The sequence below is a fragment of the Malania oleifera genome, chromosome 13, assembly GCF_029873635.1.
Source record: "Malania oleifera isolate guangnan ecotype guangnan chromosome 13, ASM2987363v1, whole genome shotgun sequence".
NCBI classification, from domain to species: Eukaryota; Viridiplantae; Streptophyta; class Magnoliopsida; order Santalales; family Ximeniaceae; genus Malania; species Malania oleifera.
In genome coordinates, this window is record NC_080429.1 from 3,388,873 (window position 1) to 3,460,961 (window position 72,089).

Here is a 72,089-nt window from a genome sequence, read left to right on the forward strand (position 1 = left end):
TACCTGGGTCCGTGTAAAGGGCTGGGTTGTTACATATCCCTTTATACCTTTCTTTCACATCCCATTTTAGCCTTACTGCCCAAGTTCTGTTCACATATATGCGCATATTTTTCCTTACTGAATATCATCTATTAGGCCCTTCAAATATGGTCATTTATAAATATATAAATATATGCATACTTCTTTCCTAAAACAACATTCAAGCTTACCACATAATCTGAACCACAGGTGTTGGTCTGTGGGGCCAGATATTAGTCCGATAAGGCCCGCCCCATGTTGTCTGGTCCAAGTGGAGGAGGAGAGATGTAGTACTCCCTGACAGACTCAGGTTGGGGCGTTACAAATGGTATCAGAGCCATTATCCAGCTGGAAGTGTGATGAGATTCACATCGTCTAGGTTTGGAAATGTGGGTTCGCAACGAGAACGTTGTCTTCTATAAGTGAGGAAGAATGTAATACCCCATGGAAGAAAGACTTTAAAGTATTATATGTTACCAATAAGGTGCATCTTTCTTTTCAGGAGCTTTTACATAAGAACTCCATTGTTAAATGTGCTTGACTTGGAGTAATCTTGGAATGAGTGACATTTTGGGAAGTTTTCTCAAGAAGTGTGTGAGTGATGACAAAACACACTGAAAATGACACATATTAATTTGTGGGGTTAGTCATTAGTCCGATAAGGCCTACCCCCTAGTGTCTGGTCCAGGTGGAGGAGGAGAGATGCAATGCTCCTTGGCAGACCCATGTTGGGGCGTTACAATCTTTGTTCAAAAATAGGTGAGTGTTCCATCTCTACTTAGGCCAAATCCACTATCTACTGTCAACACTTTCAGAACACTGTGGCTGCACTAATACTCATCAGTAGTTATGGTACCGAGCATCCATCACATCCGGCCCATAAGACTTTTTAAAACATATAATTGTAATTTATGCAATAAATCATTTAATCTCATCATTATTCCCAATATAAAATTTGTACAAAATAACATCTTTATTCCCAATCTCATCAATATTCACAATAAATTACACATTAGGCATAGCTCCGTAAAACTCCCAAATTTTCTCAATTATACAATAAAATGAAATAACTCATGGCACACAATTTATATAATAATTATAATTTCATAAATTACCTGAGAAATTTTCACGAATATATATTCGGTAAATTTAAATAAAACGCGAGTATGATCAATTTCACCTTTAATTCTAATATATTCCAAAAAAAATCGATATGATCAAATCCCCGCATTTTAATTTAATTCTAAAATTATTTCAAAAAACCCGCTGTAATCAAATCCCTACAGTTTAATTAAACTCATACATATGAATATAATTAAATTTACGTAATCAATTAAAATCAGGTATATTTTTTTAAAAATAAAATCTGAATATAGATATAATTAATTTCACATGCTCAACTTAAATTGGACATATTTTAAATAACATAAATCTAATTAAATTCACGTATTCAAATTTAATCGAAAATATTTTAAAATAAGCATAACATAATTTAGTCCACTTACCCTAACCAGAGTGGTGCCTACAGCATGTGGATGATGAAATATCTCCGATTAAATTATTGGAGAGCGGAATTGGGATCCGAAAATGATGTCCGTTCTTCAATTTGACCTAGAGAAGCAGAGAAAATTAAGAGAGAGAGAGAGAGAGAGAGAGAGAGAGAGAGAGAGAGAGAGAATTGGTGAGGGGGATCCGTTGAATCTTTCCAGAATCCTGATTCCTTATATATATATATATATGCATATATATATATATAATATTATAATATATTAATATTATATTATATTATTAATAATAATTAATTTAATTTAATTTAATTAATTAATTAATTTATTTTTATATTTTTATGCATATGATTTTAGGGATCACCACAAATGGTTTGTAAATGTTGGAGGTTTAAAGTGTAAATATTATTACGAGTGAAAAGGGAGTAATAAGAGAAAATATGGGAAGATCTATTTTTTTTAATTTGAATATTAAGAAAAGTGAGAAACAAAAAATATATATATATATATATATATATTAAATCAATAAACAAAAATTTAGTGTTAGACAAAACAAAGAAAATCAGAGAAAATCAATTTTTTATATGTGGTTATTAAGAAAAGGGAAAAAATTATATTAGAATAAATTTTTATTTTTAATGGTATTTAATATTTTAAATATATATATAAAAAATTATTTCTTTTTTTTTTATTTTTCTATTTTTAAATAAATTTTTAATGGCATTCTTTTTCCAAAAAAAAATCCTAAGACCAAATAGATGCCTATTAAATCTAACAATATGAAGAGAAACTTTTTTTCATTTTTTTTACTTCTATTTTTTGATACACATTTTTTCTCCTCTCCACTTTTCTCCAACCAAAGTTACCAAATTGACCCTGAACGAGCGCTCAAGAAAATTGAAAAAAATAGTAAAATATGAGAGCATAACAGGTGTCATGAACATGTGGAGGAAGTTAAAAGAAAAATGTTCTCCATAGCTATTATTATATAATATATTAACAAATTAAGTATTATATAAAGTTAATTAGCCTAAAATCAACTATATTAATATACATAATTGATAAAACTAAATGAATTTGTAAATAATTTCTATTTAGTTATGAATTGAATTTTAAGAATATATTTAATTTAATTTAATTATAACTATAGCATAAATATATTCCAATAATATATCTACCCTTGAAAAGTGTAAAATGGATGAAAATTTTTTAGGGTAATACTCGAAATTATTTTTAATTAAACTGGATCTAATTCTCTTCACTTAATTAATTGATTTGGGTATTGCAAATGAAAAATCTTTAATTTATAAATTATAATTTTTTAATAAAAATTTAGTGCGACAACAACATTTTATATCCAATTCTCATGAATTTATACTAAAATTTAATTATTTTTTATTAAATTTATAACTCGCATAATGTACTTTTTTTAAATCATGATTTTAATCTTATGAATTTCTCGACATTCTACATGGCATATTTAATTAAAAATGAGATTTGCAAATAATTTGTTTACAAATCTCCAATTCGAAGCAATGAATAAAAATGTGCTTAATGGACTTGTAAGAGAAGACATTATCATGTAATCACAGGCTAATGTAATCATGCAAAGCAAATGACCCCACGTGGCATTATCATGCCTTGGGTGTACGCTTTTTCCATGCACCCAAACACAGCCTACTGTACCATTATTGCATCCACTCTGGCGCCTCTCTCTTTCTCTCTAAAAATTTGGAATTCCATTGGCCGTTGGATTTCAATCAATCTTGTAACTTCGACGGTCGCCTTTCTCCCTCACCCTTCTTCCTCCGCGAGGGAGAGAGAGGGAGAGAGAGAGGAGGGGGGAGGAGAAAAAGAAGAACGCAAAGAAAAGAACCTCTTTTGAGAGAGAGAGGTTGTTTGGTATTTGGGAATCAACCGATCGATCTTTGCGCCTCTCTCATTCTCTCTCAGTTGTTTTTGTTGTCAAATTATTTCAGCTTCGTCTTCTGCAAGTCCACGAAATAAAAAGAAGAAGAAGACGAAGAAGAAGAAGAAAAAGAAAAAGAAGAAGGAGAAGAAAAAGAAGAGGACCCATTAGTTTTTCTGAGAAATTGGGTTGATTTTTGCGTTGTGTTTTTGTTGGGTGCGTGCGTGAATCAATGGAGTTGGAAAGCATTGAGTGTGTATCTTCATTGGAAGGAATGGATGAGCAAGAGATCCATCATCATCACCATCATGTTCATCATCTCCATCATCATCAGTTCGCGTCGAAGCCGCCGCACAACAATGGTGTGGTCCCCAACGCGATTACTCCGGCCACCAGCGTCCACGAGTTGCTTGAATGCCCTGTGTGCACCAATTCTATGTACCCCCCAATCCATCAGGTTTGTTTTCTGTTCTTTTTCCTTTAAAAAAATTATTACGAAATAAGTGTCTATTTTTTGAATTATTTTTGTTTGTTTATTATTTGGCTTGGGAATGTTCGTCGGATTTGGTGGGTTTTGGCGTTTGATTAGGCTTGATGTGCAATTGGGTTTCCCACCAGGTATTCTGGATTTGTTGATATAAGATTGTCTTCTTGGTGGGTTTTGATTTTGATTTGATTGGGTTTGTGTTTCTGGGTCAGTACTGCATTGTGAGTTGTAAGATCTTTTGGGGATGAATTTGATGGGTCAAGCAATGCTGATCTTAGAAGTTGAAGCGCGGTTTTAATATGCATAAAAGGGTGCTTGTTTTTGCTGATAATTTGGGTATAATCAGTTGGTGTCATGACTCATGAGGTTCAATGAAACCATGCTTAAATCCCAAATTAAGTTTTAACAACATACCACTGGTTTCTGAGAAACCAGTTGTTTAGAAACCTGGAGCTAAATCGCAGTTTTGCTGAATGGACAGTCTGGTATGGTCCTGGTTGCTGAGTTGAATTTATGGATCCTATGTGAATTTAGAAGCTGAAGGGATGTGATTCTAGGAAATTAACGCAGTCAAATTTAACCATAGGATGTAAAGTGGTTGAACAGTGTTTGGAGAAGTGAAGATGTGCAATTACAAGAACATGTTGTCTGAGTGTGACCATGTGAGTTATGATGCACTCATGTAGAATGTTAATTGTCACTGTTATGTTATTCAGGGAGTTGCAGTTGTCAGCCCATGATGGAGCCGCTAGTTGTGGAGTTTTATATTTGAATTTGTATATTCTTGTGTAAGATGAATATTAAAGCCCACTTTGATATTAGGTACTGGAAAGAGTACTGACACGAACGATTGAACAACTTGAACCTAATTGTAATTTGCTTGGTTACCATTTGATGGAAATGTGGTGCTTTTGTTGAATAGTTAAGCGGTCCAAGGGCGAGTTTCCCAAGTACAAAGAGAAAAAATTTTAAAACTAACAGCTTCCGAAAAACCTCTGCAGAATTGGCATAAGGAAGCAAAATTGCAGTAGCAAGAGCCTTCAACAGTACATGATAGTCAGCCACTTCTCTCTCTATCTGCCCAAGGGATTTTCTATGCCTTAAAAAGCCGTACCATTCCCCTCCTGTCAAGAAATCCAAAAAACTGCTCAAGGAACAGCATTCTGGATATTCTTATCTCTTTTGCTTCAAAAAGATTCTTTACAGTCTGTAGGTTTGTCCGCTGTATCTGTCGTAACCCATTTGTTGCCCAAGCAATCTTGTGTAGCAAAACAAAAGCTGAAAAGAAAAGGAGAGGAGCGCAACAGGTTTTACTTTTACCTTTTGCATGGTTCAGTAGTATGCTTATGTCTATGGAACCTGTTCAAAATCTCCACAATGAAAATGCCTTGTGGTTTCAACCATCTCCTACAATTTATATTAGTTCCATTTAGAAACCCCAACCCCCGTATAAACACTAATGCGCTGGTTCAAAATATATTACTGTATTACAGGGAATCACTCAATCATCTCCCAACCAACTGCTGGGGTTTTCATCATATGAGCCTTTTGAACACTTCACATGAACATCCCCTTCTTTTACAGATTTCAAGGAGAGCACATGAACCACAATTCAACACCATTTAATTCCAAGAGTAGAATAAACCAGGTTCAAAAGCACTATCATCCAGTTGCAATGATTTTCAGTTTCCTCATGTTCTTTTATATAGAAAAAATCTGCTGACACTAATAATTTCCCTCGCCAAATGATCCATAACGAGGATGCTTTCCTCAGTGGCCTCGCAAGTGGAGAAAAGACCATTTTGGGAGGAAGTGTAGAACCATATTTTTTCCACCTAGCATCTTGAGAGAAGTAGAAGGACTTTATGGGAGAACCTGCCACTCTTTGAATGAACCAAGATGACAGTGCCCTCTAATGAGACATAAGCAATCTTCTACCTCTACCTCTCTAAATTTCTCTTGAAATGCAAGTCTTTGTTCATTAAATCCTCCTTCCTCGCATAACAGTTACTCACCTTTGTCATAGGCCTATCTTTAAAGCTTTGAAACTTAACTTTTTATGGAGCACTACCAGACCTGATGTCATGCCAAAATACACTAGTAAATCATCTCTGACTGCAAAGGCTGCCCCAGAGTAAAATTCCTTCCATCCTCACCCAATATATACCCAGAGATCTACCAAATGTTACTCTACATGATTATGGAAATGATGTTAGTATTTGGTTGACAGTTTCAAAACTGCCTTGCAGCTAAATGCATTAGGAGCTGATTTTGATGCTGATGGGAAAGTTAATTAATTTTGTTGTTCCACATAATGTGCTAAGTGTCTAAACATGACTTGCAGTATTGACAGTTCTGAATTCTCATTCAACCCTTTCTAGATATGTTCTTTCCATTTACTGTCATTTCTGGTCAAATAAGATATGTCTGGGTCTGGTCAAATATGATATGTCTCCTCTTTTCTGATGTGGATGATTATGTTGCTCTAGGAAAATGCGCACTATAGTTCTAGTGGCTAATATCAGCCAGAAAGAGACAAAAATGGAGGTTTTTCTTCAATTTATATGCTTCTTAAATATTTCAATTTGAGTTTTTTTCTCACAAAGAACAAGGAGCTGTAAAATGTAAACTAATAAATTAGCTTCTTTGCAGTGCCACAACGGGCATACATTGTGCTCTACTTGTAAAACAAGGGTGCACAACCGGTGCCCCACTTGTAGACAGGAGCTTGGAGACATTAGGTGCTTAGCGCTAGAGAAAGTGGCCGAGTCACTCGAATTGCCGTGCAAGTATTACTCCTTGGGCTGTCCAGAGATATTTCCCTATTATAGCAAACTCAAACATGAGGCACAGTGCAACTTCAGGCCATACAATTGCCCATATGCTGGATCTGAGTGCTCTGTTGGTGGTGATATTCCCTTCCTGGTTTCCCATCTTAGGGATGATCACAAGGTGGACATGCACACTGGATGTACATTTAACCATCGTTATGTAAAATCCAATCCGCGAGAAGTTGAAAATGCAACCTGGATGCTAACGGTATGTGTAATATGGCTTTAGATTCTTAATTTTATGCTTTTTTTTTTTTTGGAAAAATTTTGTTTTAGAAATACTTGAGGGACTGTCAAAAATTATGAAAACGAAAACCGAAAACCTGAAAGCAAGCAACTTGTTTGGTTAATATTTCCAAAAGACAAACTAAAACAAATTAAAAACTTGATTGAACAAATGCTCATTTTTTTCTTTGAATCAAATGAAAATTTTAAAATATATTTAAAATAATAAAAATGCAAAAAATAGAAATTTTAAAATATATTATAATAAATTGAAAAATTATTATAATTATTTTAGTTAATTATTATATTTCAAAAATCATTATCTAGTGCTTCAATAGCTATTTTTTTGTTCATGATAATTGACATATAGTAAAAATATTTATAAAATGAATTTTATCATTTTTTCTCAAATTTTTTTTATAGAAATTTATGGATATTTTATTGTAATTATATTTTAAATTCATATGGTCATTTTATTTTAACTTTAAAAGAATTGTGTGTTAAAAAAATGAATGATTTAATTTACAAAAGTTAATTCTGCATATTAATATATTCTTGCAGGTTTCTATAAAAAAGATATTCTGGCAGGTTTGTATAAGAAAAGTATATTCTAGCAACAAGTTGTCAAAACAATTTAAAACTACAAATCTGGTTTTAATTTGTTTCAAAAACAGCTAAAAACTAACAAATAGCAATGTAAATGGATGTGTTGTCAGAAACAGTTTCTTCACTGTATATAACGAAAAGATAAAACAAAAATGATCAAAATCAATGTAATGTTCTTTGATTTAACTAATGTACTACATGTGTTACGAGCATGGAATATATTTTGCAGCTGTTTGAGATTTACAATGTACAATGAAAGAAGTATTGCTGCTGTGCCATTAGTCATTGGGAAAACCCATAGACAATTTATTTCAGCTTTTGGAAGTCATGTAGAAATGAAATCATTTTATTTTGTTTCTTAAAAAATGCAGCTGGAAATGAAGCTGCTTAGTTTTATTTGGATTGTTTAGTTTGTAGCATGGATGATATTCCCTTTTTTTTTTTTTATCTCTGAATTCTGATCACTGTTCTCATCATAGCTGGTTGGTGTGAGCTTTCATATTTTGTTGAAACCAAGAATCATTTCATACCTATGTGCTTTCTTTTAACTATCAGAAGATTGCCTTGGTTTAGTGCTGAGGATATATGGGTTTTGTGAAGCATCTTTTGCATTTGGTCACTCAATACATGTCCCAATCTATGTGGTGGCAAGTGCTGTGATGTAAGATGCAGTAGCTAGATCCATGTTTGGTGCAGGTAAGTTTTTGGTTTCTGGGACAGGGGACACCCATGGATAAATGATTTAATGACCTTGGCCTAAAGAACATGCTACCGAGGGTGATTTAATTTATTGATGATACCAACCCAAAAATGCTCTTCTATGCCTGAATATTGGTGCCTTTCCTGCTTATTTTGTAGGTCTTCCACTGTTTTGGTCAATATTTCTGCCTTCACTTCGAGGCATTCCAGCTTGGAATGGCCCCTGTGTACATGGCATTCCTTCGTTTCATGGGTGATGAGACGGAGGCCCGAAATTACAGCTACAGCCTGGAGGTTGGGGCTAATGGCCGAAAACTCGTATGGGAAGGTACTCCACGGAGCATTCGGGATAGTCACCGGAAGGTTAGGGACAGCCATGATGGTCTTATTATCCAACGAAACATGGCTCTTTTCTTTTCGGGTGGGGATAGGAAGGAATTGAAGTTGAGAGTTACCGGGAGAATATGGAAGGAACAACAAAACCCAGATGCTGGGGTGTGCATTCCGAACCTATGTAGCTGAGGCAGGTATTTTTGATACCCCTTTTCATGGTTTATGCGAGTTTAGGTCAACCACTGTTTTTTGTTAAATGTGTACCAACTTCTTGTGAAATGTTGTAATTGAATGGGCATTGGGAACAGTCAAAAGTGTATACACTGTAAAATAAGCAGCTTTTCGTCTGTGTTCTTCTGATTGGTAATAACATTTGCAAGTATAGGAATTTCTATTTGGTACACTCTAATTATGGGGGCTTTTTCTTTCACTTTTTTTTTTTTTTTTTGGGAAACTCATAACTAAAAAAAATTAGGGGTTCTGCAAAATAAAATTTAAGCAAAATATAAATCAGTGATAATTTGAAGAACAAGTAAACTATTACACAGCATAAATGGATAATAAAGTGAAGCACAAGTAAACTAGCCCAATCTCTTTGCTTGGCAGCTAAGGACCCTCTTTGTTGCTTAAGACTTTTGCAAGTTTGGCACTAATGGTGTTCCACTATTCCTTATACTTGAAGCAAATAGATTTTCAGTCGCCTCAGCATTTATACACCCGTTACTGTAATATTTTGAGGATTGTACTACAGGAAAAAAGGAGAAAAGCTTTTTTGTTATTCCTGTTTTTGCTTTTCTTTCAATTTAAGTGTTCTGTTTTGTTTATGTTAAGGCCTGCTTGGATTAAGGATTTTGGTGGGAGAAAGGAAAGGGAAAGAAAATATAAAGGAAACTCATTTTCCACCATACAAAAAACTACTAAAAAAATGAAAATTTATCTTAATATAATTAAAAAAAAATCAAATGTAAATAATGTGAAAAAAGCATGTTTTTGCTCGTTGATTTGGTAAATTTTTTGTTTTCTTTCTTACTTTCCTTGATAACTGGACATAAAAATATGGATTCCTTTATATTTTCTTTTTAATATTTTCTAAGCTCCAAATAAGGTCTTATTAGCACAAAAAAAAAAAACATTAAAAACTATTCATGTATCCTTTTTAATATATATATTTTTTGGTTGCCCGATTAAAGACCAGACTTGGGCTATTGGATATATTTCATCTCTTTTTTCCATACTCTTTTCCATCATTCCCAAGATTCAAACTTGAAATCTAGAACATCTCAAGATTTCACATTAGAGTCTCCCTAAGAAAATGTTTTTTTAAAAGTGAAGAGCCTTCAAAGTCTTTCATAATCTAATTCCATATAACATGATGCGAGTTTAAAATAGTGTTTTAAGAGTGATTGAACACAATCTAATTGTGCATTTGTCTATCCAAAGCAATGCCAAATGGGCGCTATGTGCTTATGGTCAATTTTTTGTTTGGGTTGTGAGAGCAAACATCAAAATATTCCACTCTGTAATTGTGGCTTCAAGTTATAAAATGTAATTGATTGTATAAGGAAACAAAGGTACAAAAAATGAACTTTTTGTCTTTGAACATGTATTAAACTACAAATGAAAATTATATTCATTGAAAAAATATCTTGATTCCTCTGCAAATAAAATCACTAAGAACAAGATGAGATGATTTACTTTATTTTTATACTCAACCACACATTTAAAAAAAAAAAAATCAAACATACCCTATCGGTTGACACCCGTAAACTAATCCTATGTTTGGCTCTCAGAATATCTATTTTTGAAAATAAATTAGTTGTGATACATTAATCACAATAAATTATACAATAAATTAGTATAATATAACAAGAAATAGATAAAAAATTATTACGATAAAATTTTATTACCAGAATGTCTATTTTTTATTACATATTAATTAAAATAATAAAAAAATATACAAAAAATAATTATAATATTATTAAGCGAGCCCGTAAATAGGTAGTGTTTCATTCATGGGCCCAGTGGGCTTCCTCTTATGCCTTCCTCCCAGCATGAAGAGCCCATGGGCCTGCTCCATCCTTCTAAACCCTCTCAAAAACCCTGCTAGAGCTTGACACTCTCTCCTTCTGTCTTAGGTCCGACTGTCTCAGTTTCTCCCTCTCTAACCCTACCAGAACCTTTACCTTCTTCTCTTCTCTTCGACCCTAAAGAAGCCGTCCGGGTATCTCTCTCTCTCTCTCGCGCACACACACACACACACACACACACACACACACACACACACACATTCATGGCGCTCTCCAAGCCAACCTTCTTTGCCCACCTCAGAACTCTCGCCAACCCTCACCGCCACTGCCCACCGCCCTCCTTCATTTCCCTCCGCCTCCTCTCCTTCGCCACACCAGAGGAAGCCGCCGCCGAGCGCCGCCGCCGCAAGCGCCGCCTCCGCATCGAGCCCCCTCTAAACTCCCTCCGCCACTCCTCACCGCAGCAGCAACGCCAACCTCCCTCCGCCCCAAACCCTAATGCCCCTAAGCTCCCTGAGCCCATCTCCGCTCTCTCTGGCAACCGTCTCAACCTCCACAATCGCATCCTCCGCCTCATCCGCGAAAACGACCTCGACGAGGCTGCCCTTCTCACCCGCCACTCTGTCTACTCCAACTGCCGCCCCACCATCTTCACCGTTAACGCCGTCCTCACCGCCCTCCTCCGCCAGTCCCGCTACTCCGATCTTCTCTCCCTCCACCGCTTCATCACCCAGGCCGGCATCGCCGCCAACGTCATCACCCACAACCTCCTCATTAACGCGTACTGCGATTGCCGCAAAACCGATACTGCTCTCGAACACTATAAGCAATTGATCAATGATGCTCCATTTAACCCTTCTCCTACTACTTATCGAATTTTGGTTAAAGGGCTTGTTGATAACAATAAGGTTGATCGAGCGATGGAGCTCAAAGAGGACATGTTATCTAAGGGTCTTTCGCCAGACCCCATTGTTTACAGCTTTTTGATGTTGGGTCACGCAAAAAATTCAAACCCTGATGGGGTTTTTGCAGTTTATGAAGAACTGAAGGAGAAATTGGGTGTTGTTTTAGATGGCATTGTGTACGGGAGCTTGATGAAAGGGTACTTCTTGAGGGGAATGGAGACGGAGGCTATGGAATGTTATGAGGAGGCAGTTGGGGAGAATTCAAAAGTTCGAATGAGTGCAATGGCATTCAATTCAGTGTTGGATGCATTGAGCAGGAATGGGAAATTTGATGAAGCTTTGAGGTTGTTCGAACGGATGATGGCAGAGCACGACCCTCCGAAGCAGCTTACTGTGAATTTGGGGAGCTTTAATGTAATGGCGGATGGATACTGTGCACAGGGGAGGTTTAGCGAGGCAATTGAGGTTTTTAGGAGGATGGGGGAGAAGAGGTGTAGTGCAGACACTTTGTCCTACAATAATTTAATCGACCAGTTGTGTAAGAATGGGTTGTTGGGTGAAGCAGAAGAGCTTTATGGAGAGATGGGTGGGAAAGGGGTTAACCCGGATGAGTTTACATATGTGTTGTTGATGGATGCTTGCTTCAAAGAGGACCGCTCCGATGATGCTTCTGGGTACTTTAGAAAGATGGTTGAAACAGGGTTGAGACCAAACTTGGCAGTGTATAATAAGCTGGTTGAAGGGCTGGTTAAAGTGGGTAAGATTGACGAGGCAAAATCTTTCTATGAATTGATGGTGAAAAAGCTCAAGATGGACACAGCAAGTTACCAGTTCATGATGAAGACATTGTTTGAGGCAGGGAGGTCTGATGAGGTGCTTCAAATGATTAGTGATATGTTGGATGCTGATGTGACTGATTTTACTTCGGAACTGCAAGAGTTTGTTAAAGGGGAATTGAGGAAGGAAGGTAGGGAGGAGGAGTTGCTAAAGCTTATCGAGGACAAGGAAAGGGAGAAGGCTGAAGCCCGGGCTAGGGAGATTGCAGCTGCAGAAGCAGCTAAGGCCAGTGCGAAAGCAGCTGTTGCATCTTTAATACCAAGTAAGTTATTTGGGAAGAAGGAAGCAGAGACAGAGTCAGCACTTGCCAGTGGAAATGTTATTGAAGCTAACTCAGCTGACGATGAAATTCAAGTTGAGAAAGAAGGAAATAATGGTGAAGCTTCTCAGGTGGAGTCTAGCCCTGCAGATGCAGGGTTGACAGAAGAAGCAACCCAAGTTTAGAATGTGGCTGAAGTAGAAGCTAAAAGTGATGGTGCAGCGGAGCAGGTAACGGCTTAAATATGTGATTCTTTGGGGATTATTGATCGGAAGGTGTAATTTTATGTTTCCTTTCTCCATTGAAATAATTTTGAAATGTAAACACAGTATCATCTGCTTCTGTGATGAGCTTGATGGCCTTATATGTAATTAGGAATATTGGGAATGATAATTTTTCACTCTCTGGTATTTGGGGTTTTGATTTAGGTGTACTCATCGAATGGAATGTATTGAACTTCACTGTAGAATCAAGATTTTCCAAGTATTCGTAGTTCCTTTTTTTTTTTTTTTTAAATTTTTAAATTTTAAATTTTATGTGTGGTACTTCAACCATCAATCAATGTAATGGTTAATTTTGTTGTCTTGATGTTTACAATCCTTCAATCTTTGATTCAAAGTTGCATGGCATGTTCTAAATATCTACCTGTGCAAATCATTTTTCGAAGGTGTGATCTGGACAGAAAAGTTGAGTATGAGAATTTCCCATAAAAGATTATGGCCTCTGTACCAATCTTATCTAATTAAAATGCAGTTGCCAAATTTAACAATGTGAGATTCATTGGAGATGAGGTTGTGATTGTTGTTGGAACTCCTGAGTCGTGACAATATGTTGTCTCCTGCACGTTATTTAGAACCATGTGTCACCATGGTCCTATGCTGAAATATACTCTAGCAACCTCTATTATTGATCCAAGATTAGATTCTGTAAGAAATTTCTGATTCAAGCAAATGGGGGAAAACAAGAAAATAATAGAAACTAGAAACGATAAATCATTATGAATTGAATGAACTGCTAATTTTTCAAATGTCTGGACTTGCAAACAAGATACAGAGGATCAGGTAGAGTTTTAAATTGAGTTAAAAGTATTGTGATTGCATGCGGTTGTAGATTTTTATTACCATCAGTGTAAGCATCTGATGTTCCCTGCTAGAGATGATCACCATGCCAACCAAACCAAATGACGCTGCCACTTGTGGTGGAGGTGAAAGGCATAGATGGTAAACTAGAAGCATTGTTTGTTGGAAACTCTCTGGTCTCGAAGCTGTGGCAATTTTAAAATTATTCACTGAAGTATTAGGCTTGTTCTTCCCCATTTTTTTTCCCTGGTTACCTTTAGCAGGAGAGCTGATTTCCTGATAAAATGACATTTAAGATCATTTGCTTTTGTTTTATTGCAGTAGATCAGCCTAAGATACTTTACATTGTCATGGTGGATAGGGAGCTGATGGTGATGGCACAAGTGCCACATCTACCATTCCAGGGGGAAAAAATATTTGGGAGTTCAAAATTTTTGCCACTTTCAAGGTCAATGGCAAGCTTGCTGGCTCAGTCATAGCAATTATCTTTAACCAGTAATTTAGGTGCCTTTTCCCCTTACCTTCTTGAATATTGTCATGAAAGGAAAACTTATTTTATTTTCATTTTATTTTATCTTCTGAATCTCATTTATATTATCTGTAGGAAATTATGAAATCCTCCTGTGATGTACATTGAGTACTTGTATCATAGTTGTTAAAAGCATGCCTGAGGTGCGCCTAGGCGCGAGGCGAGGAAGCCAGCGCCTCATCCCATGCGAGGCGAGGCGACCTGCAAGAGGTACGATGAGGCGCACAGGGGCGCCAGGCGACGTGAGGCGTGCCTTGAAATTTTTGAGCCTGTTAAATAAAGAAATAGCCGGAGGCCAGAGCCCTAGCCCTCATTTGACTCGAACCAACAGGAGCCCTAGCCCTCTCCGACCCTTCGAAGCCCCACGACCCTTTGCGAGTTCATCTTGCACATTTCGAACCAGCATGAGCCTTCGCGAGCTTGTCTTCGAGCCTTCAAACCAGCAGCATGAGTTTGTCTTCGACATTTCAAGTCAGCACAACCCTTCGTGAGTTCGCCTTCCACATTTCGAACCAGCAGGAGCCTTAGCGAGTTTGTTTGCAAGCCTTCGAACAAGCAGCGTGAGTTCGTCTTTGACATTTCGAACCAGCAGCAAGCTTGTCTTTGAGCCTTTGTAAGTCGTCTTCTTCTTTTTCTTCTTGTTAAGTTCTTCTTCTTCCGTTCTTTTTCACTTCTTCTTCTTCTTCTTCTTTCTGCTTTCTGTTGCTTGCTGCCTGCTGCTTCTTCTTATAATATTATATGTAATTAAATATGTAGTTTAATGCAAGTTTAGAACTAATACATAATACTTTTTTTACTGAATTTAGCTACTGTTTTGCAATTTGTTTTGTACTCTTTTATTTTGATGTTGAATTGTTGATGCTTTTGGCCTTGGGAATTTCATTAAATTTCCAATTTTTCTATTGAATGTTTTGGCATTTTAAATTCTAATATTAATAGATATTCATATGTTCATATATCAATTACCCCAAATAGGCATTTTACAGCATTTTAATAGTGGTGAGGCGCACGCCTTTGCCTTGCGCCTCACGCCTCGGCTTCAAATACCCTTTGCACCTTGGCTCGCCTTGCGTCTCTAACTACTATGAATTGTATACGGTATATTATGAATTTCATTGAATGCTATTATGCAAATAACTGCTCCTTCAGTTTGTTTCGATCTGCTTTCTCTTATGGGATTTAACAGCTAACTGTTCTATGCCTTTTTTTGCACTCTGCTTAAATCCTTTTTCTGTATTAACAACAGAAAATGTGTTGCCTCCTAAAAATTTATTTGTGACATATATCTTGAGTGATGGCTCTCTTTTTCTACTCCTGCTAGTTAGTTACAGAAGAGGAATTAATAATAACGATTTTTAGTGAGTTTTTAATGTGGGAGGTTGTAGAAATTTAAGGCAATGTAAAGATGCAATTTCTGGTCAAATACTTTTGTAGTTGAGTTTCACAAGTGTTAAGATTTGATTAAAGTGAATGACCTAATTTTTATAATACAAATTAAATACATTCTAATGACAATAATACCTTTACTAACTCTCACTAATTAACATACTAACATGCTCAATAATAATAATAATACTAAAAGACATAAATACATGTCATATGCTCCTAGCTTGTTACAAATGAATTTAACATGAACACCCTCCAACGCTTTGCTAACCAAATCAGCAAGCTGCATGTCTGACTTCACATAAGTGGTTGTAATGAGCTTCTGCACAAGTTTCTCTCGAACAAAGTGGCAATCAACTTCAATGTGCTTCGTCTGATCACGAAAGACCGGGTTCGAAGCAATATGAAAAGCAACTTGTTTGTCAAACATCAACTTCATGGGCTAAGAATGAGAAATAGTGAAATACTTAATTCTTCCAATATGTTCTTCAACTAGACAAGTTCACAAGCAGTGTGAATCATAGCTTTATATTCTCATTTAACACTTGACCTTGCCACCACAGTTCATTTCTTACTCTTCCAAGAAACTAAGTTACCACCAACCAAGATATAGTCCCCGGTTGTGGATCTTTGGTCAAAAGGCAATCCAATCCAATCTGCATTTGCATCTGTATATCAATGGATATAGGTGTGACCCTGATCAAGATATAAAAGACCTCTCCCGGGTGCACCTTTGAGATATCTCAAAATGCGAATCCCAATGAATTATCTTTAAAGAATCTAGAAATTGACTCACAACACTTGTTGCAAAAGAGATATCTGGTCGAGTAACTGTGAGGTAATTTAACTTTCCAACAAATCTTTGATATTGTCCAAGATTAGGTAGCAAATCATCCATATCCAACACTAACTTGCTGTTAGGATCTAAGGGTGTATCAACATGTTCAGATCCCAACAAGCTAGTTTCATCTAACATATCAATAACATACTTCCTTTGTGACAAAATAGTTTCGATACTAGATCTAAGTACTTCTATACCCAAGAAGTATTTCAATGGTCCCAAATCTTTGGTCCGAAACTTAGTTTGTAGAAAAAAGTTTGAGACGCTAAATACCTTTATCATCATCACCTATAATAACAATATCATCCACATAAACAACAAGAAGGATCTTACTTGATGAAGTATGACAATAAAACACGAAATGATCAACAACACACTGTCGAAGACCAACTCAAGTACTACAGCCCTGAAACGACCAAACCATGCTCTGGGAGACTGTTTTAAACCATATAAAGCCTTCTTGAGATGACACACTAAGCCCGACTCCCCTTGAGCAACAAACTCAAGTGGTTGCTCCATATAAACCTCCTCCTCAAGGTCACCATGCAAGAAGGCATTTTTCACATCTAACTGATGCAGAGGCCAGTGACAAGTAGTAGCCAAGCTGATGAACATATGTACTGATGTAAGTTTGGCAATCAGAGAAAAAGTATCAAAATAATCTTGACCATACACTTGAGTGTATCCCTTAGGAACAAGACGGGCGTTTAGACAAGCCACAGAACCATCAGGGTTGACTTTCACTGTTTAAACCAGCGACAACTAACCACAAACTTGTCAGGAGGAAGAGGTACCAAGTCCCAAGTACCATTGTCATGTAAAACATTCATCTCTTCATCCATAGCATCCCTCCACCCAGAATGGGCTAGTACAAAATAGATTTAGGAAGGGTAGTAGATGATAGAGTGGTAACAAAACAATAATAGGAGGGTGATAAGGAGTCATAACAAACATAGTTGGAAATGAGATGTTGAGTACATGTACTTTTACCTTTCCAAACACGGGCTAAGGCTTACAAAATAGATTTAGGAAGGGTAGTAGATGATAGAGTAGTAACAAAACAATAATATAAGGGTGATAAGGAGTCATAACAAACATAGTTGGAGATGAGATGTTGAGTACATGTACTTTTACCTTTCCAAACATGGGCTAAGGCTTACGAAATAGATTTAGGAAGGGTAGTAGGTGATTGAGTAGTAACAAAACAATAATAGGAGGGTGATAAGGAGTCATAACAAACATAGTTGGAAATGAGATGTTGAGTACATGTGCATTTACCTTTCCAAACATGGGCTAAGGCTTACGAAATAGATTTAGGAACGGTAGTAGATGATAGAGTAGTAATAAAACAATAATAGGAGGGTGATAAGGAGTAATAACAAACATAGTTGGAAATGAGATGTTGAGTACATGTACATTGACCTTTGCAAACTGCGATAGGAGGATCAACATCATGGAAGTATGATCATCGGATGAGGAAACCAAAGGGCGTGGTAGTAGAAGCTAGATGGGACTCTCTTCCTTGGGGCCATCGTTGTGAATACACCTGCAAAGTAGGATGATCAAGACGATGAGAAGGGCTCGAACTACATGAAGACTCAGATGGTTATTTGGGCAAGGACAACAAAGTAGAATCTGGAAGATTAGGCAAATGAAGATACTCATTGAGCTCAGGAGTGCTTAGTGATTGGGTGTAGAAAGGTGTAAATTTAAAGAAGGTAACATCGGCAAAACAAAAAAAGCGATGCAACACAGGACTATAACAACAATATCTCTTTTGTCTATATAAGTAGCCCAAAAAGACACATTTTATAGCACGAGGATCCAACTTATCCACCCCAGGAGTTAGTTGATGAAAAAAGGATACACACCCAAATATACAAGGAAGAAAAGAAAATAAAGGTGAATTAGGAAAGAGAATGGTGTACGGAATTTTACCATTAAGAACAGAGGATGACATTCTGTTGATCAAATTTCAAGCAATAAGCACAACATCACTCCAAAACACTTTAGGTACATGCATTTGATAAAGTAAGGTACGAGTGATTTCAAGAAGATGTCTATTTGTCCTCTCTGCAACCCCATTTTATTGAGGAGTGTGGGTACAAGATGATTGATGAATAATACCAAACGGAGTGATATAAGTAGTGAATTGTGCACTGAAAAACTCTTTTCCATTATCACTTTGAAATATTTGAACTAGAAAACCAAATTAAATCTTTATTTCAGAACAAAAGGCATAAAATACGTGAACTAAAACTAACTCAAAATGATCTTTTATTTAATATAACCAAGTCATTCTTGAATAATCATCCACAAAGGTTACGAAGTACCGGAAACCCAACTTGGGCACAACCTTGCTAGGACCTCAAACATCAGAATGAACTAACATCAGAATGAACTAACCCTACTAGGACCTCAAACATCATAATGAACTAACATAAAAAGTCTTACAATTCATTTATTGACTTGAGAAGCTAAAGGAACGTGATGGTGCTTTTCCAATTGACAAGACTCAAAATCAAGACTAGACACAGAACTCAAACTAGGAACAAAAAATTTTAACTTTTCCAATGAAGGATGACCAAGGCAACAATGAATTTGGAAAGGCGTGGTAGTAGCAGTGCAGGTGGTAGAAGGAGATAGGAGCTCAAAGTGATAGAGTCCACTAGCTTCACGCCCTCCACCAATCATCTTTCTCATTTTCAAATCCTGAATAACCATAGAATCAGGGAAGAATGTCACCGAACAGTTCATGGATTTAATAATTTTGCTAGCGGACATAAGATTGAAAGGAAATTTGGGAATATATAAAACCAAAGGAAGAGAAAATGGGATTTACAATCCTAATTCCCTTGACTACAGTGGTGGATCCATCAACAAGAGTAACACAAGGTAAATTTGTAGGATATTGAAGAGTGGAGAGGAAGCTAGGGTATACCTGTGACATGATCAGTGGCAGCGGAGTCTATGACTCAAGGACTAGGACGAGAAAAACTAGATGATAGGCATACTGTGTGATTACTTGTTTGGGCAAGAGATGCAAAGGGAAGAGAAGCTTGTTGTGATGTTTGATACTGTTGGAACTTGGAATACTCTTCCTCTTACATGGATATAGTATGTTGCCCCCCACTTGGCCCCAAAGGTGAGGAGCCGACAGTGGTTGCATTGGCTGCCCCCAAAGGTGTGAAGCAAATTGTGGCTGCATTGGCAACATGTGAAGGTCTATCTTGAAGATCCCAACACTGCTCAATAGTATGATTACAACGTCCACAACGAGTGCACTTGCGAGGTGTACCTTTTCCTCATCCATCTCTACCACTACGACCACTCAAACCACCTTGATAACTTTTGTGTTGTTTGGTAGAGAACTAGAATCACCCTATGTAGCAAAGGCTGTCCTCTCAAAGGTAGATGCAAGATTAGGAGAATGCATGCTAAAGGAAGCATGAAAAACACAAGAATAAACATTGGCAAATGATGGCAGCTCGACACTACTAAGTATCTGGGACCAAACTGCCTCGAACTTGGGTCTCAAGTTTGCTAGAACACGAAGACCTGCCATTTGCTCCCTCTGCTTCTGCATCTCATGAACGTAGGTGGTTATAGGTTGCGCGATGTTAAGCTCCTCATGAATACGCTTCATCTCTCCAAAATAATCTGCAATACTCTTATCTCCTTGTTGTAACTGAAAGTACTCCTGGGATAAATCATACATACGTGTAATGTTACCGGGTATAGAAGTTTGACATAATCCCAAATCTCCTTGCACGTATCTAGATGCATACACATCCATGCAATTTGTTGCTCCATTGAATTCCGTAAAAGGGAAACAATCAAAGCATCTTCTTGAACCCATGCGTCTTTTCTCTTCTCATCAAAAGGATCAAATTAGGGCAAGTGGTTAGATTTTCCTAATCCTGCTAAATAAACCCGAATGGATTTAGACCATTGAACATAGTTTTCTCCATCCAACTTTTGAGTTGTTTTTTGTGGCAGCGATGTAGGAAACAAATTTTTGGAATTCATAGATTCCATCCCTACACTCACAAATCAGCAAGCACACCAAAAAACAACAAGAACAATCAAAACTAATTGGGACAATCAAAAACTATGTGAAGCACCGACACAATCATGGACGAGGTGAACAACTCACTGATGGATATAACACTGCCACAGCCTCACAACTGAACGGATGAACGCTGCCATGGCTCCAAAAAGCTCACAAAGAAGCCTTTGCAAACCTTGAACAGAAAGTAATGGAATAATACGAGTGCGTGGTTGAAAAAGGTTGAGTTTTTGAGCAAAAAACTGGTTTAACAGCTTAGTAATATAGTCTAGAGAAGGAATCAGAACATAGCAGAGGAAAAGAACATAAAAAAGTGGTCAAAACTTCACCCACGTGCAGGCGCTTGGGGTTGGCCCTGCCGGCATTTGGCCAGCGCGTGGGAGTGTGTGAGGGCTCCTCCGGTGATGGGGTTTTTTGGGTTTAGGCTTTGAGGGGTTCTGTTTATGGGTGTATGATTGGTTTTGTGAAATAATATGGAATGGAGGTGGATCTGGGAAGGACAGCTGCAGGAATGGTGTTTTCTGGCGATGGCTGAGAGGAATAGGGTTTAGGTTGGATCACGCCCTGATACTATGTTAAGATTTGATTAAAATGAATGACCTAACTTGAAGATAGGTCTCTCTCCCTCTATTTATAATACAAATTAAAAATATTCTAAGGACAATAATACCTTTACTAACTCTCGTTAATACTAACACACTTAATAATAATAATACTAAAAGATATAAATAACCTCTAATTGCAAGAAAATATGTTTGAAAGAAAAAATGTTTTGAATAAGATGCTGTTCGTGACATGAAAAAGATCTTATGATATTATTTTTAGAATTTATTTTACTTGAACTAGTGTTAGGAATGTAACCTTGGGTGGGTGGGGGTGTGTGCATATATATAACTTAGACCAGTTTTGGAGCTTATTTTTTGTGTATACATGTTTGGGGAAGTTACATGAATTGAGTCCCAAATTATGTAAGAATGCCCACAAAATCATTACTATTTTATAAAATAAATATTAACCACAATGCTTATTTTATATATCTGGATGCCGTATGGATTGCTTCAATCATTTATATATTTTTAGAGGTTTTTTATTGCTTCTATCTTTGAGAATGTTTGCATCATTTTTGATGGATTGAACTGATTGATATCATCTGAGTTATGTATTCTATACTTGAGAATGTTTGCATCTATCTTTGATGGATTGAACTCTATTTTCCTTTTTATAGCAATATAATGCCAGAATATGAACAATATGTTCATTTTTACTTGATACTATGTTCGACCATGACAACAAATTAGCTTCTAATCATGTATAAATGCAACCCTTATTCCATTAGTTGGGCTCTGGTGGTTAGAAAATTACCTAAAAGTTCTTTTAATTAATGGACTTTTTTATGTGCCGATAATTTTTTTTTTTTCTTTATAGATTTGGAGTACACGGGGAACTATAAAACTATGGGTTAGTTTATTGAATGCTTTAGGTAATAGTAATCTGTGGATGTTACTTTATAAGAAAAAAATCTGTGGATATTAATTTTAAAATTTGGATGCAGAATTAATTTGTGTTGTTCAATTACTCAATATTGATTAGGATCATTTTGATCATCTTATTAGGGCTAGGTTTGAATTAGAAGTATTTCTAAGGGGTGTTTGGTTTGCGAATGTGATGCCCATAACATCTCATTCCTGAATTTGTTGAAAATATGAGAATCTAACTTGGCAGGAATGTTCACATTCCTAGGTATGAAATGGGCTTTCTATTTCCATCCTCATGGGTAAGTTTCATGGGAATCCTACTTTTGGACCAATTGCCCTCACTATTTTTCCAGGTTGGACAACAATGCCTAACAATATGGTATTATCACGCTCTATTATTATATTCAAAATAATAAATTATTAATATAATGAAAGCAATAGTATTTGTGTTAAAATAATTTAATATAATGGTTAACATGTGGACACTATATTGCCCTCAATCATTTTTGCCAATTGATTGTTTTAACTGTTGAATTTGTTTAAAATTTATGATTATTGAAAGTTTTAGTACATGGATTTAATTAAGGGGCAAAAGACACTAACCTGCTTTGAGGTTTGACAAAAAGATAATGACATCCCCTGAGATTTTAAAAATTCGAGGGATCTTCCTTGAGGTTTCAAAAATCCTAAGGACCTCCCCTGGGGTTTGTGAAAAAACACAAACCTCCCCTTGAATTTTGTAAAAAGACAAGTTTTTTTTAGGGGAGGTCATGTCTTTTAGGCAAACCTCAAGGGAGGTTTGTGACATTTTTGAAATCTTAAGGGAGATTTGTGTCATTTTTGAAATCTTAGAGGAGGTCTCTGTTTTTTGTCAAACCTCAGGGAAGGTGAGTGTCTTTTGTCCTTTAATTGAGTACGTATTCTTATTAGGTTTTTGTGTTGAAGATATAATTATTCTTCACATATTGATTACATGTGCATCAAGAGTATAATGATCATCTTCTTGAAATGTTAGTCATGTTGAACCAAACATTAACATGGGAATCCTTTATTCACTAATCAAACAAAAATATTACCATAAGGCAGGCATCCCATTCCTAGGAATGAGATTTCATGAGAAAATTTTTAATGCTACGAACCAGACGGCCCCCTTAAATGCTCTCAACTACAAATTAGTTTGCTTTCATTCATCTATAAGTAATATGACAACAATCCTTTATGTGTGTTGATGTGAAGAAAATCCAATGAGGAGACAATGAAGCAATACCATTGATAAACCAAGAGAAATCAAAGTATTTGCTTGCTGATCAGTTCATTTGCTTATTTTTGTGCCTTCTAGTGCCTTTTGGATGATAATACTAACTACGACTTGAGAAAAAAATGCTGAAAAGATAAAAATTTGGCTGGAGGGTTAGATCCTATTCGGATCAAGATTCAATCTAATTAACTTACTGGTTTTTCCCAATGCCTGTTAGTTACTTGACAAAATGCCTATGAGACACAGGATAATGTGCCAATCTCACATTTAAAGGTCATGTAGAATTGAGTATGTTAACTAACAATTTATTGTTTGGAACCATCTGGTCACTGGACCATGCTGATGGTCAGCAAGCTGCTCCAATACCATAAGTTATGTTTGCTTTAGTTTAAATTGATCTCTCTTTTTATTTTTTAACCCCCTACTCCTGCAAACTGATTAGTATATGTGCTTGATAGTTCTTATATACCACTCTAAAATTCCCTTTTGAAAGCGTATTATTATAGGAGATGCTGTTTTGTTGGATTCTATTTTGAGCTTCTTGGTTAGTCTGCCTTGGTGCTGGAAAGAAATCTCTTAATCACCCAGAATGGATGCTGAAGCTGGACATGTATGGCCTTTTCCATTGCCTTTATTTACATTTCATTGGTGTTCTCTTTTGTTTCTTCATTGGAAGTTGAATTGAGACTGCTGTACCGTAAAATTCATGCTTTTGGAATTTATAGATGGTATTCTCAGTGATGATGATGTAAGACTTGTATTTCATAAATGATGTTTTGCCATATTTCTTGGTTACGTAGTATCTATTTTACATGGATATTTGTGGCTTTCTTTAGTAAACTAGCATTATTTCTTTTGTGTTTTTTGAATGTGCTGTGTTGTACAAATCTTTTCTTTTTTATTTCATTATTTTTTTACTATGCTATCATTTCTTTAGTAGATTTCTTAATCAATTTTTGGTTTGAGAATTTTTCATGTTTGGTCCCTTATGGAACACTCAACTGTATGATGAGAGATGTTCACAGGGGACGTCTTAGGTTCAAACTTTGTGGAGCCAATAATTGATATACTACATAGAGTGGTTCTGCTGGAGATGAAAAAAGGACCCTAGCTGGTGTCTCAACCATGCAGTCTGTGGGCCCCACATAAGATCTATTCGAACAAATATAAAAAGTTAAACATTTAAAGCGGTTCTGTATGAACTATTCATCAAGGTAACTTCTGGGGCAGATGTATGAAAATGAACAAACTTTATCTTGTTTACTATGTATATTTGCATTATTATGTTTTCAACCTATTTGTGAGTATGGCTCCCAATAACCCCCTGGCTGTGGAGAGCCTCAATGATGAAATTCCCACGTAGATAAAGCAAATTTGTTCTGGTAAAAACAAGATATATTTATTTTTTGATGAAGAGTTATATTAGAAAAGTGAAAAGAAAATGCTCAACTAGGAGAAAAAGGTACCCTTCAATTAAAAAGAAAGCAAGAAAAAGACAACCAAAAAAAGATCAATACAAATGTAGAAGACTAAAGAATGGCTGCATGGCAGTCCTTTTGCAAGTCCATCCAATAAATGCCTCTGAAAGGACCATTTTTTGTAGTCTAAAGTGATCCCCAAATCTTGTGGTAATAAAAATACTATTTTACTTGATTATTTCTTTTTTAAAATTTGATTAAATTTTTTTTCTTTTTTCAGCCATGCCATTGACTACTAAAACATGACTTTATTTGATTTAGTTATTTTTTATGTGAAAAGAAAAAAATTATTCATTACACATGATAATGACAATTGAGGTAGATATATATTTTTAGTAGAACATGAACAATGCTGCTTATTTGAAGGAAATTGCTTTTTAGGGTTTAGTTTCTTTTTATCTACACTAATAATAATCTTGGTCTGTGCCTTGCTTCTGTAGGTGTATTTTGGAAAACAAAGAAAGCGAAGACTATGACTGAAAAGATAAGAAGGCTAAGAGCCTAAGAATTTGAGGGGTGAAAATGTTCTTCAAGAGGAAGTGTAAGCCCACCTCCAGGTTTGAGTTCCTTAACTCCGTTTTTGATTAACTATCTATTTATGACTAGGGATTTTTAAATAATAACATCAATCTGTGATCTTGAGTGACAAAAATTCCTCTTTAGGTTCCTTCAAAATTGAGAAAGTTGGGGGGGGGGGGGTGGTTCAACATTGATGTTGATGTTCCTCTCCCTTGATCTGTGTAATGTGTTGTGCTACTAGTGAGGATTATGTTCATTTATTTCTTCATTGCTCTGTGGCCCAGTGCTCATGGAGTGAGCTTTTTTGTTTGTTGAGGGAGCGTTGGATTTGCGCACAATCTTTGGAGGATTTCTTGTTGATTGATTTTGTTGGCTCTGGGAGGCAAAATGAAATCGTAGGTTTGTGACCGGTAATTTAGGTTGGAAAGGAATGCTTGGATTTTCAAGGATCTTGCTTCATATTGATTTGGGACAGGATTGTGTTTTTGGCCTCCTTGCGAGTGTTCATTTTTGGGTGTTTTGCAGTATGGCTTTCTCTAATATTTAACGTGATTGGTTGTGTTTGGTAGTATGGCCTTCTCTAATGTGTTTTTTTTTTTGGTTTCTTGGCTTTTTATTATTTTTATTTTTCTCAACTGCTAGCTTGGTTAGATTTCCTGTTGTTTTTTGAGGATGTCTCATCCTTTTTTAATTCCTTGTTTCTTAAGACATCAAAACTCAAAAAATATTAGGAAAAGGGAAGGAAATTATTAAGGAATTCACATTTTCATGTTTAGTTATCAAAAAAAGTGAGAAAGAAAATAAAAAATATACCAAATCTATGCACATTATTGATATATAGTTTTTCCTAATTTTTAGTTATATTAAAATAAATTTTTATTTTTTTATAGTATTTTTTATAAAAGGAAAATATAGGGGAAAATAAATTTCGTTCTTATTATTATTTTTTCTTTTCTCACATAAAATCATTCCTCCAATCAAATCCAATGATTTTTTTTTCTCCTATAGAAGATGCTTTATTTGATATTTGAATAGAATTTAAAAACTTTAGTGCTTGTTTACTTATGGAGCGTAAATTTATTTTTCATTTTTACTTTTCAAAAAAGTTACAAAATTATCATTTTGTTTTCTAGTTTCCCAACATTCAGGATCAGATTGGAACTCAAAAAATACTAAAGAAAGAAAAATATCAAGAAATTTGCATTTTCATGTTTGGTTATCAAAGGAAGTGAAAAAGAAAATAAAAAATATACCAAATCTATCAACAAAATTTTGATTTTACTCATCATTAATATTTGGTTGTGTTATATTTTTAATTATATTAAAATAAACTTTTATTTTTAATAGTGTTTAATATAAAACAAAAATATAATGAAAAATAGGTTTTCTTCTCATTTTCTTTTTCTTTTCTTTTTTTTAAGTAATATCTTTCAAACATACATACCCTTAGTATAAAAAGCCTGGAAACCCATTTTTTATTGATTTCTAATTTTTCAACATGAACGTTGGAAAAACTGGAAGGAAAAACAAGAAGGCATTCTTTTACTTCTTGGAAAAACGAAAAAGGAGAAGAAAATTATTTTTCACAACTGAAACAGGCGCTTTCAAGTACTATTTGAAACTTGTTTCCTCTTGCAGTAGTTTATTTATATCAGTTCTTTAACAAGTGGACATGCGTCTAAGGGATTAGGGCTGGGAGTCATCAAATGAGTTTGAATTCAAAGTAAAAGGTGCAAACTATCGACCAGACTTGCTGACAATTTGTTTCTTTGTATAGCTTATGTTTCCAATTAGTGTTATTTCATTAGGATGTGGAAATTATTGGATTATTTGTCGTTGGTGTGGAGCTATATGTGTTTATAATGAAAGCTTGGTGTCACGGTCCCTGATTGGATGTATACTAGGGAGATTTTAGATTTATAATGATGGTTTGGACATCAACTATGTGAAATGCTTTTTATAGGACAAATTCATGAGGTCAGTGGGTCAAAATGGACAATACTTCATTGGAGTTGGTTCCAACACCATTATATTTGGAATCAGAGCTACCCTAGGTGTATTATCATGTGGGTGGATCCTACACATAGGTGTAAGCTACTTTAATGAGGGTGTCGGAGGTCGGGTAGGAGAGCTTGTCACAGTCCTACGTTGGATGTGTACTAAGGAGATCTTAGACTTATGAGAATGGTTTGGACTCCAACTATGTGAGGTCAATGGGTCAAAGCGGACAATACTTCACCAGAGTTGGGTCGAGGACCGTTAGCGGACAATATTTCGGTGAAGTTGGGTCCGAGACCGTTTACATTTGGTGGCAGAGCTACCCTAAGGATACTATTTGATGAGTGGATCCTATACAGAGGTGTAAGTCACTTTTACGAGGGTGTCAGCGATCGGATGAGCGAGTCTATCATGGTTCCACATTGGATGTGTACTAGGGATATTTTGAACTTATAAGGATGGCTTGGACTTCAACTATGTGAGGCGCCTTTTATAGGATAAATTTGTGAGACTAGTGGGTCAAAGCAAATAATACCTCACCGGAGTTGGGTCCAAAATCGTTACACTTGGCTTATTAGATTAAGTAATTAGTTGTTTTTTGTTTAATTTTTGTGTAGTTTTAATTTCAATGTGGGCTATTGGCGGTATATGTTTTTTTTGGTTTAGGTGGATGTTTGTTTGGTGTTTAAAGTTTATTTTAGAATTGGGTTCTTTTGTAAGCTTGATTTTTGTGATTTGAGGCCTCTAACAAAAATATAAGGTAAGGTTGCATACTTATACATCAATTCCGCCCCTACCTTAGACCCTGCAGACACGGGAACTTTATGCACCAAACTGCCTGTTTTTTTTTTATTATTATTATTTTTATTTTTAAGAATTGGAAAGTTATATTGCTTTTTTTTTTTTCTCTCTCTCTGGGAGTAGCTCATGGTTTTATTTGCTACTTGTAGTTGTGGGGTATGTATTCAAGTTAAGCTAGAGTCAACACAATATGATATTTGAATTCAACTCCACTAAAAAATTTTAGATTTAAAACTCAACTTGATTTTGATTTGTTGAACTCAAATTCAACTAGATTGCGGGTTCTTAAAACTGAAAACGGCACTCAATTAATCTCAATTCTGAAAAAAAAAATCGATAACAAATCTATAATATTTTACATTTTTACTTATAAAATATTAAAAACAAAGGTCCACCCAGACTCGCTAATTGTGTTACAAAACTCAAACTTGACTTACTAACCTACTCAAGTTCATTTGAGTTTAAGTTGAATCAAAATGTAAGTGAGTTGAATTTACATCTTGGTTCCTCTTAGTGCTTTGTCTGTTTATTTGCATTCCATTTGGGAATTTATTTTTCATATTTCTTAATTTTATTTTGTTGTACATGTCTGGGGTTGTGGGCTTTCAGATTCATTGATAATTCAGTTTGCTCCCTTGAGCATCTGTGGAGATAAATTTATATACTACCTGTGTTTTTGTAGACATGGTTTATTGCTGTGATTCTATGCTTCACTTCCTTTTGTTCTCAAGCTGTTGCAATTTTTTGGATTTCAAAATTTCTTTTTATGCCAATTATTTGTGCTTTTCATAATATTTCTTAAAATGACATTTAAGGGATACAATTTACATGTAAAAAAAAAAAAAAAATTCTTAAGATAAGATGAGCGACATAACTTCCTCACACAAAAGATGAAGCTCGGTTCACTTGTGAAAAATATTTTTCATTTTTATTTTTAATTTATCAAAGTAAAAATTGAAATGATAGAGTTATTGTTTTTAATTTTACGAAGATAAAAGCCGGAATATTAGGGTTAGCTAACTATTGCATGAGTTGTCACAAAAGATCCACGAACCCAAAGGAAATTCATTTTCATTTTAAAAGGGAAAAAAGTTGAATATCCTAAGCAAAAGCCAACTTACAATTTAGATTGGTGTTCAATTTATATAATAATTAGAACTTTCAATGTATATCAACTCAAAGAATCTTTTATATTATACTTTATTTGTTTGAATTTGTATTGCTTATTCTACCGAACACATAGTTTGTGCGCACATGCATATACGAACAAAGAAAATTATAAAAAATGATTGAATGGACAAGAATTATTCACTTGGAGAGTTGGAGTATTGTCGATTTGTAGCCACTAAATACATAACATAAATAATAAAAAATAAAAAAAAAAGCTACTGCTTATTTATTTATTTATTTGTATTTTTCCTAACCTTACAACACATCCTTTTCAAAGGGTGTTGTCTTCTTTCAAGTTGAACATTAACTTTTAAGTTGGAAGAAGAAAGCTAAATGAAAAGGACTTTGACAAATGACAAACATGGTTGGCAATGTAGACTAATCCATAACAAGTTGACATGCATCTAGGGGATTAGGGCTGGGAGTCATCAAATAGATAAAAGGTACAAACTACCAAACATACTTGCTGAGAATTTGTTTCTTTGTATAGCTTATGTTCCCTATTAGTGTTATTTCATTAAGATGTGGAAATTATTGGGTTATTTGTCATTGGTGTGGAGCTATATGTGCTTATAATGAAAGTTTGGTGTCACAGTCCCACATTGGATGTGTACTAGGGAGATTTTGGACTTATAAGAATGATTTGGACTCTAAATATGTGAGACGTCTTTTATAAGATAAATCCGTGAGGCTAGTGGGTCAAAGCAGATAATACCTCACCGAAGTTAGGTTTAGGACCGTTACATTTGTTATTAGAACTATCATGAGGGTACTATCATATGAGTGGATCCTACACAAAGGTATATGTCACTCTGACGAGGGTGTCAGAGATTGGACGAGAGAGTCTGTCATAGTTCTACATCGGATGTGTACTAAGGAGATCTTGAACTTATAAGGATGGTTTGAACTCCAACTATGTGAGGAGCCTTTTATAGGACAAATTCGTGAGGCCATGTACTAGATTGGTTTTTTTTTTTTTTTTTTCTTAAGAATTGGAAAATTATGTTTCTTTTTTGGTGAGAGTAACTTATGGTTTTGTTTGATACTAGTAGTTGTGGGGGTGTGTATTCAAGTTAAGCTAGAGTCAACACAATGTGATAACTCCACTAAAAAATTTTAGATTCAAAACTCAACTTGACTTTGATATGTTAAACTCAAATTCAACTAGATTGCGCTTTGATAGGAATGGTGTATTCTCAAGAGGAGGAGGGATTGTCACAACCCAAAAATTTTGCTATATTTTTCTCTTTTCACATAAAATGAGTTTGCTTAGATACCAAACTATACTGTCCTGATCCCGAAGTGGGGTAATGGGTAAACGTGACCATAGACAATTTATGAACTAAACAGTGGAAACATACATATAAAATTCCAGATACAGTACAAGAGTTCTACAACCATTCATCAACATATAAGTATCTTCCCATACACATATTTACAACCTATTACAAATTATGCACTGTATTAAGCTACTCAAACTCACAGACACATGTCAACGCCCCGAACCCGACCGAAGTGGACCCAAGTGTTAGAATCAATCAATAGGTGTCTCTGATCCCTTCACGCAGTAAAACGAAATGTGACACCATCAAGATCAATACCAAAAGACTATAACATATATACAACCCATAAATGTACCATAACCACAGTTCCTGCCAATATAAATGCATTCCCGAAAAGAATTAAACATAACAGATAACATATATTTGTTTCTTTAGGCACTCACAAAACTAAACCCCGCCCCAGAGCTTTCTAAGCTCGATCACTTGAAGAACCTAAAAAGATTAACAATTTGCCAAGGTGAAACACCTTTTAGTAAGGAAGAAAAAACTATAAACAATGTGTGGTAGAAAGTTTAATACATACCAAAAATAATTATCTGATAATCAATAACACAGAAGCTGAGAAGTCACATCATTAATAGCAACACAGATATCAGATACCATATACACATTCATAATTATTTTTACTGATAATTTCCGAGAATAAGAAAGATTACCCGCCCATACAAGTTGCTTCCCTATGCTCTAATACTAATGCTAGGGTACTCATCTTACTCAGTAAGCTCGCGGGTTATGTATTCAGGCAAAGTCTCTGAGAATAAGGAAGCTTACTCGCCCATACAAGTAACTTCCCTCTGTTCTGGTAGCAACAGATAATTATCAGAGCACTCGCCTTTCTCAGTAAACCCTCGGTGGAGAATTTTACTTTACCATAAATACTTATGTAATTAAAGTTATACGCATCCAATGCTAATCATTTTACAGAGTTCCACATGTATACGTATATCACAACCAATCCACAAAGGAAATACACACAATCTTCATTCACACCCACATAAGGACCATATTCACATAGCAATCAAAGTCCACACAGGACTCTCATCTATATAAAACACACGATCCACACAGGACTAACACTTTCACAGAATACACGGTCCACACATGACTAACACCACATAGTAATATATCGTGGCCCACACAGGTCACTAATCTACACACACAACCCCGTTCATAGTAAATCAATAAAACAAACTCCTCATTCTACTGCCAATGTTTTACCCCCTTAATATAAATGCCCACATAACGACCTCCTCATACCACTGCCAATGTTATATGACGATTTATATCATGTACGATATAACGACCTCCTCATACCACTGCCAGCACTATATCGCAATTTACATGAACCATAGAACATCACACATCCATTGCATAACCAATCACCTTGGCACATCAACACATTTACCGCATTCTTCACAATCAAACAATACTCATAGTTGCACAGTATTCACAATCAAACAGTATTTATAACCCAATCGGTAGCCATATGCGAACAACAGTCGTAATCAAGCAGTTTTCGCAACCATTTAATTATGAAAGTTATTTTCTTACCACACGAATTTTCTCTATTATAAAATATAATCAAAATTATTATTTTTCAAATTCCTAACTGATAAGATAAATCAAATCTATATATATATATATATATATATTATTTGTATTCTTGAAATTAACCCATTGAAAATTAATAAAAAATTGCTATAACGTTTTCCCCTTACCTGGTTTACTAAATTACACCCATGGAAACCTCGTAATGTCGCCTGCGGCACTCACCCGAACCCTAATTCAAAAACCCGAGTTTATTAACCCAAACTTCAATAGAATGCTATTTTATCATTCCCTAGACCTTATAAACTCCGTAATAATAATAAAACTTAAAATACCCTACTTACCCTGATTTTGGAATGTTGTCCAAATACTCCAAACTGAAAATCTGCTCCGCCTACGTTGCAGAAAATCTTCTCAAGAATCTCATGGTAGCTTCCAATCGTCGAATTGGGCTAAATCAGGGAATCGAGCTAAATCCGGGCTGGATTTGAAGAAAATCAATAGAAAAATCGAAACCTAGAGAGAGAAAATGAGGGAGGAGAGAAAAATTCGTGAAAAAAAGGATCCAAGGCCTATTTATAACCAGGCCTTCGTTGACGAGGTCAAAATGTTCGTAGACGAAGTGTTTAGAAACTTGAATTTCCCTTGCTCTCGGTAATTCCTTATCAAAGAGACACGTGTACTTGTCGACGAAACTTAAAAGGATGGTCGTCGATGAGGAGAACAAATTCATCGACAAGTCCCTACTTGATACCCTTTTAAATTTTTTCCCCCCTTTATTTTTCCCCCTTTTACCTTTTATTTATTTTCTTTTCTTTTTCTGAGTTCGGGTTATTACAGACACTTACTTCCAACAATATTATCTAGAACCTGCCCCGGAGCACTCTAACTTTGATTCCTCGTATTTCTTGAAATGTTTAAATTCTTGGGGTGAGACCTCTCAGTAAGAAGGAATAGATTATTATCAGTGTGTGGCAATATGAGTTTTAGTGTTTCAAAATATACAACCATTAGTTTCCTTTTCTTTCACTATGAAATCATGTAAAACTGTAAACACGTATATACAAATGTATTTCAAAATACATACTTTCCTTTCTCATCATAATCTATATAAGACAATATTTATTGGCCTGATACGTCACACCCAGTTTTGATCATGACAAATACTCTTGGTACTAATGGTTGTACTAATGCTTGCATGTAGGTTCACCTTGCATGCGTATTCGAACTGAAAGACATCATGATAGCGTGCGGTGTTCGTGCCGATGAATGAAGAAGTTTTGTGTTGTATTTGTAATTTTTTTTTTTTCATTTTCTTTATTCTAGGATGTAATATTATTATGGATTGTACACTCCTATGACTTGTAATAATTTGCATCATGTATGATAGGTAGGTATGCTTAAACAGACCCTAGTTGGACCTTAGGTACTTACACAACATATAGTCCCCAAGATCACTTATTATATCTGGGGAATTAAATAAAGCAAAATTGGATCTTAAATTGAAAAACTTGAGAGAGCTTGGGCGACCGAACCTATGGCATTTAAAACGCCTTAGGCGATCGAACCCTAGACAAAGTCAAATTGTTGACTTCTTGCTCAGCAGACTGAACCAATTTGAACGTATCCTCTTCGGTCACCCGAACTCGTGTCAGAACATTTTTCACCAACCTAGGTGCCCAAACCTTCGCGTTCAAAAAGAGTTCGGGTGACCGAACTTAGCTTCGGGCACCCGAATCGCGGACAGAAAGTTTCTGTCTTTTGTTCAGCCAACCAACCCTAACTTCAGGCACTAGAACCTTTAAAAACAGATTTTCTAAGTGAGTCTATTCGGGCACCCGAACCTCAAACCGGGCACCCAAAATCCGTGAGTTAAATTAATTTTTATCGAAAATTAAAAGGGATTACTTGGGTTAATTTTTCTAAACTTATTTTAAACTTTTCTAATTATCCCCATTGAGTCCCCAACAGTCAAAAGTTACCCCTTGCCTATATATACATGTTTATTTGCAATAATTAGCAAGTGATTAGCAATTTGATTAAGGCCAAAATTCTCTCAAATTCAAAAATCTCTTTTTAGCCTATACTACTCCCAAACACTTATACACTTCATTTTTCTTGATCTTTCAAGTGTTGTGAGTATTTCTAAAGTGCTTGTGCTTAATCTCACTAGCTCATACTCTCATTTGCTATATTGTTTGGTTGATTTTATTTGAGTATAACATTAAGTTCTTCCATCGAATTTATTTGATAAATCTTGAGTGGAAAGACTTAGAAGGTTGTGGTTCTTGCATTGTCATTGTAAGACACTTAAGTCTATATTTTTGTGTGCAAAAATTATTTTCAAAGTTTGCATTCAAACCCTCCTTGTGCTTAGTATATTAAGGATATCTTGCTGAATTTGTTTGAATCAGCTTGCTAGCATATTTGAAACCTTGATATGATTTTGTGATATTCAAATATTGTGTTTCAAATCCTGCTTAGATATACACTCTTGATCTAGATTGATTTTCTATACTTATTTGAGTGATTAGCACACATTAGAGCACTAAGCATATTTACATATCATACATGCTTGTAATATTGCTTGAGCTATACTGGTGTACATATCTGTTTGTGAAGAAGCGTATTTCTGTGTATAAAAATTTCATATCATTTGTTGTATTCTAGGCGTAGGCCTGAAGAGGGAGACTGGCCTTGTGGAATAGTCTCGGATCGGCTTATACCCGGTTAGGAAAGTTAGGTACCCCACTATGGTAAGGCGTGTTGTATTAGGTGCCGCTCCACTTGTTTAAGTGAGTCGTAGAAGAATCCTTGTGCTGGTGTAGTCAAGGCGGGGACGTAGGCAATTTGGCCGAATCTCGATAACATATTGCATGTATTGTTTACTTTTTCGCACTTTACTTTTACTGCACGTGTAGGCTTATTTATTGATTACATAGACTGACCCTAGGTTGTGTACTACTATTGTTAAACCGATTGACTTAGGTGATAATTTTTAAATACCTAATTCACCCCCCTTTTGGGGTTGCACCAAAGCTAACAATAATTCTGTATAAGTAAATAAGCATATATGCATAGAAGAACTGTCTTGGATGGATAAACAACAATGTCATGAATTAACCCCGCATGATCTAGGTTGTGCGACCCGAAGATGGGATCTAGCCATGGTTGGCCTAACCAGACTAAGTCAATTATATCTGTATCTGTATCTGTATCTGTATCTATGAGTACGATTTGCCTACCCAACTGGCCTGGACTCCAGGGGGTAACTCGACACTTCAATGGCACGATCGATTGTATACCACCAACACTCTATCTGAGAAGTGTGACTGCACTGGTATCATCATGATTTCATTCACAACTCAGTATAAATTGTCATACTATAAATCTATATAAAATCATTGAAATATTATAATTCTATATAAAATACTATCATACTGTAGTTCTATATAGGGTGCTATCATTCTGTAATTCTGTATCAAATGTTGTACTGTAGTTATATATAAAACGTTGTAAGTCTGTATAAAATTTGTACTATAGTCTTATAAGGATGTTGTAATACTGTATAAAATATGTACTATAGTCGTATATAGGACGCTGTAATATTGTATATAATCTTACCTCTGCCTATATATTTTTATCATAGAAACTGACAAATCTAATTATACATGACTTTCAAACTCATGCCACACGGATTGAGTGATAACTTATACTATAATAATATTCTGCTTAAAATACTGGTATAACTATCTTTAGGGTTTTTCTCAAACTCAATAACCCAATCTCAAACATACATATATCATTTCCAAAGTGCCCATTCTCACAAATCTATATAATCAAAACACACACACACACACACACACACACACACATATTACTCAGAAATCACATATTATAATTTAATCAGTAAGATTTCATGCTTGACATAATCTATTCCCCTTACATGTTTCCTGGAAATGTGCCTACAGGGATCCCAAAACTATGTCTGTGGTGCTCGCACAAACCCTAACTCAGTAAGCTCAACCCCAAAATATTTACCATTTTAATACTCCTAAGCTTATATTCTTCCAATAATTAATTAAACATGAAAAACATCTTCCTTACCCTAATTTTGGAGTGGTGCTTGGAAAGCCTAAATAGCGAAACCGCTCCAGTTAAACTGCGAAGAATCGTCGCCGGGATCCCAAAATGCCATTTATCCTTCAATTCGGGTTGAAATCGGGCCAAAAATCGAAGAGAGAGAGAGAAATTTTTTTCCATGAAAATAAACTTTGTGGCTATTTGTCGATAGCTGTCCATGGGCAAAACCGTCGAACCAAACCCATTTTCATTGTTTTACCCTTACCTGGCCTCAGTAACTCAAAACCGTCAACGTTTTTTTAAGCTCCACAAAAACCGTTGACGGCTTGGCCTGTGCCAAACCAAATTTCCTCTTTTCTTTATTATTTCATTAATTACTATTTTCCGGGTCTCTACAGGAGTGAATTGGGTATTCTAAAAATTCTTAGGTCAAATTCAATTACAAATAGTATAACACAACTTAAGGTCTTTCTAAGTAAGCTCAAAGCCCAATAAAAACTATTGAGCAGATAATTAAAGCAAATATAGCATTCTCAGTACATACCAGTCAATCTCAAATCTTATAAGTAAAAGTGTATGCAGATAATAACAAATAACATTTATAACAATTTAAATATAAGCATACAAGTGCGGAAATTAAATAGCGTAGGGAAGAGAGTGACACAGTAAATATTATCAGGGTTCGGCCAATATTGCCTACGTCCCCGCCTCAAGCTCACCAACAAGAGGATTCACTAAATGCTCACTTAACGGATGGAGCGACACCGTTTACACTGTCCTTACGGGGTAGACACTCCCTAACTCAAATTTCAAGGTTAAGCCACAATCTGTACACCTTACTAGATGGTGCTCTTACTTCTCCTAACCAGGTCTTAACCAGTCCAGGACTTTCTTCGGGTCTAAGTCTATTCGGTGCACGTTCTAGTATGATGAGAATTAATGCTCAGTAGGGTGTGGGTAATTTTATCAAATGATTTTGTAATCTTTGCTAATGATATATATGATAAAGTACTTCAAAGATTTATAACCTAACAAATGTTTTCTCCCAAAAAAATATTTTTCAATGAAGATGTAGGAGAACCTAAGGTTTATGCCTTCAAATAATTTTCACAAATAAATGTAAGTGATCTTTGATAAAAATATAGATGCACAATAGAATCTCCAAAGATCTTAAATCTCAAAAGCTTTCTTCAAAAATAATGTTCAAGAATATAGCTCAAGAGAGTTGGGATTTTTGGCTCAAAAAGATTTTTGCAAACAAATACAAATGAGCCTTTGAATCTTACAATGGATATGCAAAGATTCACAAGTTATAATGAATTTTCTCCCACAAATATTTAGCAATAAAATAAGTAGAGAAACTCTAAGCTAACTCTCACAAAATGATATTCAAAAACAAAAGAAAAGGTGAGAGTATATGCTTTAAAAAAATAATATAGATGCTCAAACAAATGATTTCTTAAACAATCTTTAAGAGCAATTTATTTGCTAAAGAAGAGAGTAAAGAAAAGAATTAAAGCTCTCTTTCAAGTATGATTTTTCAAAAGAAAATGGAAAGAGAGTAAAAATTTAAGCATTAAATTGGAGAGAATTTTTGAGCTAATCAAGTTGCTAATCTTGCTTATAAAGGGGGTATATATAGAATTTCTGAAAATTATAACCCTTAGGGACACAATGAGAATTTTTAAAAATATTTAATTAAAATTTAACTAAGATTAGCACAGTAAAAATTCGAGAACCCGAGAGGTTTGGTCGACCGTGGCATTAGCCGATCGGTTGTCCTATCATAGTAAATTTGAATTTAAAACTAGGTTCGGTTGACCGTGGGTAAGGGCCGGATAGCCAGTCCATGTAACTGGTCGACCGAGACGTTTTTTTTTTAACTGAAAGGTCAGTCGGTCGGGGCATGTAAGAACTTCCTATGAACATGGTTGGTCAGCTGAGGCTTCTTAATTAAAAATGGTTGGTCGATCGAGACTTTTTAATTAAGCCTAAAAATGCAACATCGGTCGGCCGAAATCTTTGTAAAATTAATTTTAGGCCTGTCTTTTACCCTAACTGATTAAAACCTTTTTCTATGATTTTTAGTTCTAATGAAAAGATTTTTTATGAAGGGATAGATGCCCTAAGGTTAGTTTATGGTTATCACTGAGCTTCCATCCACATCATGCATGCAATGTGCCACGCCCCGAACCCACAGATGGGTCCCAGGTGTGAATATAGTAACCTAACTTGTCTCTATATCAATTAAACATACATAATACAATACTAAATGAAGGTCTGACCCCGTGGGGTACACGTGAACCCTATATACATTCACATACATATCCATACTCATCAAATACACAGTGAAAAATATTCTTTCTATACATACATCATACCATACCAGAGTCTATACAGAACTAGAATATACGTTCCCAAAATTATAGTACATACCCCGAGTGTCTACAAAATCAAACAATGACAACCTGGTTATAAAACTTGTACCTACACAAGTACTAAACGTAGCTAAACAACACCCCCGCTTCCGGACGCTGGGATGCTAGTTTCGGCTACCCGAAGGACCTGAAAAATATTTGTATATTTAGGGTGAGACACCTCTCAGTAAGGAAGAAAGTAGGTTATATTAGTGTGTCATATATGAGTGTTATTTTGGCGTAAAACATAACACAATACAATACAGTACAAGATAGTTCAATACAGCTCAATACAGTTCCAGTATTTTTCAAAAATCTGTTCCAGTACATACGTTACCAAACATATGGTCAATGTCATCACACTCAAGCACCCGATACCCCGCAATAACCGAAGCCTCACAGCAGTATCGTTGTTGGTACGGTGTAGCTCACACCCATCGGTGACCAGCCTGAAAGAACAGACAATATTTCACACCCTCGGATATAGAGCCGGACACTCTCGCCCACAGTAATTAACCGAGACATGGCATCAGCGTACGGTAATTAGTCGTCAGTAACTGATTCAGCGTATGGTAATTAGCCGCCACTAGCTGATTTACAAAACCTAAAACCATTTTGGAACTTATGTCCCTATACTCATTAGCGTACGGTAATTAGCCGCCATTAGCTGTTTTTACAAAAACTTGGAACATTTTACATACAACCATTTATTCCACATTTATTTGGTATACAAAAAATCATATCGTTTTCAGTTCAAGAATACAGTTTAATGCAAATATGGGTACGGTCATCTCAATACTATAGTTTAAAAACAACGTACGATTTCCCAAACAAAATAGAGATGATACCCGAAACCCTCAAATTTTTTCAAAAATTGTAACCTGAAAATCTCGCATTTTTACCCGATAGATTTTTCCAAATAAATAACTAAAACATACATACGATCGTAAACTACAGGTTTACCGATCCCGATTTCAAAAGTAACTGATATAAATAGAATCCCCTTACCTTTTCCCGAATACCAAAACATGAACTCTACAACTCCAAAACTACGAACCAAGCCACCAAAACCTAAACATCCAGGAACTATACTTCACTACAATTCGTATTACTACATATATTCCAAAATGAAACTGAAATCAAACCCTTACCTTGATTTTTTGGTCAAAATCCGAAAATCCTTGAAACGAATTTTCGATCAGCTAAAATGTAGAGATTCCTCCCCTGATCAACGCAACGACGTCAGATCACCAAATCAAGCGACGAACGACGAAGAATCGAGAAAAGAGAGAGAGAGAGAGAGAGAGAGAGAGAGAGAGAGAGAGAGAGAGAGAGAGAGAGAGAGAGAGAGAGAGTTTTGGCTTACTTAGCCAAGAAGCAAATGAAACAGATATTTATAGCCCCTTTGACCCGGCCAACCTCGTCGACGAGATGGCGTCTTCGTCGATGAATCATCCATACGTTTCATCGACATACCGGCCCTTTCGGTGACGAACCCTATTCCGATATTTTACAACACATTTGGTATCTCTTCATCGACGAGGCTCTGAATTTTGGTGATGGAGAGTATGAGGGCCTTTGTCGACGGGAACAATGGCTTCGTTGACGAAGCCTACAAAATTTACCTTTTTACCCTTTTGCATTTATTCAATCTACATACCTCGGGTCGAGTTCTTACAACCTCCCCTCCTTACAAAAATTTCGTCCTCGAAATTTGTAATCTCTCACTTACCAACTCACTACATACTCAAACGCATACCCCACTCTAGGAAGAGCCGGCGGCCACCCACATAAAAGCCCCATCCCAAATACATACACACCCTCACTTATGGTGGAGGAATACCGTGGTTACATACATACGCTGTCTCGGGAGCTCACAATATCACATACTCTCCCAGAGACTAACCACACCACATTACTACGATAACAGAATATTACATACATATGTACATACCCGTACCGAACCTGCTATCGAAAGTACCATTTAGAACAATTGTGGATATTTCTGGCGTATTTTTGTCTCTAACTCCTAAGAAGCTTCCTCAATTGTGTGATTCCGCCACAATACCTTCACTAACGGTATCTCCTTGGTACGCAACTTCTGAACTTTACGGTTCAGAATTACGAGTATCTCCTCATACGCCAAAACATGCCCAATCTCTAAGGACTCGTAACTAATCACATGCGATGGATCCAACATGTACCTCCTCGACATGGATATGTGAAACACATCATAGATCCTTGAGAGCGCTGAGGGTAGTGCAATCCTTTAGGCCACCGAACCCAATCATTCCAATACTTCGAATGGTCTGATATGCCTCGTGTTCAATTTGCCCTTCTTTTCGAATCTCATCACCCTTTTCATCAGAGCGATTCTCAGAAATATCTTAACCCCCAATCTCGAATTCCAACTCACGACGGCGAACATCCACGTAACTCTTCTGCCGACTCTGAGCTGACTTAATCCTATCCCTGATCAATCTGACCTTCTTAGAAGCTCGTTGTACATGTTCGGGACCCAATACCTTCCGTTCACTGACCTCATCCCAATACAAAAGAGACCGACACCTTCAACCATACAATGCCTTGAATGGTGTCATCCCGATACTAGCCTGGAAGCTATTGTTATAGGCAAATTCCACATACGGTAGAAACTGAATCCAACTACTGCTGAAATCTAACACACAAGCTCGTAACATATCCTCCAAGATCTATATCGTCCTCTCTGACTGTCCATCAGTCTGGGGGTGGAATGTTGTACTAAAAGTAAGTTTCGTCCCCAGTGCCTTCTGCAAACTCTTCCAGAATCGAGAAGTGAATCACGGGTCTCGATCCAAAACAATGGACACTGGTACCCCATGCATTCTGACTATCTCCTGCACGTACAAATCTGCTAGCCTACTCAAAGAGTAGCTAACCTTCATCGGTACAAAGTGAGCAGATTTGATCAATATGTCCACGATTACCTAGATGACATTTTGGGTAACTCAGTGACAAAGTCCATGGAGATGTGCTCCCATTTCCACTCCTGGATACTCAATGGCTGCAACGGCCCTTCTGGCTTCTAATGTTTAGCTTTCATTTGTTGATACATCAGATAAGCTCTACAAATAGAGCAATCTCCCGTTTCATGCCACTCCACCAGAGATTCGGGCAAATCCTGATACATATTTGTACTACTCGGAAGTACCATATATAAAGAACAATGTGCCTCCTCCAGGATCATTCTTTTTATCCCTTGTCGTTTGGAACACCCAGCCTGGTCCCAAACTTCAGCACACCTCCCTCAGAGATGTTAAAGTCTACAGCCAACCCTTACTACACCTTCTCTACAACCTCGACTAATTCTGCATCATTAGCCCGCGCGACTTTAATTCTCTCAAATAATGTTGGCTAGATCACCAAGCTAGCAATGAAAGCCTGATGATTACCATCCACCAACTCCACGCCAATACTTTCCAGATCCCGTATAATATGATGCTGACCTACTACTGCAAATACTGACACATGCTCTAACTTCCGACTCAACACATCAGCTACCACGTTAGCTTTTCCTGGGTGATAGCTAATCTTGCAATCGTAGTCCTTGATCAGTTCCAGCCACCTCCTCTGCCTCATGTTCAACTCCTTTTATGTGAAAAAATATCTGAGGCTCTTGTGGTCCGTGAAGATCTCACACTGTATACCGTACAAGTAATGTTTCCAGATCTTCAATGCATATACTACTACCGCCAACTCTAAATCGTGCATGGGGTAATTCTTCTCGTACTCCTTGAGTTGTCGAGAAGCATAAGCAATTACCTTACCCTGTTGCATCAGCACACATCCCAACGCCTTCAGCGATGCGTCACCATAAATCACAAAACCACCATTCCCAGATGGGATGGTTAGAACCGGAGCAGTGACCAGTCAGCATTTCAACTCCTAGAAACTCTACTCACACTCGTCGGTCCAATCAAATCTCACACCCTTCCTCGTCAACCATGTCAAAGGGCCAAATAACTTAGAAAATCCCTCCATGAACAGCTAATAATACCCAGTTAGTCCTAGGAAACTCTGAACATCCTACACACTTTTCGATTTCATCCAGTCAACCACTACTTCTATCTTACCAGGATTAACTAAAATACCACCCTTTGACACAACATAGCCTAGAAACGCGACCTGATTCAGCCAGAACTCATATTTCTTCAGCTTAGCATACAACTTCTTCTCCCGTAATACCTGAAGTACCAACCTCAGATGGTTTTCATGTTCTTTCGAACTCCTAGAGTATACCAGAATGTCGTCGATGAACACCACTACAAACTGATCGATGTATTCATGGAAAACCCTATTCATTAGGTCCATAAATACCACCAAAGCGTTAGTCAACCCAAAAGGCATAACTAAGAACTCGTAGTGACCGTATCTGGCTCGGAAAGCAGTCTTCGCAACATCCTTAGTCCTAACCTTCACCTGATGATACCCTGACCGTAAATCGATCTTCGAAAAAACTTGCGTTCCCTACAGTTGCTCAAATAGATCATCTATACGAGGCAATAGGTATCGATTCTTCACTATTACCTTGTTTATCTCATGGTAATCAATGCACATTTGCATCGACTTGCCCTTCTTCTTCACGAACAACATTGGAGTTCCCTAGGGCGAAACACTAAGTCTGATAAAGCCCTTATCCAGTAGTTCCTATGTAGCGATACCAAAAAATAAAAAAAAAATAATAATAAATAAATTAATTAATTAATTAAAATTAAATTTTAAAAAAAAAAATTAAAAAAATTAATTAATTAATTAAATATTTATTATTATTAATTAAGTAATATAATATAAATTGTATTATATATATAAGTATATATGTAAAGCTCCTGAAAGTTAAACCTGTAAAACTTCTGAAGGTTAAACCTTCAGGAGATCTAGAGAAGGCCGCATCCCCCTTCCCCTGAAATTTTTTTTCCTACGTGCCCGACCTCCCTCTCTCTCTCTCTCTCTCTCTCTCTTAATTTCTCGACGGATTTGTGGCGGGTCGAGAAACGGAAGGTGCCATTGGATTCTTAGTTTTGCCGCCGACATTTCTATTGGAGCGGATTTGTCGTGGGAGTAGCTTAGGTACTACTCCTAGGGAAAGGTAATTTTTTTTTCCATTTTCCTAATTGCTCTTTAAATCTTCCATTAAATCGACGATCAGACACCACCACGGGGCCTTAGTCGCGATCGTCGTCATTTTGGCATGAGTAAATTACCAATTGGGGTTTTCTAGGCCCCACTCCAAAGCGAGAGTGAGATTTGAGAAATAAGATAAATTGATTATATTTAAGGGTATAATTATTTATTTAGAATTTATGACCCTAGGAAATATTAAAATATTATTTTATTTAGGGTCGATTTAATGGAATTAGGATTTTTGATTCAAGGTCTGGGTGAGTGGCGCCGGTATTTTTCGGGGTCCCTGTTAGCGTAATTCAAGAAATCAGGTAAGAAAAAAAAATATATTAAACCAGAATTTTTATGAATTGAATGAAAAATAAATTGTGTTATATATACGTGTATATGTTTCTGTTTGAGTTTAAAATGTCAACCATTTAAATTATGTTTTTTCTGAGTTTAAGGCTATTTATTAGATACATATATGTGAAATTGAACTGATGAAGGTGAAATATTTTTTAGAATAATTATTTAAGAAATTAAAGGTATTTTTTTCAGTATGTGAATGTTAAATGTGAGTTGACTTATTTTATAGGAAGTATATAAGAATTTTATTGCTAAATAGTATGACATGAGTAAATAGCAATTTTGTGTGGAAATATGATACATATAAGAGATACATGATATGCAAGAAATGAACTGAATATAAAAATGTTATAAGAAATATGCTGCATGTGAGTGTTAATGCAACCATGTAAAACAAATGAAAGATGTTGGGTAAAACAGTTGAAAGATGTTGGGTAAAACAGCAGAAAGATGTTGGGTAAAATAGTTGAAAAATGTTGGGTAAAACAGTTGAAAGATGTTGGGTAAAATATGTAACGACCCGAATTTAAAATGGTATTTAAATAATAAAGAAAGGGAAATAGAGACCGGAAACAAAAGGAGGTCGTCGACTTCGTTGACGACATTGAACTTTGGAAGGACTAAAGGAAAGGGGGTCAGCAGGACTTCATCGATGAATACAGGGGATTCGTTGACGAAGGCTTTAAAGATTTCGTTGACGAACACAGGACTTCGTCGACGAGAAAATACCGGGAGGGGTTTTTGAGCCGACTGAATTTCATCGATGAGAGGTGGATTTCGTCGACGAAATTTGTGAAGAACTCGTCGACGAAGGACGGGCTCGTCGACAAATTCTGCTGCTTATAAATATGAAAAATCCGAATTTTTATCTTATTAAGGAAGCCATCTCTCTTTTCTCTCTCTCTCCCCTTCGGTTCTCCTTGTTTCTTTCGTCAATTTCGGGCCAGATCTTCGCCGGATCGACAATCCGAAGTCACCACGATGCTCCTGGCAGAGTTCTCTCCAAATCTACTGGAGCAGATTGTGGAAGAAGGCTAGTTGGAAATCATCTCAGAGTTGAGATAAGGCTTTTTAAGCCATATTTGGTCTTGCGTTAATTATAAGAAATGTTGTGCGCATGAAAATACTGAACTTTAATTTTGCGAGTTTTCATTTTCAGGGTATTGAGTTGGGAACCCTGCGGGTGTGGGGAAGATTTTCTTAGGGGCTTTTCAGGATTCAGGTAAGAGAATAAACTAAGCTAGTTTGTTTTGAGAAAATGTATGTATATATATATTTAACATCTGATTTGCGGAAAATGTATATATATATATATATATATATATATATATATATATATATTATATTTGCAAAATACTTTGAAAATGATTGTATGATTATATATATGAAAATCCACTTGTGTGGCATGAGTATAAAATGTGGTGAAATACTGTTTTTTGGGAATGTAGATGATATGGATTTTTATGATGGGAAAATCGGCGTACAGGCTGAGATTTGTATGATATGGTTTGCTGGTGTACGGGCCGAGCTATGTGTGTGATTGCCAGCGTACGGGTTGTGCTATGGTTTGCCGGCGTACTGGCCGAGCTATGTGTGTGATTTTCCAGCGTATGAGCTGTGCTATGTTTTGCCGGCGTATAGGCCGAGCTATGATAAAATGTGTAATATTAGCGTATGGGCCGATGATTTTCATGATATATGTATATGTATAAATTGATATGATTGGTTGATAATTAATGATATGATTTTTATGTATCATGGTTTCAGTATATATTATATGATATCAAAACCTGATTGGCTTGGTCTAGGCTAGCACTTGCACGGTATCGTTGTTATGTGTCCATGGTCTTCGTGATCATGATATTTGTGCTAACGCCTCTGTACGGAGTGGTGTGAGATTGGATGGTCGATGTGGTTATTTACAAGAAGTGTGCTGTTATCGCCCCTGGTGTACGGACCAGTCTGGGTAGACCTATCGGACCTACAGACTACTATTTGACTTGGCAGTGGTCGACCAACCATTGTCAGGTCCCGCCTTCGAGCCACACAACTCAGTCATATGGGGGTAATACATGACAACAGCCAGCTAACTTACCAGGATTGTTTTATGTTATTATTATAATATGAGATGGGATATGCTTATGAAATGCAGTATGTTCTGCCATGTTTTGATATACATATGTTTTCCTAAATTTGATAAACAATACTGAATATGATATGTATGGTATATGTAGAACACGGTATACTCATGTTGCCACACACTAGTATTAGTTTATTTTCCCTTACTGAGAGGTGTCTCACCCCTAAATTTTATGAACTTTTCAGGATAAGAGAGTGGGAAAAGCCCCGCTGAACTAGTGTGTGTATCTGCCCTTTGAAAGGGTAAGTTTTGTAGGGACAGTTAGATTTTTGGGGAAATGTCCCTAGGTTTTATTTTTGAGATGTATATACGGAAATACGGTGGTTGTAGTAACTCTGGTATATTGTGATATATGAAATGATGAGATGCATGAGATTGTATGTTTTCTGCTGCTAAGACTTCTGCTGTATGTTCTGATATATCCCTGGTACCCACGGGTCCAGGTGGATTGTGACCTGCTGAACTGGAATATGGGAAATGTGCTATTAATATTATCATTAAAAAAAATGTGGAAAAATGAACAGGTCGTGACAAAATAGCTGAAAGATGTTGGGTAAAACAGCTGAAAAATACTGGATAAAACAGCTGAAAGATGTTAGGTAAAACAACTGAAAGATGTTGGGTATTAAATGAAATGAAATGAAAATTGAAATGAATGAAATGGAAAAGAAATGTGAAATGTGAACAATGTAAAATGGGAAAGAGCCACGTAAAGTGAAATGAAATGAAAAGTAAAAGATGGAAACATGAACTGTAACGACCTCAAAATTCTTATAATTTTTTTTTAAATATATACAATAAACATTCCTACGCAGCGGAAGCACGAATCATAAAACCATTTATACATGAACTGTACAATACCAAAATCCAGAATATATAGACCATACAAAAATGTCCCTCCAGTGTCATCTATCCAAAAACATATACCACTCTAACAAAAACTCACCCTATAACTAGGGTGATCTGAGCTACACTCTATTCCCGAGCCTGATCTACTCACCTCACTGGCTCACCAGAAAAATGTCAGAATAATGGGGTGAGTCGACGCTCAGTAAGTGGAAATATGCTATCACTAGTGTGTGACAACTAAATTAAGGATATTTTAAAAATAATAACTGAATTGCAATGTAATAAATCATCTGTAAAACATATCTTTCTTCCACAATTTAAAACATATTGTATCATTTATTTTTCTACTTTTCATACTGGTAATATCATACTATATTCATCATTTACTGTAAAACTATAAACATATATATATATAACTGTGCTTTTATCCCTAGGACTCTGTACGTCATGATTTGACCCCTCATGACAGGGTTGTGCGGCCCGTAGGCGGGGCTCCATCTGGTCGGTCCTCCAGATAAGTCATCATACTCTACAGTACTTCAGCCCGGCCAAACTGCATCCTCTCCTAAACTCGGGACTGGCTACTATCTCGTCAAACCGGCCCCCTCAACCCGGTGTACTGGGGAGCTGCATACTCTCCGAGCGCGGCTGACGGTACCCACATACTATCTGAGATATGTGGTTGTACTCTATCTGTATCTAGCAATGGTACCGTGCTCTGTAATCTGTATCTGTCTGTGTATCTTTCCTTAGGGATCTGATACTATATACATATATACTCTTTTACTGTTTTCATCATGTTTCCAAAATTACCGTAACGCTATCTTTATGTACTATTTATATATACTGTAAAACTGTATACTGCATCTGTAGCATCTTGATGCTACCTTTGTATCTCTGTCTGTATATTACGGTAATAGGAAACATGGCATACTAAATTCTGTATAAAGCTGTGGTATAAATACCGATCTGAATAATACTGTATACATGTATATATATATATATATATATATATATATATATATATATATATATATAAATGTGTGTATATATCTTTGTTTCAAGAAACTATTCTTATAAAACTGTAAATGCATGTACATTCTCTATATAATCTCTATGAATATATATATATATATCTACATCTGTATATTCTATATAATTTCGTATATTGAGAAAAACCATATAAACTGTACATACTGTCTACTTCCATGCATTCCGTATAGTATGATATATATATATATATATTATTAAAGCTATATAAATTGCTTCATCTCATGAAAATCACTTAGGCCACACAATCATTTAAACTTATATTATAAAACAAATACTGTTTCAAACTCATATTCTGAAAATTCTGTATAGTAAAATGGTGGAGTTATGCATCTATAAAATCTCTAATATCATTACAAAAACTCCTAACATAGCATAGTTCTCTTACCTCAATTTTGAAAAGCCCCTATAAAAATCTGGCTATATACCCGCAGGATTCCTAATTCAACATCCTGAAAACACAATGTCCCAGAACAAAATATCAGTATTTCTTAGTCTACATCATTTCCTATAACTATCAAAAAGTCAAAAACTCAACAAAAGACCTTACCCTGAATTTGGGATGAAATCCAACTTCGTTTTCTCAATGATCCGCTTCGGCAAACTTGTAGAGAATTCCACCAGGAGCATCGTGGTAGCTTCGGATCGTCGATCCGGCGACTGGTGGGGCTGGAAACGAAGAGAGAAAGGAGAGAGAGAGAGCTCGGTGAAAAATGATAAAAATCCTGGATTTCCACTATTTATAGGGCCAAATTCGTCAATGAGACACGTCACCTCGTCGACAAGCCCTTCACAAAATTCGTCGATGAGACCCTATGTTCGTCGACGAAATTTAGAGCAAGCCGAACTGTCTCTCGGTATTTTCTCATCGACGAAGCCTTGTGTTCGTCGATGAAATTCTAAAGACCCTCGTCGACAAAACCCTGTGTTCGTCGATGAAGCTTGGCAATTTTCTGAAATTATGATTGTTTAATATTATCTCCAAAATGTAATGTCGTCGATGAAGTCTACGGCCTCCTTCTGTTTCTGTATCTATTTTCTCTCCCTCTTATTATTAAAATGTTATTATTCTTCGAGTCACTACATGAATAGTTGAGAAATGCAGAATAATGGCAAACAAAATAATGTATTATGGTATTATCAGTATTTATGCTAGTAGAACATGTTACGTTTGGGCGAGGCAAACTCTTCTCCCAAGGGCTTCCTGAGAAAGGCAAGTGCCCTGATTGTATCAGGTGTAGCAGTAGGCTGCAGAACGTGCTAGGGTAGAGGGAAACTACTTGTATGGGTGGGTAGATTTCCCTATTCTTGGGAGCCTTTGCTAGTAAACTTTTGTATGAACTGTGTAAGTACAAGATTAATTTATCACTTGAGGGCTTACTGTGTAAGGTGAGTGCCCTTATATGCTTTAGTTGTGACCTTTGGGTTGTATAATGTATCAGAACAGAGGGGTGCTACTTTTATGGGTGGGTAATCACCCTTATCCTTAGGTAATCTCGTGGGTAAAATATCTTACATGTGTTTGAATATGATTTGAAAATGATTTCAAAAATTATGATAATGATTTGCAAATGATGAATAATATGTTATATACAAAACTCACGTTGGCCACACACTGTTTTAATATGTCGTTTCTTCACTTACTGAGATGTGTCTCACTCGATTATGAACTTATCTTGTTCAAGACCTCCATGAGATCGAGTTTAGAGAGTTCGAGCTGTTATAGCACTTTTGAGGCAAAGGGTATAATTTTGATAATATTTTGGGATGTAAATATTTTACGTTTTTTGTTTTATGCTTTAAGTCTTCTGAGAAATGAATGGTTGTGAAATATATTGGTGTTTGTAAATACTGGAAATGTAGGTTATGTTTTGGAGATCTGTATATATGTGAATACAGGTGGAAGCATGGTTTATTATGGTGTGTAGATAGATTTAGAAAACTCAGGTGTTATATTTGTTGGAAGATTATAGTTATGTTTTCCGCTGCATAAATGATATTAGAATGTGGATTATCAGGTAAATGAATGGATTAGTAGCACTCCGGACCCACTTAGGGGGTCGGGGCATTACATCCTGCAACTACTCCTTCAATTTCTTAAGTTTAGTTGGAGTCATTCGGTATGGAGCTTTAGAAATCAATGCCTTACCTGGCAGCAACTCGATAGCGAACTCCACCTCTCGATCAGGAGGTAAACCGGGTAAGTCTTCTAGGAATACATCTAGAAATTCGTTAACCACTCGGATATCTTCGAGTTTCACATCATCCCGAGGTGGTTCCTTCACACAAGCCAGGTACCCCTAATAACCCTCTGAGAGTAACCTTCTAGTTTGTATAGCTGACAGAATCTGTGGCGTCGAATGCACACACAATCCCACGAACTCATACTCCTGCTCCCAGGAGGTCTGAACACTACTACCTTCCTACGACAATCAATCACCGCATAACTAGAGAATAACCAATACATCCCCAATATGACGTCGAATCCACACATGCCGTACACTTCTAGGTTCCCCAGTAGTTGTTTTCCCTGAATAACCACTAGACAATTTTCCAACATTTTACTACAGATCGTTATACTTCCAGTTGGTGTAGCCAACAACAACCTTTCATCCATCACTTGGGTTTCAACCCCACACAGTTTCAAAAAACTAGCAGATATAAACGAATTGGTTGCTTCCGAATCAAATAAAACAACGGCTCTATTCGAAAGCAATAACATGGTACTTGTCACCACATTCCTAGCGTGTTCTGCATTTGCTAGAGTAAGGGAGTACATCCTCGCCGGAGTCGTGTTTGCCTGATAGTTTCCCCGAGGCATTTGATTACTCCTACGGTTTTGGCTCTGTGCAGACATTTCGCTCCTCTGAGCCTGACAATTTCGAGACATGTGACCTGATTTGCCACAGTTGTGGCAGTTACCCTAGAACGACGAGCATTCCCTATCGTGCCATTTACAGCACTTGGTGCATGGTGCGGAGGATGGATCCCCCTGAGAACTCTGTCGTTCGGTATCTTGGCAATAACCTAAACTATAGATCTTCTTCTTCCACTATCCCTGTCGAGAACTAGTCTAAGAACCAGAAGATACTGGCCTCTTTCTCTGCTATTGTACCACCTCATCTCCCTGAAGGTCAGCCTTGACTATAGCGGCTTTATCCACCAGAACAAAAAACTCTCGAATCTGCAGCATCCCCACAAGTCTACGGATGTCCTTCCTCAAACCCTTCTCGAACGTCCGAGCCTTCTCATACTCATTCAGGACCAAGTATGGCTCGAAACAAGATAACTCGATAAATCTGGCGGCATATTTCTGCACCGTCAGGGTTCCCTGCGTCAAGCTCGAGAACTCATCAGCCTTCGCGTCAAGAGTGGAAGCTGGGAAGTATCTCTTGAAAAATACCTCCTTGAAGCAGCTCCATGTCATACCAAATGGACTAGCTCTCTGCTTCTCAAGCAGACTCACCGCTGTCCACCATATTTTCACTTCTCCTGCCAATTGGAAGGTGGAACCTCTCTATAGTACAACCCTTAGTCGTAGGAGAGTGCTCACGTCTCCTAACACTCCGTCCGATCCCCCACATAACCTGCCTCGTCAAACCATGAGGCATAAAAGGAGATCCATCACTTGCAGTCCCCTCGGAACTACTATCCAAGTTGTTATCCTTGGGCTCCATTCTGAAAATAAGATAGGAATCGGTTAGAATTCCTATATCGTACATAGTTAGCACAATCATTGAAAACAAATTATGTCAATTACTACTCTCACGGGTCCAGGTCTGTCATACTACACTGACACAAATCCATCAGTGGTTTGTCGTGATATTACTGAAATCGTCATTCTAGGAAAAATACAGAACACCGCCAATGAGTCCCCGTCTAGTAACAAAACAACCCTCGACCTACTTTTCCATTTCCTACATCTTATACTCTGGTATGTACACATAGTTACGCCTAACCAAGTCTACAAGACCTAACAACCTGGTTTAACTCTAATACCAAGTTGTCATGCCCCAAACCCGCAGATGGGTCCTAGGTGTGAATATAGTAACCTAACTTGTCTCTGTATCAATTAAACATATATGATACAATACTGAATGAGGGTCCGACCCCGTGGGGTACACGTGAACCCTATATACATTCACATACATATCCATACTCATCAAATACGCAGCGAAAAATATTTTTTCTATACATACATCATATCATACCAGAGTCTATACAGAACTAGAATATACGTTCCCAAAACTACAGTACATACCCTAGGTGTCTACAAAATCAAACAATGACAACTCGATTACGAAACTCGTACCTACACAGGTACTAAATGTAGCTAAACGACAGCCCCGCTTCCAGACGCTAGGATGCTAGTTTTGGCTACCCGAAGGACTTGAAAAACATTTGTATATTCGGGGTGAGACACCTCTCAATAAGGAAGAAAACATGTAATATCGGTGTGTGGCATACGAGTGTTATTTCAGCATAAAACATAACACAATATAATACAGTTCAATACAACTCATTACAACTCAATAAAGTTCAATACAGTTCCAGTATTTTTTCCAAATCCGTTCTAGTACACACGATACCAAACATACGGTCAGTGTCGTCACACTCAAGCACCCGTTACCTTGCAATAACCGAAGCCTCATAGCAATATCGTTGCCAATACGGTGTAACTCACATACATCGATGACCAGTCGAAAAGAACAGACGATATTTCACACCCTCAGATATAGAGTCGGACACTCTCGCCCATGGTAATTAGCTGAGACATGGCGTCAGCGTACGGTAATTAGCCGTCACTAGCTGATTCAGCGTACGGTAATTAGCCGCCATTAGCTGATTTGCAAAACCTAGAACAATTTTGGAACTCATGTCCCTATACTCATCAGCGTACAGTAATTAGCCGTCACAAGCTGTTTTTATAAAAACCTAGAACATTTTACATACAACCATTTATTCCACACTTATTTGGTATACAACAAATCATATCGTTTTCAGTTCAAGAATACAGTTTAATACAACTATGGGTATTGTAGACACCCCATTTTTACCCAGGCCCAATATTATTATCATTAATTTTAATATTATTATTATTTTGCTATTATTATTATTATTACTATTATTATTAGTGTTTTTATTATCTTTATTTTATTATGTTATTTTTATTTTTATTATTTTGATTCTATTATTATTTTTATTATTATTATTATTAAATATTTTTAAAATATTATTATTATCACTTTATTATCTTGCTATTGTTATTATTATTATATTACTATTATTATTATTTTATTATCTTTGTTATTTTATTTTAAAATTTCATTTATTATTATTTTATTACCATTTTACTATTATCATATTTACTATTATTATTATTATTTATTTTATTTTCATTATTATTATCATTATTATTGTATATATTGTTACCATAAAAGTATGAAGAGAATAAAAATGAAAAAGGAAAGGAAAAGAAGGATTTTTTTAGGGTTGAAAATTTTATAAAAAGGGGGGCACTGCACAAAAGAAACGGACAGCAAGGGGGGGGGCTGCACAGCGCACAACCGCCTCTCTTCTCTCTTCTCCGTTGATCTTCAATGGCCCTGCTGCCATATAAGTCTCCTCCCTCGATCGAATCAACCATCGAAGCCCCAGCACGTTGTGAATGGTGGAAATCTTGAGTAATTGCATGCTGGCCTCTTCTGGTTCGGGAGCGACCGCGCGACCCCAATCCGCGCTGTCTCTTTCAATAGTCGCCGGCGAATCTCTCCTCCCCCTCTCCGTCTCCTCTGCTTTCTCCTTTGCCTCCTGCAAGGAAGGCTGGTACTACCGCTGCACACGCACCAGCAGATCTCCGGCAACCATCCCGTTGCTGCAACTCCATCCCCACTGCTCCGGCCACCGTTGACGTCGAAGCAACCTTCCTCCACACCCACACACAGCGACACCAGCAGACCACCAGGCCTCTCCTCGGCTCCTGCCAGCAACTCCCCACCAGTTCCGGCGTTCCTCCGTCACGACCTTAGCCCCCACTGTAAGTACTTCTTTCTGCATGCCGACCACAACACACACATGCACGGCCTGATCTTTTGTGTTTTTCTTTTTTTCTTTATTTTATTTTGTTGAAAAATTTGTAAACGAGAATATACAGTTATGTTAGATAGGCCATGAGAGATGCATGTTTCCAATTTTGTTTCTTTTAATAATAATAATAATGTTGGCAGTGAAGAGATAGGTAGTAAGTGTTAACTGTAAATATTAATTGATTTATCATCACATATTTGGGTTTTGGTTGTTATTGGTAGTGTTTTAATATTTAAAATTTAGGTTTAAAGTTTCATTGTATTTATTGTGTATATTACTTAATATTATTGTCGTAGGTTTTGGATTATATCATTTAATTTTTATTTTTTATTTTTTTTATTTATTTTTTTTCATAGCTATTGTTGTATATTTGTTTAAAGTACTTATATTATCGTTGTATTTTTTTTTTGTAATCATTGTAATATACTTATTTTTATTGTTACATATTATTTAAGGTGTTTGTTTTATTGTGTAGACATTATTTAGGCTTTTTGATGTATTTAGGATATTTATCATGATTATTGTTTATGGGATATTTAAGGATTGTGTGTATTATTGTTTATTATTTAGGATTGTAATATTTACGTATGTTCATGATTCTTGATTATTTACATTATTTTCACGATATTTCATTTAAGGTTTTGGTTATTGTTTTATGTTAGGGTTTTGACTATTGTACGTTATTAGGGTTTTGAGTGGTTTTATCTGTCTCTATATTGTTATTGTCTATTAATTTTAGGGATTAATTGTTTCCATATAACTTGTGTATTAGTTTTAGGATAGATACGTTTCCATATTATTATCACATTGTAACTTTAGGAATTGTTACGTTTTCAAATTATTAGTACATATCTTTTAGGATTTTTGATTTATTTCCATTTTATTGCACGTTTTACTTTTTAGGGTTTGATTATTTCCAGGTCATTGTATATTTATTTTTAGGTTTGTCTAAATGCTATAATTTCGTCTTATTTGTTTCCATGTTTGTTTATATTCAACTTTTAGGGTTTGACCTATTGTCATATTTCCTTTATTGTTAATATTAGAGTATTGTTAGTGTTATGTCAAAATCTTGATTATTTATAATTAGGGCTTTTGCCTGTATTTGTTAGGATATGTTATTATTATATTGTATAGTTATTTAAATTATGATGTATATGTATTATTAGTCTAGTAGTATTATTATGGTATAATATTTATGTGTTATGGTATATTTAAATATTAAAGTGGTATTATAATATTGTATTGGTATTTATGTGTTATTAATATTGTGAGATATACATGTGTTATTATTATAGTAGTATTGTTATTATAGGTAATGTATTATCATTATAATATATTAGGGCTATTATTATCACATATTTCTGGAATTTTCAACTATATTTTATGTTTATATTTCGTATTGTAGTATCTTAATATTCTAGTATTACTATTTTTTTATTAAGTTTAAATTATTATATCTATTATCCAAAACCTCCCAAACTAATATTTTCATACTTAGGAAAGCCCATAAAATTTCTAAAATTTGGGAGTGCATTTGATAAAGTATTTTTGATTTTTAATCCCTATGATTTTATTGTGGGGGGTATTAGCCTTCGGGCTTCACGTACCTTTAAGCTCTGAGGGAATATATATGTATATATTATATTTATTTATTCATTATTTTATTTATTTATTTATTTTTCACATGTATTTATAAATTCACAAAAATGAGTAATTTAAAGACTTATTAGATTAACTTAGGGATAATTTCAAATTAATTAGGTACCGTTCGTAAGAACGGGCGCGTAGGGGGTACTCGTACCTTCCCCTCGCGTAACCGAACTCCCGACCCCAACTCTGGTAATGTAAACCGATTCTACCCCTAACGGGGTAGTAATCATGTGTTCTAACCGCACTAAAGGTTAGTGGCAACTCCGATATCCATGTTTTTCCATGAAAATATTAAATTGATTTTAATTCCGCCGTCCGGGGTACACGCGCTCCTGGGACGTCACGACAGGTATGGTCATCTCAATACTACAGTTTAAATACAACGTACGATTTTCCAAACAAAATAAAGATGATATCTAAAATCCCCAAATTTTTTCGAAAACTGTAACCCGAAAATCACGCATTTTTATCCAATAGATTTTTCCAAATAAATAACTAAAACATACATATGATCGTAAACTACAGGTTTACCGATGTCGATTTCAAAAATAGCTAATATAAACAGAATCCCCTTACCTTTTCTCGAATACCAAAACATGAACTCTATGACTCCAAAACTACGAATTGAGCCACCAAATCCTAAACATCCAAGAACTATACTTCACTACAATTCGTACTACTACATATATTCCAAAACGAAACTGAAATCGGACCCTTACCTCGATTTTTGGGTCAAAACCCGAAAATCCTCAAAACAACTTTCTGATCCGCTAAAAACGTAGAGATTTCTCCCCTGATCAACGCAGTAACGTCGAATCGCTAAATCAGGCGAGGAATGGCGAAGAATCGAAGAGAGAGAGAGAGAGAGAGAGAGAGAGAGAGAGAGAGAGAGAGAGAGAGATCCCGTTGGTTCTAGAGAGAGAGAGAGAATTTTGGCTTACTTAGCCGAGAAGCAAATGAAACAGATATTTATAGCCCCTTTGACCCAGCCAACCTCGTCGACGAGATGGCCCCTTCGTCAATGAATCATCCATACATTTCGTCGACGAACCAGCCCCTTCGCGAATGAACCCTATTCCGATATTTTACAACACGTTCGGTATCTCTTCGTCAATGAGACTCTGAATTTCAACGATGAAAAGTATGAGGGCCTTTGTCGACAAGAACAATGGCTTCGTCGACAAAGCCTACAAAATTTACCTTTTAACCCTTTTTCATTTATTCAATCTACATACCTTGGGTCAGGTTCTTACACAATGCATTATTACAGACCAAATCAAAAACTAAATGCAATACGGTAAAAAAGGCAAATGTCTTCTTCTACTCCTCATTATCCCATGAAATGCATCAGAAGTATGTGCTCTTTAAGTCCTTCTAGCTTCCATTTCCCTTTGTCTTATATGTGTGCCAAATTAAAACCTGTTCAAGCACTCAACGCACAGATAAAACACTTATGCTTTGTTAGCATCAAAATAAGGATCAGTCTCAAAAAGTCAACAACACTTAAAACTGAAAACTACACTCAATTAACCTCATTCTGAAAAAAATCGATAGTAAATCTGTAATATTTTACATTTTCACTTATAAAATATTAAAAACAAAGACCCACTCAGGCTTGCTAATTGTGTTACAAAATTCAAACTTGACTCACTAAATTACTCAAGTTCAGTTGAATTTAAGTTGAATCAAAATGTAAATGAGTTGAGTTTGAGTAGCTTACAAGTCCGATAGGTACATCTAGGTTCTCACATTTTTGGTGATTTGTCCTTGTTTATTTTCAATCCATTTGGGAATTTATTTTTCATATTTCTTAATTTTATTTTGTTGTACATGTCTAGGATTGATGATGATTTGAGTCTGCCATTGATAATTCAGTTTGCTCTCTTGAGCATTTATGGAGATAAAATTTATAAACTAGGCTACTAGCTGTGTTTTTGTAGACATGTTTTATTGCTATGATTATATGCTTTACTGTTTTTTATGTTATATTTTATTTGTTTGAATTTGTATAGTTTATTCAACCGAATACATAGTTTGTGCGCAAATACATATACGGACAAAGAAAATTGTAAAAAATGATTAAATGGACAAAAGAATTACTCGCTTGGAGTATTATCGATTTGTGGACACTAAATACGTAACATAAAGAATAAAAAATAAGAACAAAAGCTACTGCTTATTTATTTACTTTTTTTTCCTAACCTTGCAACACATCATTTTCAAAGGGCGTTGTCTTCTTCCAAGTTGAAGATTAATTAAAATATTGGAAGAAGAAAGCTAAATGAAAAGGACTTTGGCAAATTACAAAAAGGTCAAACATAAATTTATATGTATGTAAAGTATTTTGCTTATAAAATATAGAAAATAATAAAATAACCAAAAGTTTGATTAGGCTTGTGAATTGTGGTACGAAACTCGATCTTGACTCATTAAACGAACCCCTAATGTTCAGTTAGGGAATATATATATTTGTTTTTAATGAACTATACAAGTATTGTTATTTTTTTCTAATACATCAAAAATTTGAAAACAATTAAAAAAACTACTTTTAATTTTCGTGTACATATGTGATATTTTACAAATTTAAAATAAGGTCATGTTTTTAATCCTTTTTTAAGAATCAAAAATAAAAAATGATAATCCTATTTTATATATATATATATATAATTAAATGGATCTTAAGTTTTTTCTTAAGAGCGAGCGTGCATATATACACAAAAGTCAAAGTAGATGTCCGAATCCAAAATTTTGAGAACGGGTTTAAGATAATTAGGCCTTTTTTATTTTTTTTGAAAATTTTGGATACCAAAACCATTGACAAAGCCAATTTCCAAAAAAGTTAGCCATGCTTTGACTTTTATGTTTTACATACTTTGTGCACCTTTTATAAGCACCTTTCGTAGTTTACGAGTGGCTCATGAACAAACATAATATTAATTATATTAAATATGTAATTTTAATTTTTTTATTTTAAAAAATATATATTTTTAATTATATTTATTAATTATTAACTAGTCTAATTAGTTTAGTGATTTGATTCATTTATTAGTTTGAAATGAACTTCATTCAATTCCTTCATATAAAAAAAAAAAAAAAAAAGATATTTAAAGAAAAATGAAGATAGAAAACATGAAAGGGTCGTTCACCCACAATTAAATAATTCTGATTTTATAAAATATAAACTTATAAATAGGTATTTAGATTTGTTTTTTTTTTTTTCAAAATTAACATTGTGCACGGTACTTGAAAAAATAAACAAAACCATCTTAAAATAATTCAAGTCAAAGATGCCTATACCATATTAATCGGCACGAGGTAGGAGTATGAACATATATAATCAAATATATTTTGATTTTATAGGTTTCCACCACCTACCCTACACTGAGGAATGAGCCGGGATAGTCCACTACTAAGACCTCTCCAATATGGGGCATCTCTATTTGGCTTCCCATTTGATTTAAAAAAAGCAAATAATTATATATATACATATATTGAGCTGGGGTAGTGATAATAATTTTACTTAAAAAAAGGAAAAATAAAAAAACATAAGAAGAAATTTTAGTTTTCAATATATTTTTTCTCTATATCAATACTACTAAAAATGAAAGAAAAATTAATTTGGTTAAAAATTAACAAAAATAAAATGTTAAGGATGTGTAAAGTTAAATTTTTTTTAATTAATTTAGTAATTTTTTTTTTATTTTCTTTCTGACTTTCCTTGATTGTCAAACATGAAAAAGTTTCTTATTTTCTTTTTCTTTCTTCAATATTTTTTAAGTTTCAAATGAAATATTAAACTTTTGTAGAATTAGATACGGATATAAAACTTGAAATTCAAATGTTTCCAAATGTCTCTTTTGAGGCCTTGTTCACTTGTGAAAAGAATAATTTTTTTAAATTTCTAGTGCTTAAAATAATTATAGAAATGTCACTTTCGTTCTTTAGCTTTTCAAATTTGTGTAAGAAAGCTAGAACATATCTTTTTTTTTTTTTTTTTATTGTTTACTAGATTTGCTATATTAGTCTTGGAATATTGGAAAAATATGGTGAGATTTTTGTAATTTTTTACTAAAAATTACTTGCACAATTGCAAAAGCTTCTTTTTGTTTGGAGGGACTTGCATTGTTAAATTTTGTTTGCACACAAATCTAAATCCAAAAACTTAAAAGGCTCGTCCAAATGCGAGTTTCAAGTCATTTTAAAAAAAAAAAAAAAAACTTAAAATCCATCCTCCCAACAACAGCTTAGGTAATTTTGACTATTTGAGTTGAAAATTTTTTATTCCCATCTTTGATTTTGTTGAGAATTCCACTTGTGAGATTGTTCCACATTGAAAAATTAGAGTGAATGATAGATGCTTATATACATGGTTGAGCCCAAGACCGAATAAGTTTAAGTTTTTGGGTGAAATTGGTGTTCACCCATATGTATCAAGTCCACCCACAAGCTCTTCCGATCCTAATAAGTGGTATTAGAGCCGACAGTTCGTAACTTTAGGTGAGCGACATCGTAAAAAATCGAGACGAGAAATTAATTCTCCTGACGTGCTTATAGTTGGAGGATCAAGTGTGTGACCGAGACCAATAAGGATCATCTAAGTTGGGAATGGATCTGAATAGGGTCAAGACGTGAGAGGTAGGATTGATTTGGAGGCATGTGGATTGCAATCCAATGCACGTAAGGCGCAAGTGGTAAGGCCCATTTGAGCAACTGTTGGAGAATTGAGCTTACTCCCAGAAGGGATATGATTTCCATTCAAGAGGGAGCAGTTGGAACTCACAAGTGAAGGAGAGATTGTTGAGAATTTGACTTATGAGTTTGTTCCAGAAAATTAGAATGGATGATGTGTGTTTATATACATGATTGAACCCAAGACCCAATAGGTTTAAGCTTTTTGGTGAAGTTGGTATTCATCCATGTGTATCAAGCCCACCCATAGGCTCCTCCGGTCCTAACAGATTTATCCCGAAAATATTACATGATTAAATATGAGATTTCTTGAAAATTCTCGCACAATATTCTAATTTTTTTTTTGAAAATGGTTTTAAATATTTGCATACAAATTCTTAGGAGCATGAATTTTAAATGTTGGATTTGGATTTGGATAAATTTCGATATAATTATAGATTACATCTGATCCAAACCTAATACATTTAAATTTAAAGTCTTTCCAAACTTAGGGTTAGATAATTTAAATTTTAACTAATGTGGCTGAAGGAGAAGTATTTTTAGATAAACTGTACTGTCATCCTCTGCTTACGCCAGGTGTTTTCTCCAAATTTGAACTCTGAAATTTTCCTCTTTTGTTTCTCCCAATCAAAGGCTTTCCATCAATAGGAAAGGTTAGATGAATAAGCACTCATACTTATCATTTATTAAAAACAAGTTCAACCCTTTATTTAAATAAAGAGAAATATCTTCATTCTGATTACTATTTCATCTTGACACCTAATTTTTTATTTTTTTAAGGAAAAAGTTGTTGGTGTGCTGTACTATACACTGTAGATAATTGAATTTTGAAAAATTAATTTTATGGCTGTAAAAAATTGGGTAATGTATCTTTAATAAAAGGAAAAGTATAAAACAGTAAAAATTAGTTTCATAAATGCAAGATTATGATATTAACAAAGAAAACTTCTCTAGAATATCCTAACAATTAGGGTTTTTTTGGATCAAAGTTTCACTTGAGAAAAGGAAAGGAAAGGAAAGGAAAACGAGGAGGAAGTTCATTTTCCGTAATACATTTTTTCTATATTAAATTCTTTTAAAAATGAAAATTTGTTTTTATATGATTAAAAATAAAAAAAAATTAAATATTAATGATATGTAAAATCAAAATTTTGTTAATAAATTTAGTATACATTTTCTTTCTTATTTTTTCTAATAGCCTGAATACTTGGATTCTTAATATTTTTCTTTTGTTTTTTTATATATTTTTTAAGTTCCAAACAGAATTTTAAAACTTAATATTTTAAAGTTAGAAATTTTAACTTCAAACTTGAAGAAGAAGTAAGAAATTATATGCTATGTGAGATGAATTATCTCCCGTTATGTTGTTGTATATGGAGGGCTTGTGATGAACACGCTATATAGCAAAAATATTAGGAGAAGGAATAAAAAAAATTAATTTATTTTTCAAAAAAAAAAGTAGCCCAAATATTTGAAAAAAAATTAGGTCCTCAAGGCCTTGTCAAAATATTCCAAATAATATATCCCATGTAGTAGGATCTACATATAATTTGATGGGACTCATCATGTGGAATGTTTTCATTGGATGGAAGGAGGAGGCTGGTCCTCCAAGCCTTGGAGCATCAGTTTCTTGTAGAGCCCATCATGGACTGCACTGCACTGAGCAATCTCCTTATCCATTCTTCTTATCACCAGCAGCGGTTTCCACTTCACGATGAAAATGAGAGGGCCTCCCTATTTTCAGAAGGTTGACCCAAACAAATGCTGAAAATTTTTGTAAGTGAATGGCTCTTTCAAACAAATTTTCACTAGTGATTTTTTGCCCAAACAAACGCTGGCAAGTTTTTAAAAGTGGATTAGTCTCTTGAGGTAGATTTTAAAATCACCCAAAGAACTAGTAAGAAAATTTTCTAAAATTTTCTCTACATGAACTCCATAATTGCATATTGTCCTTGCATAATTGACTCTTGACCCTTTCACAGATTACTATCATTGCATGTAAGTGATCAACATGTACAAGTACATGAACACACCAGGAAGAGACAATGGTGACAGCTGCAATGAGAGGGAGTTCAAGGGGTAGCCACAACCTTTGTAACCCTAAATGCAGCCAACCTAAAAGCCCAAACGGGCGAGTGGAAGGTGAAAACTTTGAAAGCTGTAGCTTTGAAAGAGACACACCCAAAAGTCTCACAAGGCAGAAAGCGAAGATGACAATGGTAGTATACTTTCATTGATCCCTTCAGAACAAAGAAACGTCTAATAAAAATAAACCAAGGGAGCCCAAAGCTGGAAACTGAGAAAGCTAGGATCTTTCAATGTTCCAGAAAGAACATTTTGCATAAGAAGAAGAAGAAGAAGCTGCCAATCCCAACAATCACAGCCTTCCCAATTTTCATTTACAGGTAAGTTTATTGGTTATTGGTTATTGGTTATTGGTTATTGGTTTTCTCTTCAACTCCACTGTCTTCATTCTATGAACCTTTTCTGGGTTGTTATTCTAGGAGGGATTGTGCGCTTCAAAACTGAAATTGGGTAATTATCTGGGTTTTGTTTTTTGTTCCCTGTTGATGTCAATGACTGGCCCCTGTTCTTTGATGTGCCCTGCTTGGGAACTTTTTAAAAAGATGATCCTAATCAAACTCCTTTTGGTAATCAAGATTTAAAAGGCTTTTTTTATAGATACAAAGTAAATTTTTGTCGGATTGCAAGCAGAATGAGTTGATTACCAAAGATGATCACTCTTAAGCTGGATTATTTATTTATTTATTTGCGTTTGAATTTTTTATGATCATTTTGTTGGGCTAAAATTCTTGGTCGGTAGCTCCAGTTCCTTGAATGTTGATAACTTCATATCAACAAGATTTGTGGAATTGATGAGTCATATCAGATTACATAAGCAGTTTTGTTTTTCTTTCCATTGAATCTCAAAAAGCATGAAACACAGTTTTTGAAACAGTGAGGGGATTTTCGTCGGTGAAGCTGGGACATGCAATCAAACTAAAGAAACACACACTGTAGGTGTTAAAATTATAGTTTCACATGATCATGCGATTGGTGCCTGGGTCCCAAATTTATTGACTAGGCTTTTGATCTTTAGTTCTCTTTTCTATTCTTGTTGGGCGGCTGGTTTGTTTTCACTTGCTGTGCTTGGATGAGTTTCATAAATTCTTACCTTCTTTACATAGGTTCACGGCTTAAAAGTTTTTAGCAGGAAAGGTGAACTTTCTGGAGATGCCCATTTCTGCATCATCTGCATCTTTAGAATACAATTGGATTAATTTTATAATGGCAACATCAAAGCAAGAGCACATGTTCTAACAAAGAAATGCCAAAATGCACACAACTGCATGTGCATGGCTGTACTTAAATCATCATTAGCTTATTTCCTTTTCCTTTTGGTCTTCAAAATTCTCGCACTCCAATTGATTCCTATTGATTGTACTAATTGAATAAAATTGTCACTTTATGATTAGTGAGTTATTTTTCTATGAGACTGCAATTATTATTGTCTTCTCAATGAAATTGTTTTGTTAAAGTCATAATTACAGCTCTGTACGAGGCATTTTCATGGAAGAGACTTGTTTTGTTGAACATTTCACAGGTTTGGCTTTAACAGCAGCAGCACGACTAGCATGACACTCGGGAGTCGCTAAAAGGGTGTGAGTTTTTCTAATAGCATTAATGGGCTGCATTTCCTCGAAGAAAGCTAGAAAAGCACCCGGGTACGAGGAGCCTACTGTCCTTGCTACTGAAACTCCTTGTAAGCAGAAACTTTAAGCACTAAATTTCATCTGGCTTAATTTCTAGTAATGAACTTTCATGTTTTGAAACAGCTTTACCCATTTGAATCTAGCATGCGTTCTGGTGATATTCTCATGTTTCTTTTCCTGAATCCTTCTGGTCTGAAAAATAAATATCATAGTTTTAATTAGTGAAATCAGCTGTAGGAAACTAGAATTTTTTTTGTTTTCTTTTTTGCAGTTACGGTGAGTGAAATAGAAGTCCTCTATGAGCTATTTAACAAACTAAGCAGATCAATAATAAATGATGGGCTTATTCACAAGGTATGTTCTATGATCGAATTGACTCAAAAATAATAATAAACATTTTTATTTTGGTTATTTTAACAATGCAATCCATGTTAGAACCGAAATTTCCTGCGGCTGTTTGGACATTCCTCTAATCTACTGAGAACTAATTTTTAAGATTATTGTGGGCAGGAAGAATTCCAGCTTGCACTTTTCAGGAACAGAAATAAGAGGAATCTCTTCGCTGACCGGGTCCGTATTGCTTGTTCCACTTCTCTTATATTTGCATTCTTCTTACTCATATGCCCAACAAGACTACGATGGGAACACAATCTGCAGTATTGTCTTGTTATTCTCCTCTTGCTAAAATTGCATTCATCTTGGGATTTTATGCAGATATTTGACTTGTTTGATATCAAGCGAAATGGGGTCATCGAGTTTGGAGAATTCGTTCGATCATTGGGTGTCTTTCACCCAAATGCAGCTATAGGAGACAAAATTTCATGTAAGAATTATTTCTGATGAAATATAATCCTTAATATTATCATTATTTACTAAGATGATGTGTTTGGCAGTTGCATTCAGATTATATGATCTAAGGCAGACCGGATATATAGAGCGAGAAGAGGTTAGTACTAGAAACTTCTTTGCTTTTCTTTCGCTGTTTCAAATTGCATTCCTGCAAATTTTGTTTCCTATGCAATCCAGTCCTTGCACATTCCTAATGGTAAAATTTCTTTGCTTTGCGTTGAATGGGTATCCTGCACTTTCTACCGTCGCAAAGTCTGGACTAAAATTGTGATCAATTTTATGAAACCAAAGTTCTTTCAGCCCTTAAACACAGTTGTAAACATTTGAGGTTCTTTCGTTGACAGTTGAGGAAGATGGTTTTGGCGCTTTTACATGAATCGGATCTGATATTATCAGATGATGATGTTAAAACAATTGTGGATAAGGTGCAAACAACTCCACTCCTTCACTTGAATGTTTTGTTTTCCCCTTTATATCTTTAAGAAAAATAAATTCATGCCATCTTCCACAGACATTTACCGAAGCAGATACGAAGGGCGATGGAGTGATTGATCAAGAAGAGTGGAAGGAATACGTGTCGAAGAATCCGTCGCTGATCAAGAACATGACCCTTCCCTATTTAAAGTGAGTACTGAACTATACCAGCAGTTGCTGCTGATATGATGATTCAAAGGGCCATTTATTATTAACAAGCTTCTTCTGTCTTCTGTCTTCTGTCTTCTGTCTTCTGTCTTCTTTTTCTTTTCTTCAGGGACATGACTTTTGCATTTCCCAGTTTCTTGTTGAGTGCTGAAGTTGAAGATTCAGAAATATAGACATTAAAATATGTGAAGGGTCAAAAGTGTCTCTTGCTGGTGAACATTTTGAATCATGGTCTCGGTGATTGCCCACAAGTTGCACTCTCCTGTCTTCAATTTCTTCTTCTTTAGACTAGGGGTGGGGAAGCGGATTAGATGTGCATAGAGTTGGCAAAGTGTACGATCATGGGGTTCCAATCCTTTTTTTATGTTTTGCAGCACTGAAGATTTGTGTGTATAGTGTCGACTGTAAATTTTGCAATACCAGTGGTTTCTCATAAAGGAACCATGGACTGTTCTGCTTTTGTTTTGTTTTGTTTTATTTTTTCTTGAAAAAGAAGAGAAAAGAAATAGAAAACATGGTTTAAATCTTAGGCATTGTATCGGGATCCAATCCCATCAAGTGATACGAAAAAGATTTAAGTCTCAATCATGTTGACAAGATTCTGACTGTTAAGTTTGGTATTAGAGTAACTCTCCAGTATTTTTGTGTGATAACTCTTTCCCAAATGTATGGGCTTTTTTCTTATTGACATTTTCTAGAGATTATTTTTAAATGCATCAGAGTAGATTTGTATGCCATTGTCATCAATAAATAAGTAAATAAGTAGATTTATATGATTTGTTTATATTCTAAAAGAAAGTATTTATTTGTTGATATTTTCTCGATTCTTGATTTTTCTCTCCCTCAACTACTTAATGCATGAATAGAAATGTTATCCAATCTAGCCTAATAAAAATCTTATTTTTGATACTTTTAGATTGTTCGATGATAAGACGAAAGAGAAAGTCAACATAGATAGCAATACTGTGTATTAATTATGATTGCACAAACGTACTTATGTAGTTTCTATTGTCATGGGTCCTCTTCTTTCTCGACTATCCATTATATGAAGAGAGATACTACCCATTCCAAGCCTAGAAAGAGAAACATGGATTAATATTATTAAATTCAGCTAGATTATCAGTTCATTAAAGAGATTCGGTCACCAAATCATTGGTCCAATAGTCCAATTTAAATTATACGACTCTTTCCAATTCTGCATAAATAGAAGAGTCTAAAACTCCACATAGAACACCTTTCTTAAGTTGTTAAATTCTATATACTTGATGATAGAATAGTATGATACGAGTGATATGTAAAAAATTCTATTGAGAGAGAGTATATTTTTGAGCCAATATGTGAAGATATTTATAGGCACACAAGACCTAAATACAAGTTACATTTAATATTTTGAATTTAAGAAACACAAAATACCAAAAATTCAATAAATAGATATATAACTCTAATGTATATGTTCTTTTCAAAGACAATTGAATAAAAATTTAATTTCAAATTTTCAATATACATGCCCTTTCCAGCAACTCAATTAAATAAAGTTTTAACTCCAATGTTTATGCCATTTTCAAGATGTTTAATCAACTTTGATAACATTATATTAAAATAAGTTAATAAAGTCTAACTTCAAGATACATGTCATTTCCAAGATGATTAATCAACTTTTATTTTATAAAATTAAAATAAACTAACAATTCCTCCCCTTGTTTTAATATTATATATGCAACATTTATGTAGAGAATATAACAATCAAAGAGGGATAACTATATATAATGAAGATGTGTTTTGCATTGGACCTTCACTTAGTGAACAATAATCTTTACTCTACAGTCAATAGTAGTTTCAAACTTGAACTATGACTGCTTAAAGGTAGGGGTGGCAAAATGGGTTCAAACTCGATGGGTGATCCATGACCCACTCTTTTAAATAGGGTTTGAGTTAAATACAAGATGGTCCGTTTATAAATGAGTCAACCCAAACCCAACCCGTTTAATAAACGAGTTGGGTGGGTTCGGGTTGGGCACCTGTCGGGTGACCTATTTATCATAATTAATTAATATATATACATAAACCCAACTCTTTCCCTCTCCCTCTGTTAGTCAGTCCTTCACCTCTCGCCTCATGACCTCAGTGCTTTATGGAGAGAGTCACTCTGACAATACCTCACCGGAATTAGGTTTAAGACCGTTACATTTGGTATTAGAGCTATCCCGAGGGTATTATCATATGAGTGGATCCTACACGAAGGTGTAAGTCACTCTGACGACGGTGTCAGAGATCGTACGAGAGATTTTGTTACGGTTCTTCATCGGATGTGTACTAGGGAGATCTTGAACTTATATGGATGATTTGTACCCCAACTATGTGAGGAGTCTTTTTTATGAGGATCAGCATGCCCTATCTATGTCATTTTCAGATGTTGTGACATATGGACGACCTCCCGATGTTCACATTTCCTTTGCCGACATAATTACACGTGGACAACCTCCCGATATTTACATCGGTTTATAATTATTTGTACATTTGAATGGATTATTAGAAAACTTGTTTTGAAGACTTTTCAATGTGAGAAAGACCCGAGTAGAGATGTCGATGCAAGTCTGAGTTCAAGACCCATGTGGGCCCCACATATGGCTCCATTAGGCCTCCCTTTAACTTTTGTTTTATATTTAATTTGTAATCTTGTAAGATAATTTGCTTGCTTACATGTGCATGTCTTAGTAAGTTGTGTGTGTTATAAGTTGTGTTAGCATTTAATGTGTCTAGTGAGTTGTGTGTCAGTAATTTGTGCATAGTATTTATTGTGTTTTGTAAGTTGTTTTATTTATTTTCTTTGTCTCCCATGCTTGTGTGGGAATTGTTAGTTATTTAAAGTCCTTGTCCCCCCATGCTAGCTAAGCTTGTTAATGCTTTGTCCCCCCATGCTAGTTATATATGCCCCATTCATTGTAAGAACTATGTGAAGAGAAAAAGTATTGATATTGAAAGGAACTTCCTTTGTTGAAGCTTGTTAAGCTTTGTCCAATCTTTGTAATTGTGCAGTGAGAGGTTACGTCATTCTCCTTGGAGATCGGAGATCAGGTGGTGAGATACCACTATTTTATCCAGCGTCTCCATTCCTATCCCACCTTCATGACTTCTCTCCATCGCCCACACAACCATCACCGAGTTACACCCCAAGGCAACCAATCCATCATTTCATTTGCTGCATACATATCTATATTTCAAAGTGTGCACAAAGAACTTCAAACGAGTTCTAACTATCCTCCAACGCATCCATTTGGCCACACCAAAATGCCCCCCACACAGCCACTTCCCCTCCATTACATTGTTGCGTTTGTCTCGGTATTTCAAAGCTTGTTCTAAGGAATTTTTTGACATGGTTTAAGACTTGTGTTGAAGAACGTCAAGTCATCCAAACAATTCTCTTGATAATCTTAGCACTTATCTGAACCCTTATTTTATATTGTAAGCCTTTGCTGGAAATCTGAAATTCCATATTTGATATGCCCTTTAAATCCATAGATTGTAATATTAACACTTGCTAGTTTTAAATCAATTCTGGGAATATTGTTGAGATAATCATAGGACTTTTATTCTTAAAATATTGAAATAATATCTTTCCACATTTAACTTGATTCCTTTGTGAAAGAATTCATGAGACTTATTTTCTGGACAACATCAAACACCGTTTAAAAATTCAACAACATGTAAGCTATAGCCTGATTTATGATGTTTATGTTCGGATAATTGAATTCTTAATTTAAAGTTTATTGAGTGTATGTGTTTGTGTGAGGGTTGAAACCGTAGGACTAGGCCACCCAATCTTGTCCTACATCACTTTATAGGATAAATTCATGAGGCTAGTTGGTTAAAGCGGACAATACCTCACCAAAATTGGGTCCAAAGCCGTTACACTTGGCTTATTGGATTAAGTAATCAGTTGTTTTTTGTTTAATTTTTGAGTGGTTTTAATTTCAATGGGGGCCATTTGTGGTATCTATTTATTTGGTTTAGGAGGATGTTTGTTTGGTGTTTAAAATTTTTTTTTCTCAAATTGGGTTCTTTTGTAAGCTTGATTTTTGTGGTTTGAGGCCTCTTGCAAAAATATAAAGTAAAGTTGTATACTTATAGATCTATCGTATTTCGCTCCTATCTTGGACACTGCAAACACGGGAGATTTTTGCACTAAACTGCCATTTTTATTTTATTTTTTTGAGAATTGGAAAATTATGTTGCTTTTTTGTGGGCGTAACTTATGGTTTTGTTTGCTAGAGTCAACACAATGTGATACTTGAATTTAACTCCACTAAAAAAAATTTAGGTTCAAAACTCAACTTGACTTTGATATGTTGAACTCAAATTCAACTAGATTGCGTGTTCTCAAGACTAAAAACTGCAGTCAAATAATTTCATTCTGAAAAAAAAAAAAAAAACTTATAATAAATCTGTAATATTTTACATTTTCACTTATAAAATATTAAAAACAATGGCCCATTCAGACTTGCTAATTGTATTATAAAATTTAAACTTGACTCGCTAAACTACTCAAGTTTAGTTAAGTTGAATGAAAATGTAAGTGAGTTGAGTTTGAATATCTTACAAGTCCGATAGTACAAGGTTCCTCACAGTTTTGGTGCTTTGTCTTTGTTTATTTGCATTCCATTTGGGAATTTATATTTCATATTTCTTAATTTTATTTTGTTGTTCATGCCTAGGGTTGAGGCCTTTCAAATTGATGATGATTGAGTCTGCCATTGATAATTCAGTTTGCTAGCTTGAGCATTTATGGAGATAAAATTTATATACTAGTTGTTGACAATTTTTTGGATTTCAAAAATTCTTTTTATGCCAATTATTTGTGCTTTTCATAATATTTCTTAAAATGAGGACATTTAAGGGATACAATTTAATAGAATGGTTCGAATTGTCTTCTCTTTTGAGAAGGTCTTTCATTATACAGACAAAATTGTCGGTTATACAAGGAAATTTAAATCTGTTAATTGCATAAGAGTGATCTTAAGAAGTTATATATGGTAAGTCAGCTAATTTACATAGAGTGATTTTAGAAAACTATACATGGTAAGCTAAATCTCCTTTCCTATTTATGAAAGTATTTACAGCTTAAAATTTTTTTTTTTTTCCCAATGGAGGGCGGCACCTCCAATTATTTATTGATATACCTCACTTTTGGCGAAAAAATTCCGTGATTACATGACAAGCATTGGGAGATTACAAATAAAAGAGACATTAAAAGCCTCCCAAAAATAACACCAACAACCAACCAAAACAGGATTACAAATGCAAACAAAGCTAAATAAGAAACAAATCTAAACAGGTCTAGCAAAAATAAAAATACTAAAATAAATTAAAATCAAAATATCTAAATCAACTAAACAAAAATCAAGAGGTTGAACTAATGATGAAGGGAAGTGAGACTCAACCTATCCATCCAAATTAATAGCTATTAACAAGGCATAATTTATAATTTTTTATTGACACAACGTACATATAAAAAAAAAAATTTAAGATAAGTTGAGCGACTTAACTTCCACATACAAAAGATAAAGCTCAAATCATTTGTGAAAAATAATTTTTATTTTTACATTTTAATTTATCGAAGTAAAAATTGAAATATTAGAGTTATCTTTTTTAATTTTGCAAAGATAAAAGTTGGAATATTAGGGTTAGCTAAATATTGCATGAGTTATCGCAAAAGACCACCAACCCCAAGGAAACTCATTTTCACTTTAAAAGTGGAAAAAAGTTGAATATCCTAAGCAAAACCAACTTACAATTTGCAGCCTCATTTAGAAAATGGGTAGTGTTACAAAATTGGATTCGTCTTCAATTCATATAATAATTAGAATTTTCAATCTATATCAACTCAAAGGAATTTTTATATTATATTTTATTTGTTTGGATTTGTATCGCTTATTCTGCCGAATATATAGTTTGTGCGCACACGCATTTAAGAACAAAGAAAATTATAAAAAATGATTAAATGGACAAAAGAATTACTCGCTTAGAGTATTGTCGATTTGTGGGAACTAAATGCATAACATAAAGAATAAAATATAAGAACAAAAGCTACTGCTTATTTATTTACTTATTTATATTTTTCCTAACCTCGCAATACATCCTTTTCAAAGGGTGTTGTTTTCTTCCAAATTGAAGATTAATTAAAAAGTTGGAAGAAGAAAGTTAAATGAAAAGGACTTTGACAAATTACAAATATGGTTGGAAATGTAGATTAATCCATAAAAGGTCAAACATAAAT

The 72,089-nt window shown here is 35.3% G+C and overlaps 3 protein-coding genes and 1 long non-coding RNA gene across 4 annotated transcripts; all 4 read left to right on the forward strand.

Annotated features, from left to right (window-relative positions):
* Nucleotides 1-3,242: 3,242 nt before the first annotated feature.
* LOC131146198 (E3 ubiquitin-protein ligase SINAT5-like) lies at nucleotides 3,243-9,007 on the forward strand. The gene is made up of 3 exons (XM_058095603.1): nucleotides 3,243-3,889; nucleotides 6,572-6,958; nucleotides 8,440-9,007. The coding sequence occupies exons 1-3, from the start codon at nucleotides 3,665-3,667 to the stop codon at nucleotides 8,800-8,802; spliced, it is 975 nt and encodes a 324-aa protein (XP_057951586.1). The 5' UTR covers nucleotides 3,243-3,664; the 3' UTR covers nucleotides 8,803-9,007.
* Nucleotides 9,008-10,690: 1,683 nt separating this feature from the next.
* LOC131146199 (pentatricopeptide repeat-containing protein At3g49240, mitochondrial) lies at nucleotides 10,691-13,127 on the forward strand. The gene has a single exon (XM_058095605.1). The coding sequence runs from the start codon at nucleotides 10,904-10,906 to the stop codon at nucleotides 12,824-12,826; it is 1,923 nt and encodes a 640-aa protein (XP_057951588.1). The 5' UTR covers nucleotides 10,691-10,903; the 3' UTR covers nucleotides 12,827-13,127.
* Nucleotides 13,128-14,059: 932 nt separating this feature from the next.
* LOC131146200 (uncharacterized) lies at nucleotides 14,060-33,551 on the forward strand. The gene is made up of 5 exons (XR_009134273.1): nucleotides 14,060-14,224; nucleotides 14,325-14,862; nucleotides 23,785-23,888; nucleotides 25,197-25,313; nucleotides 33,340-33,551. It is a non-coding gene; the product is annotated as an uncharacterized LOC131146200 (long non-coding RNA).
* Nucleotides 33,552-62,827: 29,276 nt separating this feature from the next.
* Nucleotides 62,828-66,400, forward strand: LOC131146201 (calcineurin B-like protein 4). The gene is made up of 9 exons (XM_058095606.1): nucleotides 62,828-63,016; nucleotides 64,216-64,374; nucleotides 64,596-64,678; nucleotides 64,835-64,894; nucleotides 65,039-65,147; nucleotides 65,218-65,270; nucleotides 65,518-65,598; nucleotides 65,685-65,797; nucleotides 65,925-66,400. The coding sequence occupies exons 2-9, from the start codon at nucleotides 64,296-64,298 to the stop codon at nucleotides 65,986-65,988; spliced, it is 642 nt and encodes a 213-aa protein (XP_057951589.1). The 5' UTR covers nucleotides 62,828-63,016; nucleotides 64,216-64,295; the 3' UTR covers nucleotides 65,989-66,400.
* Nucleotides 66,401-72,089: the final 5,689 nt, after the last annotated feature.

What these genes read in the sequence shown, in the direction of transcription:
- LOC131146198 (XM_058095603.1), top strand. Translation starts at nt 3,665, where the DNA reads ATGGAGTTGGAAAGCATTGAGTGTGTATCTTCATTGGAAGGAATGGAT. An exon ending in TGTACCCCCCAATCCATCAG is followed by an intron (nt 3,890 to 6,571) that starts GTTTGTTTTCTG and finishes GCTTCTTTGCAG; the next exon opens with TGCCACAACGGGCATACATT. An exon ending in ATGCAACCTGGATGCTAACG is followed by an intron (nt 6,959 to 8,439) that starts GTATGTGTAATA and finishes CTTATTTTGTAG; the next exon opens with GTCTTCCACTGTTTTGGTCA.
- LOC131146199 (XM_058095605.1), top strand. Translation starts at nt 10,904, where the DNA reads ATGGCGCTCTCCAAGCCAACCTTCTTTGCCCACCTCAGAACTCTCGCC.
- LOC131146201 (XM_058095606.1), top strand. Translation starts at nt 64,296, where the DNA reads ATGGGCTGCATTTCCTCGAAGAAAGCTAGAAAAGCACCCGGGTACGAG. An exon ending in CCTTGCTACTGAAACTCCTT is followed by an intron (nt 64,375 to 64,595) that starts GTAAGCAGAAAC and finishes TCTTTTTTGCAG; the next exon opens with TTACGGTGAGTGAAATAGAA. An exon ending in ATGATGGGCTTATTCACAAG is followed by an intron (nt 64,679 to 64,834) that starts GTATGTTCTATG and finishes TATTGTGGGCAG; the next exon opens with GAAGAATTCCAGCTTGCACT.